Here is a 72,089-nt window from a genome sequence, read left to right on the forward strand (position 1 = left end):
ATTGCCTACAGTGATGGTGGGATCTCATTTCTCTGGATGAAAAACAGTCTGGACAACTACCTTCTGGGGATGCTGGTGCTGGAAATGCTGCATTGAGCAGAAGTTTGGATTCAGTGGCCCATGAGACCCTTCCAACTCTGTGATTCTAGGAACACTGCATGGAGCAGAGTTAAAGCCCATTTAGCTACACATCCAAAGTCCAAGTCTGAATAAGACCTCCTCCTTCTGCTGTCTGTTGAAGGAAGAACAGCTGTGCTATGCAAAACCAGCCCAGCATGTCTCTGTTGGTGTCTGTGCGTAATAATTAGAATTAGAATAATCATTGTGATTATGTGTTTCATTTATTCAACACTCAACAGATCAACAGCTGAAAGATCAACCTTCTGGTGCCTATCAGTAATGCAGGACTAAGTTTTGAAGGCCTGGCAAAACAAACATGCCTGCTTTCGTCTGTCTCCCAAAAGAAAGAAAAAAGACATGATAAAAGGAAGAAAAAGATTTTGTTTTAGGATCAAAATTCAATCCATGAGAGCAAATGGTTTCTACTGTAAAGGTGGCCACAAATTATACAGCATCTTCTTTGTGGTCTGTGATGTATTCTGTGCAAAATTTGTCTCTCTCTCTCTCTCTTTTTTAGTCAGGAAACTCCATTCGATGCACAGAAAATACTTCTATATGGAAATATTATTTCCTGTGCAGAAACTGCTTTAATTGGAGACTTATTCTTTACAATATTTACATAGAATAATGGAATCATAGAATCATAGAGCTGGAAGAGACTCACCATTCAACAAGTGATTCAACAGGTCTACTCTAGTTGAACCAATAAGATCTAAGACTTGGCACACTGGCATGATCCATCATTGAGTATGGGGCTTTTACAAGGTACCAAAAGATAGGTCCTTGCCCCATAGAGCTTGCAATCTAAAATCTGAGCCAAGTGGGGAAACAGAGGAAGTAAAGGGAAGGATGTGCAGGGGAGCAGAACACATGGCCATTTCTGTGGCATATATTTAGACTGAGGCCTTGTTTTCACTGGCCAGGATACTCCAAGGGCAGAGGATTCTGGCTCCACAGCTGCCTCATTTCCCTTCATTGCCTGGCTCTCCATTTCTGTGGCACAGCAGCTGTCTGCACAGGAGTACCACTGGATCACCCAGTATGCCCACTGCCATGGTTCATGCACTTCTGAAGTCAGAATCAAGTGCCTAGTGATGATCATATGCTGGGAACCTCATTCTGAAGTCAGAATGAGTGACCTCTGTTGGCAGAGGATTTGCCAGGCAGCCCAATGGGACACCTGTGCAGACAGCTGCAGCAGCCCAGGAACAGGGAACTCTGGATCTCCCAGGAAGATACAAAGCACTAGATAAGGTTTTTAAAAAATATATTTTAAAAGTCTGGAAACCATGCCCTATGAGGAATGACCTACTGGGTGGGTATGTCTAGCCAGAAGAGAAGATCAAGAGGAGATATAATAGTCCTGTTTAAATATTTGAAGGCATGTCATATTGGGGGTGGAGCAAGCTTGTTTTCTGCACTTCAAGAGAAGAGGACCTGGAGCAATGGATTCAAATTACAGGAAAAGAGTTTCCACCTCAACATTAGGAAGAATAGTACGTAAGGTCCATGTGGGCAAGTAAGGCCTAAGTGGACAAGGCTTTAGTTACTAGATGAATCACAGCACAGCATGCGGACCACTGGGTGTTGTACAAAAGGCTTCGCTGAATGGAGGTGGAGGAGAGGCTGATTCAAAGGTTGGAGTGATTTCCTGTGGCAGATATCACGACAATAGATACATTCTCTGGTAATTAATGATACCCCACTAATTGGCTTTGTTTAAAAGCTTTCACAGCTTCTTTATTCCAAATAATGTTTTGTTGTGTTCCTGTCAGCAGGAGTCTAAATTGAAGCTCTGTATGCCTTTATTTAAAACAACAACAACTGGAGGATGGCACCAGGAGGTCCCTTTTCTGAACAGAAATTTGCCAATGACTCAGTTCCTGTGCCCATCTGGCAGGTTTTCTTAAGTATATACCATCCTTGTAACTGTAACCAATCTCCCTGGTTACTATATTTATTACCTTCCCACTATAGTCATCCCTCCATATGTGCAGAGTTGGACTCCACAGTCTTGCTCTTCGCAGGAGTAATGAGCTGCTAACTTTAAAATGGGTGCATATGCACCATGGCCACATGTACCATTATTCTCTATGGGACTTGCATATGTGCGAGTTGCCATTTTTGTGGAGGAGGGCTGGAACGGATCCCCCATGATTTGGGAAGAGTGACTTGGCACACTTGCTCGTTGCTGAAGGGGAGGAGCTTCTGTGAGTCACATCTGTGAGTCACAAGGGGGCAGAGCTAGCAGACTAGCTTTATATACCAACTTCCAGAGCCTTCAGAACAGTCCGGCCAGAGAGAGGAGAAGGAGAGGAGCTGCTTGGCAGCCATTTTGAGACCGTGTGCTCGAGACCGTGTGCTCGTTGCTGAAGGGGAGGAGCTTCTGTGAGTCACATCTGTGAGTCACAAGGGGGCGGAGCTAGCAGACTAGCTTTATATACCAACTTCCAGAGCCTTCAGAACAGTCCGGCCAGAGAGAGGAGAAGGAGAGGAGCTGCTTGGCAGCCATTTTGAGACCGTGTGCTCGAGACCGTGTGCTCGTTGCTGAAGGGGAGGAGCTTCTGTGAGTCACATCTGTGAGTCACAAGGGGGCGGAGCTAGCAGACTAGCTTTATATACCAACTTCCAGAGCCTTCCAGAACAGTCCGGCCAGAGAGAGGAGAAGGAGAGGAGCTGCTTGGCAGCCATTTTGAGACCGTGTGCTCGAGACCGTGTGCTCGTTGCTGAAGGGGAGGAGCTTCTGTGAGTCACATCTGTGAGTCACAAGGGGGCGGAGCTAGCAGACTAGCTTTATATACCAACTTCCAGAGCCTTCCAGAACAGTCCGGCCAGAGAGAGGAGAAGGAGAGGAGCTGCTTGGCAGCCATTTTGAGACCGTGTGCTCGAGACCGTGTGCTCGTTGCTGAAGGGGAGGAGCTTCTGTGAGTCACATCTGTGAGTCACAACGGGTCGGAGCTAGCAGACTAGCTTTATATACCAACTTCCAGAGCCACGCGCCTAACGGCGCGCGAATTTTAGTTTTCTTTAACTCAACAACTGTGCTCAAGTGGCATCAGGTTAGAATCAGATATTGAAACAGAACCTTCCCTTTAAGTGTAAGATAGCAGCCAGTACTTACCTTTAAAGAAGTATTCCCAATAGATTGACTGTTATATTTATTACTAAAGACTTTGCAGTATGGACAACGAGGGATCTGCCGCAGTCACCTGCAACTCTTGTGGGATGTTTCTCTTCTTGCCTACAGAAGTGGAGAACTTCACATGCACCAAGTGCAAGTTGGTAGCACTCTTGGAGGAGAAAGTGCAGCAGCTGGAGTCCAGAGTAGCTACACTTCAGCATATTAGGGAACAAGAGGATTTCCTGGACTCAATAGAACTAACCATCTTGGATGAGTACCACGCAGAGGAAGATGCTAGGGTGGAAGAGGTCACTTGCCAAACAGAGGAGGCAGACAGCTGGAGGAATGTCACAAAGAGAAGTAAGCCAAGAAGGAATTGTTCGGGGAGCTTGCAGCTAGAGAATCGATTCGAAGCTCTTTCCCTTATCAACGAGGAGGAAGAAGAGCAGCATGGACAGACTTCTGGGACAGAGCAGAGGAGCCTGAGAGTCCCACCCGAGGGAACAGTCGCTGCTAAGCCTCGGAGGAGGCGTGTGGTCGTAGTGGGGGACTCCTTGCTGAGGGGTACAGAAGCAGTGATTTGTAGGCCTGACAAGATGTCTCGAGAGGTGTGTTGTCTTCCAGGTGCAAAGATCCGTGATGTGACAGAGAGGCTGACAAGACTGGTCAAGCCTACTGACCAATACCCCTTCCTTTTGGTCCACGTGGGAACTAATGATACTGCAAGACACAGCATTCTGGACATCAAAAGGGATTACGAGGCGCTTGATAGGAAGCTGAAAGGAATGGATGTACAGGTTGTCATCTCGTCTCTTCTGCCAGTTGAAGGGCATGGTCCAGGAAGGGAGAGGAAAATAGCAGATGTGAACAACTGGCTTCGCAGATGGTGCCGCCGAGAAGGATTTGGATTCTTCAATCATGGGCTGCGGTTCCATGAGGAGGGACTTCTTGCAACAGACGGGTTGCATCTCACGCCAGTTGGAAGAAATGTTTTTGCCAACAGTCTCAAGAACTTGATCAGGAGAGCTTTAAACTGAGTTCCGAGGGGAAGGGAGACAATATTAAGGAAGGCGAAAGGGATGGCGAAAATAGTCAAACTGACATAGAGGAAACAAGGCAAACAGTGCAAGGACCCAGCAGTGGGAGGCAAAAAAACTTGCACAGGCAGCAAGTAAAAGGGAACCATGGTCTGCGATGTCTCTACACTAATGCACAGAGCATGGGAAATAAGCAAGATGAACTCGAACTCCTAGTACAACAAGGCAAATATGATATAATAGGCATCACTGAAACCTGGTGGGATGAGTCTCATGATTGGAATGTGGAAATAGAGGGGTATAACCTTATTAAGAGAAATAGGCCAAACAGGAAAGGAGGAGGAATAGCACTATATGTCAGAGATATTTACACCAGTGAAGAGATCCTGGACATCAATCATGGAAGCCAGGTGGAGAGCATCTGGATAAGAATCAAAGGGGAGGGAAACAACAAGGGTGTTACGGTGGGAGTCTACTACAGACCCCCAAGTCAGACTGAGGAATTGGATGATATCTTTCTAGAACAGATGACCACACAGTCAGAAAAGAGAGATGTAGTAGTGATGGGCGACTTCAACTATCCTGATATTTGCTGGAAGTCAAACTCAGCAAAATCCTCAAGGTCTAGCAAATTCCTCACTTGCCTGGAAGACAATTTCATGGTCCAAAAGGTGGAAGAGGCAACAAGGGAGTCAGCTATTTTAGATCTGATCCTAACCAACAAGGATGACTTGGTTAATGGGGTGCAAGTGGTGGGATCCTTAGGTGGAAGCGACCATGTTCTCCTGGAGTTTGTTATACAATGGAGAGGAGAAGCCAGGCAGAGTCAGACACGCATCCTAGACTTTAGGAGAGCGGATTTCAGTAAACTTAGAGAAGTACTGAGGGCGATTCCATGGTCAGAAATACTAAAAGATAAAGGAGTTCAGGACGGATGGGACTTTCTCAAAAGGGAGATACTGAAGGCACAATTTCAAACAGTTCCAGTGAGAAAGAAAAACGGGAGGTGTCTCAAGAAACCAGGATGGATGACTAAGGAACTTTCAACCGAGCTAAGTTTGAAACGGAACATGTATAAGAAATGGAAAAAGGGGGAAATCACAAAAAAGGAATTCAAAGAAATAGCAGGCATGTGTAGGGGTAAAGTCAGAAAAGCTAAAGCGCAGAATGAACTCAGGCTTGCTAGAGAGGTTAAGAACAATAAAAAGGGCTTTTTTGGATATGTCCGCAGCAAGAGGAAGAAGAAGGAAACGGTAGGGCCACTGCGTGGAGAAGATGGCAAAATGCTAACAGGAGATAGAGAAAAGGCAGAATTACTCAACACCTTCTTTGCCTCAGTCTTCTCAGAAAAGGCAAAGGGTGCTCAACCTGAGGATAATAGAGCAGAGGACAGAATAGGGGAATTTCAGCACAGAATAAGTAAAGAGATAGTAGAGGAACACCTTGTTAATCTAAATGAATTTAAGTCTCCGGGACCAGATGAACTCCATCCAAGGGTATTAAAAGAACTGGCAAAAGTAATATCGGAGCCATTGGCAATCATATTTGAAAACTCCTGGAGAACAGGAGAGATCCCAGCAGACTGGAGGAGGGCAAACGTTGTCCCCATCTTCAAAAAGGGGGAAAAAGAGGATCCCAACAATTATCGTCCAGTTAGTCTGACATCAGTTGTAGGAAAGATTCTGGAGCAGATCATTAAACAGAGAGTCTGTGAACATCTAGAAGGCAATGCCATAATCACAAAAAGTCAACATGGGTTTCAGAGAAACAAGTCATGCCAGACAAATCTAATCTCTTTCTTTGACAAAATTACCAGCTTGGTAGATGAAGGGAATGCTGTGGATATAGTATATCTTGATTTCAGTAAGGCCTTTGACAAGGTTTCCCATGACATTCTTGCAAACAAGCTTGTAAAATGTGGGCTAGACAACGTAACTGTTAAATGGATCTGTAATTGGTTGACCGGCCGAAGCCAAAGGGTGCTCAACAATGGCTCCTTTTCATCCTGGAGAGAAGTGACCAGTGGGGTCCCACAGGGCTCTGTCCTGGGCCCAGTGCTATTCAACATCTTTATCAATGACCTGGATGACAGAATTGGGAGCATACTTATCAAATTTGCAGATGACACCAAATTAGGGGGAATAGCTAATACCCCAGAGGACAGGATCAAGATTCAAAATGACCTGAATAGACTAGAAAGCTGGGCCAAAGCTAACAAAATGAAATTCAACACAGAGAAATGTAAGGTATTGCACTTAGGGCGGAAAAATAAAATGCACAGATATAGGATGGGTGACACATGGCTGAATGAAAGTACATGTGAAAGGGATCTAGGAGTCCAAGTAGACCACAAGTTGAACATGAGTCAACAGTGTGATGCGGCAGCTAAAAAGGCCAACGCTATTTTAGGCTGCATCAATAGAAGTATAGTGTCTAGATCAAGAGAAGTAATAGTGCCACTGTATTCTGCTTTGGTCAGGCCCCACCTAGAATATTGTGTCCAGTTCTGGGCGCCACAATTCAAAAAGGACATTGAGAAACTGGAGCGTGTCCAAAGGAGGGCGACAAAAATGGTGAAGGGTCTGGAAACCATGCCCTATGAGGAACGACTTAGGGAGCTGGGGATGTTTAGCCTGGAGAAAAGAAGGTTAAGAGGTGATATGATAGCCCTGTTTAAATATTTGAAAGGATGTCATATTGAGGAGGGAGCAAGCTTGTTTTCTGCTGCTCCAGAGAACAGGACCCGGAACAATGGATGCAAGCTACAGGAAAAGAGATTCCACCTGAACATTAGGAGGAACTTCCTGACAGTAAGGGCTGTTCGGCAATGGAATGCACTTCCTCGGAAGGTGATAGAGTCTCCTTCCTTGGAGGTCTTTAAACAGAGGCTGGATGGCCATCTGTCAGGGATGCTTTGATTTGGATTTCCTGCATGGCAGGGGGTTGGACTGGATGGCCCTAGTGGTCTCTTCCAACTCTACGATTCTATGATTCTATGATTCTATGACTGTACATATACTGGCTATATGCTTGAATTCCTCACTTCCCCCATTTTTTCTTTTCTTGTACTTGTTTTTTAAACACTTAACTCAGTTGAAAGTTCCATCTAGATTCTTAAGAAACAATGCTCGTTTCTTTAGGCACCTCCCATTTTTCCTTCATATTGGAACAGTTTTAGTTTGTGCCTTTAGTCTCTCACTTTTAAGAAATTCCCATCCAACCTAAACTCCTTTCTCTTTCAATATCCTTGCCCATGAAATTACAGCCAGTAATTCCCTAAGTTTATGGAAATCGTCATTCTTAAGGTCTAGAATGTGTGTCTAGCTATATTTAGCTGCCACTTCTCATGGTATAACAAACTCCAGGAGTACGTGGTCACTCCCACCTAAGGATCCCACCACTTGCACCCCATTAACTAGGCCATCGCTATTGGTTAGGATCAAATCTAAAATATTTGACCCCCTTGTTACCTCTTTCACCTTCTGGACAATGAAATTGTCTGCAAGGTAAGAAATTTGTTGCACCTGATATTCTTGGCATTATTACTAACTCTCTCCTTTTTGAATGAGCGCTCATCTCCTCTAGGAAGACATCATCTATATCCTTAGTCTGGCTTGGGGATCTGTAAAAAATGTAACAAGGCCAAATCCTACTGCACTCTGGCAATTACTTTAATATTCATCCCCTTTGACATTGTTTAGGCACTTTCCCAAAGCTCAGCCCCATTGAACTCAGTGGGGCTCACTTCTGAGTAGTGAACACACATATACGTACAAGAGATATACAGAGAGAGAATTTCCCCTTTAGGATCCCATGTGTATGGTTGTGTTTCTGTGTTCACACTGGAAGCCACTGCAGCTGAAAACATCCAATAGTGTTTGTGTGTGTGAATACACAAACACATACATACACCTGCACACAGAGATTTCAACTACGAACAATGCCAAAACTGTATGAAGCACACACTTAAATGGCTATAAAGCAGTTAAGAATAGTGCAATTAAAACAATACATCATCCTCTTAGAAAACACTTTCCTTAAGAACCTTCCATTCTAAAGGCCTGATGCAATAATAATTTTAAAAAATCTCTGCCTGCTAGCAGACGCGAAGGGAGCCCTTCTAGCTCCCATATGAACGAGTTTCACAAGCTAGGAGCAACCACTGAGAAGGACCTGTTTTGTGTTCTTACCAGTCTCTACCTATGAGGATGGTGGAGTCGAGAAAAGGGCCTCTTCTAAGGATTTCCAGGGCTGGGCAGGCTCAGATGGAAAGATACAGCCTTTCTGAGAGCTTAAACCGAATCTGTGGCCCGTTACAAACGGGCCAGAAAGTACGCGCAGAGCGCGTACTAGGGTTAGAAAGGGTAGGTGCTTCCGCACCCCCCTAACCCTAGTGCGCGCTCTGCGTGCACAAAATGGCGGCGGCCATTCCACATGGCCACCACCATGACGATGTCACGACCGCGCCGCCTCTATACGCTTAGTACGCCCTTAGCGCGGAGCAGGAAGGAGCTCCGTTTCGGAGCTCCTTCCTGGTTTGGTCCGCTGGGCGCAGCCTTCACACGGCTTTCTCCTCCTCCCCGCCACCGCGGGGTGTCCTTGGGGCTTGAAGCCCCAAGGACACCCCTTTCCAGGCTGCAGGGAAGGGGCCTTTTGCCGCTTCCCCGCAGCCTGAAAAGCGGCGGATTGGGGCCTCAGCGGCTGCCGCTCTAGACACTGAGGCCCCGATACCCCGGGGAAAGGGGCGGGTGCAGCCCACCCCAAATGGGCGGTCTGTAACCCGCCTGTATTTGGCATTATAGGTCATAACCAGTATTTTAAATTGCACCCAAAACAGACCTATCATGAAAGGCCTAAGATGGGGATATGTGAATGACAGGCAGCTTTTGGTGTTGTTTGTATTACCTTTGTGAGATAGGAAGTAGGATACTGAAAGCAGCTGGGACACAACTTTATCATAGCTTTCACCATACGCAAGGATCAAAAATGCATGAGACAACTTCACAATTAAATGTAAAAAAGACATACATACACACATAGAAAAAGAGGATACAATCCATAGGAAATAAGGAACTGTGAAGTCAGTCTAGACCAAGGGTGCATCTAAACTGTTGAAACAATGTACAGGGCACCCTTTTTTAACGCAGGAGATCAGTTCCGGACCACCACCACCCCGCACAAAAAAAACAGTGTATGCTCAAGCCCTATTGAAAATAATGGGGCTTGTGCATGTGACAGTGACGTGGCAGTGCACACATGCCATGGGCACATGCCCCAATAATCTAAATGGGACGTGCCACCCCTTGCGCTCCACGCACTCCCGCATGGCTTTCGCCGTATGCTGAAAGCCACGTATAGTGTGTCCGTGTATGAGGCGGGCACACTGTAGTTTGATACCACTAAGTGATGCAGCTTCATCCTATGGAATTCTGGGATTTGTACATTTACAAGGTCTTTAGCCGTCTCTGCTAAGGAGTTCTGATGCCTCACAAATCTACAAATGCCCGGATTCTGTAGGAGGGATCCATTGTAGTTAAAGGGGTATCACACTGCAATATTTCCACAGTGTAGATGCATCCTTATTAACATTTATAAAAAATCCACTGAAAACATTTATAACAAATCCACTTAGTATTCTTGACTCACTCCCCCAAGTCCTATTGATGTCAATGGTTTTACTGAAAGTATGGCTGAGTCTAATGTTCTAATTCTTTGAGTTTTCTTGCTGCCACAAATAAACATCATCACCATTGTGTAATATATCTTTATAACTACACAGTCAAAGAGCAGTACTTGTTTTGCTGCAAAAAAAAATTGGTTTTACAATCTCAGCTTCCAACTTTACCTAAAATCTAGAAGATGACAAATACTTACCAGAAGGGAGTCATGTATTCAGGTAAGTGGTTCCAAAGCTGAACAGGGAATAAATCAGAACCTCAGTGCATAATTCTCAGCCAATTGTCCTCTACTGTCTTTAATACTTCATTTCTCTATGGCTCCATAGAATCCAGCTCCCCTTCAAAGTCATGTACTTTTAGACTGCAAAAAAAGTGTTCCATTTGAAGTCTATTAATGTTTTCCATGAGTGACATTTTCTTTAATATATAGACACAAAAGACCTTGGTGATTCCTTTAAAAAAAAACTCAACACACTCAACACACACACACACACACACACACACACATATATATATATGAATTTATAAGTAACCTCCAAACATGCCATTTTTCTTGCCTGGAATTCTTTTGAAATATCATCAGTTAAGAAGTCTGATGTCAAAATGCTGGCACTGAGCTGAAATAATGACCTTTTCTTTCCATTTGCATGGTGAAATAGGTGAGATAAGGAATACGGGGCTGCTATTTTTTAAAAAGCCATCATCTCTCATATGAAATGTATAATTTAAAAAAAATATGGTTTAAATAGCTTTTTTCATGAATAGGGTGGAAAGCTGTCTCATTCAGTTTCACCAACTTTGAAACATTGGTCCCGTACCAGTGATATGGATGAATAGTCTACATCAGCTACTGAGTTAAGTATACTCTATTAAATGACTTAATTGTTAACTAGCCTGAATAACTGGCCTGATTACCAACCCAAACCTGATGGTATTGTCATTTACCCATGCTCCAATCGCTGGAAGAAGGGAATTTTTTCTCACCAGGCACCTGATGCTCAGAAAAGTTGGGGAGCTTATGTTTGCGTCAGGATTGAATAAAGACTTGCCAGCTACCACAATAACATAGGCAATTTAAAACCAAAGACATGCAAAACCATGTATATCTTAGGGAGAAGGGGACTGGATGCAGGTGGGATGTAGTGATGAAAAAGAGAGGATATCTGCAGATGACAGCTGAGATCCAAGGTATCTCATTTGTGGATGGAGCACAAATCTCCACCAAATATTGAAATCATTGTCAAGAGGGTTAGAATCATCCAAGCCGTGCTATTCCCCATCACTATGTAAGGATGCGAGAGCTGGCAAGTGAAAAAACCAAAACAGACAAAACGAAAATCAACTCATTTGGGATGTGGTACTAGAGAAGAGTGCTTAGGATACCATGGATGGCCAAAAAGACAAACAAATGGATCCTAGAACAGATCAAGCCTGAGCTATCCCTGGAAGCCAAGTTGACTAAACTGAGGCCGTCATATTTCTCATATATCATATTTCTCCTATATCATACAGACACAACTCATTGGAAAAGACAGTAATGCTAGGAAAGGTTGAGGGAAAGAGAAAGACAGGAGGACTGCATGCTAGGTAGTCAGACTAGGTAGGAAGGTCACTGGCATGAATCTACAAGACTTAAGCAGAGCAGTGGAGAATAGAGGACTTGGAAGTATCTCATCCACAGGTTCACCATGAGTCAAGGTTGACCTGAGAGCAATTAACAACTAGAGGGTTAGAGGCTGCTCTTTATTTTCTAATCCCTCCCCAGGTACAAGGTTGCTCCCTAGGTGCTTCCTGGGCCAGCTACAGATTGGCTGGAGATGTACCTGGGTACATTCTGGATGCTTTTGTGCACCAGGGAAGAAAGAGAAGCATTACCAAAGGAGAAGAATGTGGTTCTCCTTCCCAGGTGCATGAGAATGTCAAGAAGATGGAGGTCCACCTGTACTTCCTTGGCCACTGTTGTGAAATCTGTATGAAAAAGTCTCAAAATGCAAATAAAATAGAATAAAATAAATGCATAAAACCTATAATCTCTTCCAATTGGGAAGGGATGGGGTAAACTTTTGATTTTTTTTTAAAAAAAATTACTTGCAAGAAGGAAATAAGTGAAGATTTAACCCCCCCCCCCCCCCCAGAAGAAACTATTGCAGTTTGGATTTATTCTGTGGGGGGGGGACATTAATTTTGCATGTGAAAAATGGCATATCCTGTGCAGAACATGATTTTCTGGGCTTAAAAATATCATATTCTGTGTTTACTTTGTCATTATGTACATGTATTTGTGCATTTTTCATACAGAATACATCCTCAACTGTGAAGATACTCATCTGTCCAGGATTCTCCTTGTCAGGTTTTCATGTACCCAGGAATCTCGGTTTTCACTTAATTACTGCACAAAATTATTATGTAAATGAATCAGATAAAGGTCTATGGCACTTTTGGCTCTTCATTAAGCCATTAGTGTTTGCTGTAGCAAAATGAACAATGGCTCTGCTTTTATGAGGTTTCATCATAAACTAGGAATATGAACCCTGAAAATTATTCTTTGACATCAACTCTGTCAGATCATTCGTTTCCTATTGCACAGGTCTGTGTTAGATACTGAGATTCAATATGCAGACTCATCGTAAAAAGAAGTGGTTCACCTCTCAGCCTTTCTGTGATTTGTCAGAGTGACAGATTAATAGAAGAGAAACAACCAGGTAACTGCTAGATTTTCTCTTTCCAAAAATAAAAACAGAACAGAAGTCATAATGGGGGAGCTGACTTGAATGCTGTATAGCCAGGCCAGCCCTACTATTGGGAAAATTGGGATGACCATCTTAAGCAGCTGATTTCAGGCATTATAAAGGACAGCAGATTTTTGGCTGTTTACTTTGCTATTGACTGTATTTTTCTGCCAGGAATGGGAGAAGTGCGTAGTGCTAGATATTGGATGTCAGAGATGCAACTGCAGAAACTCCCAGGATTCCATAACAGTGAGCCGTGGCTGTTAAAGCAGTGTCAATCTGCATTATTTCTGAAGTTCAGATTCAGCTTTAGATGCCTTACAAATGTACTATTGTCAAGGCAGGTGTACTATTGTCAGGGCCATCCTATATCTTGGTATTTCCCCCTCTGTCTACATATTAGCAGTATCCAGACCAGAGCAAAGTGCCGGCCTGGATATATACTAGGGTTGCCTTGGGGCGTCCTTTACAGATGCCCCACAACCCTAGCACGTACCTGCAGTGTTGTAATGGTGGCACCCTGTCTACATGGGTGCCGCCATTACGATGTCACAGCCGCACCGCCTCCAAACAGAGTGGCGCGGGCGTGACACACGCACACCGCTGCAGGGTGCTTGTGGCACCCTTTCAGTGGCGCCAGAAGGAGCTCCATTTTGGAGCTCCTTTTGCCATTTGTGTCACTGGCACAGCCTTTACATGGCTGCGCCAGTGACACAAAAGAGAAAGGGGCCGAGAGGCCCCTTTTTCTGCCTCCCCACTGCTGTTGGGGTGTCCTTGGGGCATGACGCCCCAAGGACACCCCTTTCCAGGCCGCAGGGAAGCGGCGTTTTGCCGCTTCCCTAAGGCCAGAAAAAGCAGCTGATCAGGGCCTCTGGGGCTTCCGCTGTGGCAGTTCAGGCCCCGATCCATTGGGGAATGGGGTGGGTGCAGGCCACCCAAAAGGGCGGTCTGTATCCCCCCATAGTTACTGCTAAAGATTAGTTACACTACACATCTCCCCAATGAAGTTACATTTCTTCCTGTTGACATTCATTTTGTTATTTTTGGCCCAGTTCTCTAATCTTAAGGTCATTTTGAATTCTGGATTCTGACAGGTTTAATTTGAAATCTGATTTTGTAGTCTGGAGCTCTTCTGAGAGCATGTTAGGTGTAGTGGTTTGAGCGCTGGACTATGGGGACAAGAGTTCGAATCCCAGCTCAGCCATGAAAACTCATTGGGTTACTTTGAGCAAGTCACAGTCTCACAGCCTCAGATGATGGCGATGGCAAACCTCCCCTTTGAAGAAACTTGGCAAGAAAATGCCATGAGAATAAGAGAGAGTAATGCCAAGGAATCTGTAAATACTCAGCAGGAGTGTGAACACCAGGTTTGCAGGAGATGGGAAAAGGAAGCATTTTGCCAAAAAATCTCCCCCTTCATCCAACCCCCAAAATCAGTTAGTAGAGAAATTAATAATAATAAAATAATATTTTTTTTTATTTCTATCCCATTTTTGCCAGGCAATCAAAGTGGCATACAACAGGTTAAAATACATCCATATATACATAATGCCCCCCCTTAAAACAAGATTAAACAATGTAAGATTAAAAGCTACATATTAAAACCGACTAAGCTAAATAAAAATCATCATGGGCAGAGTTCACTGGATGGGAAGTCTTATTTGTGGCTGAGCATTTTATTCCAGGAAAGCTTGCCGGAAGAGATCCATCTTAATGGCCTTTTTAAAGCTCTCTAGATTGGTAAATTGACGGATCAAGTTGGGAGCAACTGCAGAGAATGTCCTCTGGGAGGTCGCCGTCAACCTGGTCTTTAAGGGCTGTAATAAATTCCTCCCAGAGGACCTGAGTGTACGGGGCAGATTATATGGAAGCAGGTGATCCCTTAGATAGGTTGGGCCCAAGCCATGTAGGGCTTTAAAGGTGATAACCAACACTTAGATGTTGGCTTTCATGCCAGTCGGCTGGTAAAAATGTTGTGATTTAGTCCAGACTTTACAGAAGCTATCACTTCAATAGCCTTGTTAAAGACCCAACTAAAATTCTCATTAAGGAGCCCTGGTGGCACCGTGGTTAAATGCCACAAGGTTGTGAGTTTGATCCCAGGGCTCCAAGGTTGACTCAGCCTTCCATTCTTTCATAGGTTGGTAAAATGAGAACCCAGCTTGTTGGCAATTGGCTTACAGATAGTAAACCACTTAGAGAGTGCTGAGTTCACTGATAAGTGGCATAGAAATGTAAATGCTATTGCTCATTGGCCTTACAAATTGATCACTATGGAGGCTACCATCTGCAAAGGGTGAAAGTTCCCCTGTATGTGGCAGGGGTGCTGCTCTGCTTTAAAAATGTGTCCCTTCCTAGCCGTCTGATTCACTCTGTGGCTACAATCCAACGTCCGCTCAGTGCAGTGTAATCTGCATGTGGAGATAAGCTAAGGCAGTGTTATGCAACCCCCAGGCAAAATAGCAAAATTGTACAACACATGACAATGACTGGGTGCCATTGTGCAATGCACAAGGTGAAATGCACAGCCACAACATGCAACACTGTTGTATGTCCAAGTCCACTTCCACTGCTGTTAGTAGAATGGGTTTGTTGTGATATGGTGAATAATTTGACCTAATGGGTAGCATGATTTATGCATGCATCTGTCACCAAGAGGATATCAGTCTATATTGTTCAAGCTTCTCCTCCCTCCCCCATATTTTACCTGTGAGATTTTTCTACCTTAGAGATCCAGAAAAGTGTAGCGAACTTTAAAACAACCACCTTTCCAATTCGGTCATTTCAAAAGGTTCTACGGGCTACTTCTGGACAACAGTTGCAAACAGTTGCAAACCGTTTGCTGTGGGGCACCCCACCTCTCTCCCCCTTTTCCTTTCTGAAAGGAAGGAGCCAGCAGCCTGACTCACCCTTTCTCTCTGCAAACATGAATTAACCACGAATGTTCGAGAATTATTCCTGAATAATTCATGAACCTGAATTAATCATGCATTTCTCCCCTATGAATTATTCATGAATTATTCATGGAAATGCAAGGTTTATTCATGCTCTATGAAAAAAGAGGAGGGAAAGGGGTGGGAGAGAGAAGGCCCCCTTCTCAACCAAGATTTTTTTAAATAAAAATAATCTTTCCTACCCCCGCTCTTCTTTTTTTCTTAAAGCTTGCCTGTGTTTATTTTTCTGTTGTCCTTTTCTGTAAAGGAGTGCTATTGACACAGTATTCTCAGGGTAGTTTCCGAAAGCCAAGCATTCATTTGTCTTGTGAGTTTTTTTGGGGGGAGGAGGGGGTTTTATTGGTAAGAAAAGTAATGTGGATTTAAAAAAATACAGTACATCAGGATATGAACGTGTGTGTGTGTGGTTTTGTTCCAAAGAAAAAGAAGGCCATCATGGATCTGTGATGATGAAGAAAGACAGCAAGAGAAACACAAGACAGTTCCCTTCTTCTACAACCAACAACTGAATGGTGAACAGACAGAAGACATTTTGTAAGAAGACTCCGAAGTGAAGCAGGCAAGGACTTTGTATGACTCCTTACTTTTCTGTTACCTGCAAGACTTTAATCTTTCCCCCCTTCTTCTCCCATACTCCTCTCTGTATAAGATGCATGATTTAGTTGTCTCTCTGTTACTCTGAAACTAAAAATTGGAAGGGAAGAGGAAGAAAGCAGAGTAGGATTAGAAGTGAAGACCACCTGCTGTTATCAGGGAGTGTTTCTCTAAGAGCTGTTCTCTCCAGCTAGAAACAGTGATTTACGCCCCTGACATGAGGGATATGTAAGCCCATAAAGACTCATACTTTTGTCCCTAGAGGCTTCCTCTCAGTTTCAAATGCTGGGTACAGAGGGGAGCTGTTAGAGTCTCTCGTGGCTGAACAGTCATATATCCTATTGTGCTGCCTTGCTGTTGGGTTGGTAAGATAATCGGTAAGATAGCTGGTAGGATAGCTCTGGATTTTTGCCCAAAGTGAAATGTGAAGCTTTCACCTTGGGCAAACCAATCCTAGGAAGGGAAAATATGACTTTCATAAAGTACATCCTTTGATAAAGTGGGTTGTTTTGTATGTGTGTGTGCATGTGTGTGTTTGGGTGTGCGTTTGTGTGTGCCTGCAACTTGCCTACCAATGTAGGATTGCTATCTCCTCAAATTGCCTCTAAAATTATCTGAAAGTAAAATAGAAAGGCACATTTGGAGAACAAATCATATAATAGCATAGCCTAGAAAAAAAAATCTTTTTGACATGAGCTGTGACATGGTTGATGGCAATGATGGCTCATAGTCTTACAAGGTAATATTTCCAAGTTCTGCATAGGCTTGTTTCCAAGATCTGCAGTGATGGCTTGTAGTCCTACAAGGTAACGTTTCCAAGCTCTGCATAGGAGCTGTCCTGGGCTGGACCAATGGCTCATCTACTACAGAATCCTCTTGAACAAAAAATTTTAAAAAGCCCAATTAAGAGGTTTTAAGGAAACCCACAAGCAAACTCTGAAGTCAATAGTTCTTCTTAGTTTCTTTTTTTGTTGTAGCAATTGATCTTCAGTGGTACACTGCCTCTTAACATGGAGGCTACATTTTACTGTTGTGGCCAATAGCAATTAATAGACCTATCCTCAGATGTCTGGCCAGAAACATCTAAAGGACTAGGAGAAAAAGAAACTCTATAAAGAATGTATCTTCTACTTATCTTCTACTTCACATTATATGGCTGTTAGGTATTACATGTGGAGAGTGGGTTGGACTCTGCTAGTTCAAAGCCTGTAAAATTTACAGTTTCACCTATGAGTCCCAGAATTCCTAGCCAGCGTGGCCAGCTCTGTGTTGGCTCTAAAACTTTCATAGATGTATTGAAAGGAACTCCCTGAAAGGGAAACTTATATATGTGTGATACAATGCTGGGGCCAAAACTTGGTCCATCCTCCCAGTATCAGTTCTAAAAACCTCTGAGTATGGCTGGACGGTCTCAGTAATGTTACCTAAATTTATCAAGGGGATTCTTTAGCATGCATAGCATCATAGAGACTATGGAAAAAAGACAACTTGCAAGTCCATTTCATGCAGAAGAATATATGGGTCTTAGGTCTGTCTTTGCCTATGGCTACTAGATGCTCAGTGCTATGATGGACAGTGGATGGTTAGCAGGACTCAGCTGGACAACCCATATCAACTCTTACCACACACAGTTAGAAACTTCTTGGGCATATTTGTGAAACTAACCAAATAAACGCTGCAGGATGTGGTTGCTTGGTAACCATCACTGGGGTCTTTCTTTCCCTAGACCATCAACAGCTGCTATAAGGAGGTAGTGGTCCATGATCAAAACACCTGGTATACACATCTGTTTATTTCTTTGTATGTTCTGGAAAACCATTCTTACAAAGACAGGCAATACCTAGAAGAAGCAATGTTGTGCATAAGTCTATTTTTTTAGCTCCAGCCATGGATTTGAGGACTGTGTACTGTGCTGTGTGGGGTCATCTTGGCAAGATTTGTTCAGAGGAGGTTTGCCATTAATTTCCCCTGAGGCTGAGAGCATGTGACTTGCTCAAGGTCACCCAGTGGGTTTCATGGCTGAGCTAGGAATCGAACCCTGCTTCCCAGAGTCATAGCCACTACACCATTCCAAATAACTTCTAGAATCTTATTCACCTCCTGCCTGAGGGTATATTAAAATCTAGACCCTAATCGCAAGGAGAGAGCCAGGATGGTATAGTGGTTTGAGTGATGGATTGGGACACTGAGAGAACAGAGTTTGAATGAAATAAGAAGCCATTTCATATCACAATGGAATTTCCGTTCCATAAAGGTCATTTTCCTGTGGCATGTTTCTCCTATTTCATTCCATTATTATTATTATTATTATTATTATGTAAAGATGTGTCAGTGGAGGCATAGACCACATTATATAAATTTGTTCATTTCACAGTGAAATTCCTACTTCAGCATAGCATCCAAAGATCAATGGAAATATATGTGACACTCCTATAAAACTCTCAGCAGGTACAATGAACATACTGTATTCAAGTGCTGAAGTGAAGCTGAAATGGATTTGCTGAATGCACAGCTGTTTTAGTGATGTTGCATAAGCTTTAATTCTTTCTCAGAGTCCCTGCCATGAAGTCCCTGATCTTGTACAGCTGCAAGGACCCAAAGATGAAAGAAAGAAAGAAAGAAAGAAAGAAAGAAAGAAAGAAAGGTGGTAGATGTTGCCAGCATAGTTATCATGTCTAGGTAATAGTATGGGAGGCGTCTGATTGCCACCATCACTGGTACCATGGTCACAATGGGATCTAGGCAAAGCTGGTCCCGTCATTAGGCAGAACTCTCATACTACACAATCTTAGTACTTTGATACCACTTTAATTGCCATTGCTGCAGCATGCAGTTATGTACTGATCGTGCTATGCAAATCCTGTATTAAATGGCAACATTTCACAACTGAACTAGGACACCAGATGCATAACCCAATGCAGAATGCACATTCATACATAATGTGAAATGCACTGAATGAACAGCAGCATAATATTTGCAAATCCACTTCTGCAACCTTGGACTGTTTGTGGAGCTTCCAAATCAGACAAAAAATTGATGCATGGTTGGGACACTAGTGGAATTCCAGCCCATGTTAAAACCCTCTTTTGCCAAATCAGGAAAGGAATCACTTAACTGTTTCTCCTAATCTTCCCTATCTTTTCCTTTTTGTTTTTCGCCTTAAGCATCCCATCTGACAATGGCTGCCAAACTTTATGTCCTCATCAGCTGGCCAGATGGGAGCCGTGTTATCAACATTGAAAACATCAAGGAACCACGGAAGCCTTTCCACCTGTACACAGTTGGTGAACAGGTTCTGGCACGATGTCCAGGCTTCAGTGGCTTGTACTGGGGAATCGTAGAAGGAATAAGTGGTAAGTAAAAATGAGTCTTCAATTATGTATGATTATTTATTGGATTTATATCCTACCTTTCTTTCAAGATCGGATTCAAGATGGCTTACCTTAATTTTAAAAAGATTAAGCTAAAGCATTAGTTTACAAAAGTTGAAAACAGAATTAAACATTTTTTTAAAAAAAATGATTAAAATAGTTAAAACCACTAAAACATGTAAAATATAATTTCTAGCAATTTTTTAAAGAAAATGCAGCAAATCACGGCCTACACACATGTCTTCATCAACTGGTGGAAAGAAAACAGGGACAAATAGACTTCTTGTGGAAGGGAGTTCCACAGTCTGTGATGTGCTTATTGTCTCATTATTTAATGGGGAATGTGCAAAGGCTGTTTTTGCAATCCCAGTGAATGCACTTGTATGTTGACGGCACTGATATATACTTAGGCTCCATCCAAGTATACATAGTAGTGTGTGAAATGGTTACACTTGAGCAAATCCACTTATGCAACTGTGAACTAACTACTAAATTGCACAACTAGTAAAAATGCAGCCACATATGTAAATGACCTTACAGATATACATGATACCAACAGGATTCCAGCCCAGGTTTGTCTGCTCAGTTTGCCGTCTAATTGCTAAATGCTAAAGGACAGCTTCAAAATCCCTCTCCTTTCTAGTCTTTAAACTAGACTTGGAGCTATTTCTGATGGCCCTGCAAATGAAAGATTCTCCTCTCTCAAGCATGGACAGTTTGCCATCCTACCTGTTGGGAAATGTGTGAGATAGCAATGGGCCTCTCAAGCAGAACAATGAATTGGCAAGGCAGAAGATGAATAACAACCAGACCCACAGCCTCACCTGCACGTTCTAGCAGAGAAACAAAAATGGGTCATTCTTTTGTTTAAAACATATAAAGGTAGCTTTGATTGCAAATTACTTGTTCATAATCAAATATATAGTCTAATGGAAGAGAAAGAGAAAGAGAGAGAAAAGAGAAAATGGCTGCTGGTTAGCATGTTGCAGGAAGAGAGAGAAACCTAACAGACAGAAAATTGCCATAAATATATGCTGTGCCTAAACTTATAGAAAGTAACATGTAAAATAACAATTAATGAGTCTAAGCAATGTATATGCATTTACCAAAAGGGCGTCCCTTGCTTAGGAATGCCACAGGACACTCACTGGTCAGTTGGACTGACACCCTGAACTAACATTTTCTTCTGATTTCAGAAATGTGTGGAGCAGTTACTTTCTAATTAGATTTTCAAGATACTTAAAGTAGCAATAATGGTTATCTCTCTCTCCATCTCAGTCCTCCTCTTTGTTCATTTACCCCATCTATAAAATGGAAATAACTCAGGCTGTTGTCAGCATTATTGAGACAAAACATGGGGAGTGTTTGAACTTACTGAAGTATTAAATAAATGGAATATTTTCACTGGAGTTTCATTTTAAGCACAATTTGGTAATTCTGCATATACCTTGCACAGAAAATTAACATTTGAAATGCATTTCTTCTAACAGAGCATAAATGTGTCCTTGAGCAAAAGCTACAAGAAGATAAAGAGCTCCTAGAGCTATTGGGTAAGCAGAGACCTTGGAAATGTTTTTACTGCAGTGGCAATAGTAGTTTTTAAAATCTAATTAAATATTAAATTCAAATAGTATCCCAAATGTATTGAAAAGACACCATTTATGTGTACTTTAGAACATCAGAAGAACTGGGATCTCAGAATTCAGGCTTGGGCCATGAAACCCATTGGATGACTGGGAAAATCACATTCTCTCACCCTCAGAAGACAATAATGAAAAAAAAGAAAGAAAACCTTGGATGACACTTACCAAGAAAATCACCCTTGATAGTGTCACCTTAGGGTTGCCATAAGTCAGAAATGACATAAAGGTAAACAACAGCAACAACAACAAACTTTTAAGTGAGATATGACCTTTGAGTACCACTTTAATTGCCATGGCTGCATCCTATGGAATCCTGAGATTTGTGTTTTAAGGGGTACTTAGAATTCTCTAGAGTCCTCTTCTGAATAATACTATTAGAATTCTCTAGCCAGGATTTCTAAATACCTTGTGAAACTACTGCTGATATTCTACATCAACTATTTAGTAACGTATGCATAACTCCTAGCTCAACATGCTCCCCAGCACACCTGAACAGCTGGCAGCCACATCAGGCAAAGGAGTTCTATTCAGTTGCAGATTGGGGTGCAAAGAGGCACTGATGTAGACTCAAGTCAATTGACTTGGAATTAAATCAGACTCATGTCACTTCAATGACTTGACTTAGACTTGATTTGGCACTAATGACACACTTGACTTGAGATCTGTATGTTTTTGGTCACTGGTTCATCTGGGTCTGACCACATAAAACCTGTTCTTAAATCTCTTCACTGGCTGCCAATCAGCTTCTGGGTGCAGCACAAGGTGTTGGGTTTATATTCTTGTATGTATTTTACTGGATGTAATCCCAACTCTATGTGCAGGGAGAGGTAGGAAATATAAATAAATTTATTATTATTGTTGTTGTTGTTGTTGTTGTGACTGATGTGCTGGTGCCATTCACTTTGAGCAGCAGGCAAGACCACTCCCAAAGTGTGGGGCACATTTTGTGGAAGGGAACAGTAAATGCATTACACAGTGGGCTCGAGGTGGAAGGATCCTTCTAAAGCTTTGTGCAGCAAGGATAGCCTGCCAAGCAGACCTCAATCCCTCCCCTCAAGCTCATTACCTAATGCATTTGCACACCCCTCCTCCTTTTTTATGTTAAAAGGTGGCTCCCAGACTTGAGACTCGACTTGAGATTTGACATGAAAATATCTTGCAAAGACTTCAGACTTGACTTGAGGCTAGAAGGTAGAGACTTGAGACCTGACTTGAGGCTTGGACTGAAAGTCTTCAATATATCACTACAAGGAGGAAGATGTTTCCATCCCCCTCCCATCAGTGAGCAAGACAAGACAAGGAGCTGTGGCAGGAGTCCTGCTTCTGATAGTTACTCTCTCATTTGCTGGTTGGAGAGGGCTGAAAACATCATTCACTTTAAGCTCCAGTTGGCAGCTCAACAGACCTCAGTGTGGCTGCTGGCTGTAAAGGTGGGCTTGGGGGGCATTTACATAATTTTACAGCACGACTATGTAGTCTTGCAAAACTGCTCTGCTCATTTTGTAATGAAACTCCATCTCTCTGTCTTGATTTCAGAAGAGCAGCCAAATATGCAGAATCGGGAAGAAGTCCCCCCCAAAAGGTCAAGGAAGTCCCTTCCCAAATGGAATCCAACAACTGGTTTGAGGAAATGTCACAATGACAAATCCTTCAGGATGGTTGTGGAGGATGCAGAAGCAAATCTCCAGCAAGAACCTGCTCTATCCTCTGGCCCCAGAGAGGGATGCAACCACAGTGCCATGATGAAGCTGCATTCCTGTGAGTCAATTATTCCTCGGTCTCCTAGTCCCTTTTGGGCATCATCTTCTTTCATAGCCATAGCTGGAAGCGGACTATCTCAAAGAGATGCAACAAGGCTAAGCCGGAAAAGCAGGGGTAAGATTGCAGAAATATCTGGTCAAATAATGAAGGTGCAGAAGATTTTTTCCAACTATACACGATTGCACAAGTAGTGTCTGGTGGCTCTGATGGGGAGATAGAAAAAACTGTGTTGAGTTTAAGTCCAATCTGTAGAAGATCTATCCAAGGTGTCAAATCTGTTCTGGGAAAAGGCTTTAACACTTTGAATAGATATTTTAAATTGTGTCTTAAAACCTGGAGTAGATGCAGCAGTGCACTTTGAACCACCAGACACTATTGGATTACATCCTCAAGTGGTTTCCATGCTGAACATTCTGAGCTTGCAGTAATGGGCAACCAACTGAGCAAAGGGCAAAATAAGGCAAAGCCATGGAACTGGTCCAGCCCCTTGAAGCTGTGACCCCCAAGGTTAGAACTATTGTAGTTGTATGGTACAGAAAAATAAGTAAAGGGCGAGGTGACCAAGGAATATAAAATGATGCAGAGAAAATAAATAAGGCAAGGTCTTTTTACACCTCGTAACACTGAAACTGAGGATTTCCATAGAGATTGAATAGTGGAAGATTCAAGACAGCGAAAAGGAAGCAGTCTTTATACAGGGCATACAAGTGTTATTAACTGGCAAGGCTTGGACACTTCTGATAACTTGTGGGTGTGCTTCTCTCCATATACTACTTCCCAAAGATTGATATCTGCTGGGGGAGACCCTCATCTGTGTTTCAACGGTGAGGGTAACACAATATAGGAAGACCGCAGCCTTCTCAGACACATACACACGCAGAGAGAGAGAGAGAGGTTTCCCTTATTTCCCTTGTCCAAAATGCTTGGACCAGAAGTGTATGGGATTTCAGATCTTTTCCCCCTGTAAAGTACATGATAAGATATCTGGGAGATGGGACACAAATCTGAACACAAAATTCATTTTTGTTTCATATATACCTTATACAAATAACTTTAAGGTAATTTTATACGAGATTTTTAATAATTGTGTGAAAAGTTTGTATACACTGAACCATCAGAAAGCAAAGGGGTCATTATCCCATTAGTCTTCATCATCCCATAGAAAAACATTACTTTTTGGAATATTTTGGATTTCAGAATTCTGGATAACGGAGATTCAACCTGTGTGTGCATACAAACACATACACACTCCTCTGTGTGTGTGTGTGTGTGTGTGTGTGTGTGTGTGTGTGTGTGTGTATAATGAATAAATTACCCCTCATCAACCAGTTTTTTAATAAATTCCTTTCCTCTGTACTAAAGATAAGATCCCATGTTCTACATTGCCTACTTGGTTATTAATATGTAACCTAGGCCCAAAACAGATGGGCCAAAAGGACCACATTGGGGCCAGCGTGATTTGCGGCAGGGCCATGGTGACTGCACATGCTTGGCACCAATCTGGGCTGCTTCCGCGGTCCTGAACCAGACCCCAAAAAGGAGTGGTTTTTACTGCTCATTTTGGCCCAGTTCTTGTCCAATGACGTGGATCTGACATGGTTTCCTGCTGCATTTGGGGCATGCATCATCTAAATGTGATGTCCCGAACATGGCAGGGAACAGCATCATTTGACCCGTCCGTTTTGGGCTCAAGTAACATGTCGTGGACTAACCCTCCCAAAAACCTACCTGACTAGGCAGCAGCTGCACCAGTCTGTTCAGCTGGCAATTGGAGTGTAGGGGAATTACGTTTCCATTCCTTAGTGTCAGTGAGTGAGGCTACAAGCAATTGTAACAAGAGTCCTCCTGATTGTCACAGTCTCATTCACTGCTTGGAGGGAGAAGGATGGAAACATTAATGATGACCCTGTTTAAATACTTGAAGGGATGTCATATTGAGGATGGAGTTAGCTTCAAGCCCTGGGATCAAATTCACAACCTTGTAGCTGCAGTACTGACAATTAACCACTGTGCCACCAGTGCTCCCTAACCATGTAGTGAATACAGAGCCATACTTTCAGATTACACATCCATACCTGCAATACACAATGCTAGTCAAAGGCAAGAAATCTGCAGGCTGGAGAGTGAGGTTACTGTCTGTTACTTGTTTCTTAGAAGAGCTGCTACAACAAGTAGCATTTCAGATGACAAATTGCATGGGCTTAATGTCTCATGTTTAATTAAATATCCATCAATTAATTTTACAAGATCTCTTTTCTACACTGAAGGTCCTTCCAGAACTACCATTTTTATGATGAATTTTGATTTGTGGATCTATCGGTTGAGAAAGGAGAGGCTTCCAAAATTTATAAATAGGAGATCCCTGGTTTATGATTGGCTACTGTGGGGAAAATGATGCTAGCTTACACTTGGGTCTGATCAAACAGGGATTTTCATATCCTTTTAGTGTGATGAATCTGTGGGACTTCTATCATGAAATTGTCCTTCCACCGGAAACAATAAGGGGGCTTCATTGCATGTGAATGATAACTAATCCTTCCTTATTTTGTTTTGTTTCTAAAGATTGCACTACCATAGTAACAAGGAAGAAGTCAGATGATCTTGTAGAACTGTGTCAGAAACGAATCGGTACAACCAGGTAATAGAGCCCCAGGGAACAAAACTATACAAACGCGAACTGTGCCTCATGGCACTTAAAAGAAATCAAATATTGATCGTCTGATTATATTTCAGGGTGCAATTTTTGAGACAAACAAAATCCATAAAGAAATTCATGCAAAGATAAACTGTATTGCTGAAATAGTACTCCATTCCAATTGCAGCTTGGATTTAAAAAAAAACCCTCACCTACAATCATGTTGGCTGGGGGATTCTGGGTATTATCGTCTAAGAAAGTAACCTTTCCCAGCTTCATCTAAATTATAAAGCATTCTTTAATTTTGTTATTGCTCAGTATATCTGTGAACAATTGATTGGTTTGAATGGCCCAGGTATGTTATTGTTGTTGTTACTTCAAGTGATTTCTGATTTACAGTAACCCTAAGGCAAACCTATCATGGGGTTTTCTGGGGCTGAGAGTGTGTGACTCACTAAAGATTACATAGTGGGTTTCCATGGCCAAGGAGGGAATCAAACCCTGAGATCCAGAGTCATAGTTCAATGCTCAAACCAATGCACCATGCTGGCTTTAAGCCCATGTAAAATACATTATTTAGCTGGCATCCTATTGGTGTTTTTCTTGTTTTTCTTTTATTATGTGCCTTCTAGTTCTGTGACTTATGACAAGCCTGCCATCAGTTTTTTTCAGAGGATGGCTGAATTGGCGTTCCTCTTAAGCTGATAGTGTGCAACTTGCCCTAGATTGCCCATTCGGCTTCCATGGCTGAATGGTGATTTCAACCCTGGTTTTCTGGAGTTCTGGTCCAAAATTCAGACCACTACACCATGCTGGCTCTTGGTGTTTTACACACATGTAAATTCTCTTACACATGTGGTCATACTTTTTTGGTTATTGTTGTAATTCACTGGAAGAGGAGAGAAAACATGTGAGTAATTAAAAGTCCAGAGTTCAAGAAGCCAAGGAAGCAGCCAGCAGTCAGAAAAATCAAGATAGCCAGAGCAACATGTAGAAAGATCATAGAATCATAGAATCAAAACTAATAGAGTTGGAAGAGACCACATGGGTCATCCAGTCCAACGCCCTGCCATGCAGGAACTCTCAATCAAAGCGTACCCGACAGATGGCTATCCAGCCTCTGCTTAAAGACCTCCAAGGAGGGAGACTCCACTACTCTCCGAAGAAGGAGTGTGTTCCACTGTCAACAGTCATTACTATCAGGACGTTCCTCCTAATGTTGAGGTGGAATCTCTAGTTCCAAAGGTTCAGAAAGCAGGGCAGAGTCTCCAAGCTGACTTCTCACATAGTGGATGAATGACATTACTTCCCGCAGCTGACAAATGTTTTCTCCCTGCCTTACCTAGGCAAGCTGATTGTTCAGTAAGAATGGATGAGGAAGCACCACCTGAGCTGCAGGTGTACTAAACTGCTCCCTAGACACTCTTGTATTTCTGCCACCCCAGAGGGAGACATGACAGTTCTGATGTAACATCTGTATTTCGTTCACATCCAGTAAGCAACGTTCCACAAGTGCAACCATTGCACATGCATGACAAGGAGCAACATTTAAATACTTGAAGGGATGTCATATTGAGGAGGGAGCAAGCTTGTTTGCTGCTGCTCCAGAGACTAGAACATGGAACAATGGATGCAAGCTACAGAAAAAGAGATTCCACCTCAACATTAGGAGGAACTACGTGACAGTAAGGGCTGTTTGACAGTGGAACACACTTCCTTGGAGTGTAGTACAGTCTCCTTCCTTGGAGGTCTTTAAGCAGAGGCTGGATGGCCATCTGTCAGGGATGTTTGATTGAGAGTTCCTGGATGACAGAATGGGGTTGGACTGGATGGCCCTTGCAGTCTCTTCCAACTCTATGATTCTATGGCGGGATACATACCGCCATATAGTACGTCTTCTATACGTACTAGGGTTAGGAAGGGGCGGTGCTTCCGCACCCCCCTAACCCTAGTACATATAGAAGACGTACAAGATGGCGGTGCCCCTTCCACATGGGCGCCGCCATCTTTACGTACTGGACGCATAGCGTCCAGACGTGTCGCAGCGCCTATGACGTCATGAGTCCGCGCCAGGCGCCTCGCGATGTCATAAAGGCGCCGCAAGAAGAAGCTCCGAAATGGAGCTTCTTTTTTGCTCCGCGCGGGAGCCGCGTGGTTTGGCTGCTGCAGCTCCCGCCTATGACTCTCTTCAGTGTGCCACTTGGTTCACTGGGACTTCAGAAACAGCTAGAATATTCACAGGTACACAGTAAGCCACACAATACACTTTAGGATGTGAGTGTAGATTCACAGCATACAAGCACCACATAGCAACTTGGGTTTTGATTTTTTTTTTTTCTGGATGTTTTGGGCTACTGATGACAGTGAGAGAAGCTGTGGAATAATCTACAAAGGGACATTCTGTATAGCTCAGCGTGGCTTCTACCATTTTAGAACCAAGTGGGGACTGAATATTTGAAAAATATATTCAGATATTGGAGTATCAAGCATGAACACTGTAAGCATTATCCTCTGGAAAGCAAATATAATTGCAGCCTATCCCCCGCAAAATGTGCTATTGTCATGCAAAGACACTGCAGTAACAATTCAAAGACTCAAAAGTAACATTTTGAGATATTTCAAAATTAATACTTTATATGGAGTTATATTAAAAAGTCTGAAGATCTACATGGAATATACTTAGGCACAAAGGGTGGAAATTGGTTAGAAACATAGGAGAGTATGTGGCCTTATACTCCAGCTAGCCCAGCCTTGTGTAATACAGAGCTTAGGAAAGTTAATTTTATGACTCCCAAAATCATTCTGGAGAATTCTGGAAATTTTAGCTCAAAAAGGAACCTTACTGTTGCTCCAGGGACAAAGGCCTGAAACAGTTGGGCAGACAGAAGTAGCTTTTAGCCACTACGGGGGCACCGGGACCACCCAGAACCTGCCCTGGGACCACCCTGTGGCCACCTAAGGTGGCCCAAATCTGACCTCGGAAGGAGTGGATCTTTTCTGCTCCTATTTAGGGCCATGGCAGGAGCTGCCCTTGGGGTCACAGCATGTGTTCACCATGGCCCTGGGGCGATCAGGCTGGGAGTGACTTCTGACCACTCCTTCCTGCCGATCTGCTTTGCCCCTAAAACAAGGAGCAACATATGCAAACTGCAGGAGAAGAGATTCTACCTAAACATTAGGGAAAATGTCCTGATGGTAAGACACTGCCTCAGAGTCTGGCAGAATCTCCTCCTTTGGTTTTTTTTTTTTTTTTTAAACAAAGGCTGAATAGCAATCTATCAGGGTTGCTTTGATTCTGTGTTCCTGCATGGCAGAATGAGATTGGTCTGGAGGGCCCTTGTGGTCCCTTCCAACTCTTTCATTCTATAATTCTATTATTATGTTTGCTTTGAATTTCAATCTGAACTTTAAAGGAGCTGGCCAAGTTGCTGAAGCAATTATGCTGATAGGATTCAACACTTTTAATGTTCAGACTAAAACACAAAGTGGATTCATTGCCCAGCTGACATGAAAGTTACTGTGTACTTCCATTTCACTTGGCTCAAAGGGAGAGCTTTAGAAATATTTAAATTCTATCTTGTATTTTTCTAAGGACCTTTACATTTGGGGAAAATTGGGGGTTTAAACAGTGATTATCCCATGCAAAATGTGATGTCACAATTACGATTTTCACATACATTGCTATTACACAAGCAAGAAACAAGCATTAGACACCAACAAATCATTTTGGGGATTTCCCTGTGAATGATTTATTGTTCTTTACTGCCTGTTTATTGCCTGATTATTGCCTGTTTAATAGTGATGTTGTGTGAAAATATTAATTGCAGTATCGTGTTTTGCATGGGATAATTGCTGTTTAAACTCCCAATTTCCCCTGATGTTCCCTGTGTGATAAGATCCTAAGGAAAGAAAGTGAAGCCCTTTCTACTGTCTCTGGCTTTTAGCAGAGTTTGGACTTTATTGTTATTGGCAGAATGCACTGCCTGGACAGATACTCTACTTCAGATATTATTTTGCATCTCTATGCCTAAGAAAATTGAACATGATGTTGCACAGGCAAAAACTGTATAATCCTCTTGAGGATAATAAATTAAAATCCAGACCGGCTTGTTCCCTAGCTGTGATGAGTCAAAGGGCACCAATTCCCTGGAAATTGATGGTTTGGAGGTTGTTTGGAAAGCCATTGAAAGGGAAGGGTAATTTGGCCATGAGGATGCCATCTGGCTTTAATTGCATTTCCAGCATCTTGGAAGAATATAATGGGATTTAGATTAGACATGCCCGAAAACCTAATAGCAATTTTCATGCTTGCAAGGCGAGCAGCTGTACTGTTGAATGGATTTCTAGCTAGAACCTCTTTCAGTTCTGAATTGTCATGCATTGGTCATGAGGTCTAAGCACTGAAATATTTTAAAGCCAGACACTTTCTCATAAACATTCCTCTGGAAAATACTACAGTTTTGCCACTGGAACTGCCTTGGAATGTCTCAACACTACACTCCCCCACCACAGCATTCCTGTATTGACTTTTCCACTACCTGTGTCATGGCTCTCTTCATAAATTTGGTTTATTTAAAATCCATCATATATTCCTACTTGCAAAATATATCACTGTTATTTAGAAAACTGATAAGAGAACAGATCCAAGAAACATTGGCAGCTGATGACTTCCAATAGTGGACCTGCTCATAGCTTCAAGGGAGCTCTTAACATGTAATCTTTAATACTAGATCCAGAGACAGAGAAAGACAAGTGTGTGTGTGTGTGTGTGTGTGTGTGTGTGTGTGTTTCACAATACATGACTATAGCACTGTGATTCCACTTTAATTGCAGTGGCAACATCTTATGGAATCTAGGGATCTGCAGTTTAGGGAAAGGGTTAGACTTCTCAGCCAGAGAGCTCTAGGATTCCATAGGATATAGTTATACTATTTTAAGTGGAATCATAGCACTAGAATTCTGTAATGTGAAGAGAGAGATACAATGCTGGCAAGCTTACAATAAACTATACATAACAGCAGGCAAATTCATTTTTTGTTGAATCACAGAACTGGAAGGTACCGTAAAGGCCATCTAGGCTGCACTCAGACTGAAGAAATAACCCAACAAACTACAAATTCCAGAATTCCATAGCATTAAGGCATGGCAGTTAAAGTGGTGTCAAAGTGCACTACAGATTAGACTCAAGTCATTTCTTTAAAAACAACAACTAAGGGTCTTCAAGTAGGTCTAGGGGGAAAAATCATGCTTGAAAGTTTCTTGAAAAATTGGTGCCTATCAGAATTGATAATATTGGGCGACATGGGCCAATAATCTGGCTAAAAACAAGGGAGCTTCCTTTGTTCTGAAGAGATATCTCTCTCCTCCTCACAATGTTTAGGCTTCCTTATCATGCCATCAAGTTCTGCATTGCTTTTCTGATGCTCCACAGTGATCACATACATAAAGCAACAGATTAAAGAAGGTTCTGCATTATTTCTGCAGTGCAAATTAGACCTTAAAGGCACTCAACAATAACAACCTGTACAGCAGTGTTCCCAAACTTTAGTCCTCTGGGTGTTTTGCACTTCAGATCCCAGAATTCCTGACCTTTAGACAAGTTGCTGGGGCTGTGGAAGTTGAGGTTCAAAACACTTGGTGGAAAAAAGTTTGGGAGCCACTGCTATACAGAATCAGGCCCTTCATGGAGTTCATGGTCTCAGTTGGATTAAGCACCTGTGCAAATGTTGGGAAAGGATGTTTCTTTGGGTTAGCAGTCCCAGAATTCTGAAAGGTGGCTGCAGAATTCTGGGAACTGTAGTCTGGAAAAATAACATTTGCCTGCTCAGCACCAGTAGTGGCTTCCAAGCCAATAATGACATTCTTGGTGTTAGTCTACAGTACACGGTAAATGAACTATTCAAGGCAGTTAACTCTGGTGCCCAATAAGTTCAGAACATTGGACAGCTCTTTGAGAGTAAACTTAAACTGAGACTGACCTGGAATCCCCCAGCTATCACTGTTTACTACCTAGCTATGGGCACAAATACAGAGACAGGTTATATGGCAGAAGCAACATCAACAGTGATAGAAGCATGTAACATCCTGTGCTTACACATATGCATAGATTTCCAACACCTGTCTATTGCACTCAGCCACCTGACCCAATATTTCACCAGCCAGATGGTAACTGTCAGTGCCTGTCTCAGACAGGCAGATTCATACCTTGAGAGACATAATTTTAAAGAGACAACATTTCCATCTGAGTTGCTGAGAATCTTCAGTGTTACTCTCTTGAGAAAGAATGTTCTGAAGTTTCCGCCATCTGCAAATTTTCTGCTCCATTGCAAACTGAAACTGGGAGAGGCAATAATAATGACTTTTACTGAAGGCTTTAACACAGGGGTGGAAATCATGAAACATTCCAGATGATGTTGGACTGTATGTTAGCAGCCCTAACCAGCATAGCAGACAGTGAATAATGCTGGGAGGTACCATTCAACCTCTGGAGGACTACAAGACTCCCATCCCTGCTTTAAGGGAACTATTTCAGCCTCAAAGCTCTTGAGGACCCATTTCTCAAGAGGTGTGGAGCCTGAAGGATATGTGGGATGTGGTGGCTGAGTAATTAAGATGCCAGTTCTGACAACTGAAGATTGGAAGGTTGGCAGTTCGAGGCATCAGTGCTGCATGATAAGGTCAGCTCCCGTCACTTGTCCCAGCTTCTGCCAACCTAACAGCTTGAAAGCATGCAAATGCAGGTAGATAAATAGGTACAATTTAATAATAATAATACAATATTATGATGTATAAATATAACATTAAAAACCAGTTAAACCATTAAAAAAGTTAAAACAGTTATGAGTTAAAACAGAATACGTTAAAAATACAAACCTTAAAATTTCATTAGGACAACATTCCTAGCAAAGTCAAAGGCTTTCATGGCTGGCATCCATAGTTTTTTGTGGTTTTTTTGGGCTATGTGGCCATGTTCTAGCAGAGTTTCTTTCTGACGTTTCACCAGCCACAGATGCTGGCAAAACGTCAGAAAGAAACTCTGCTAGAACATGGCCACATAGCTCGAAAAACCCACAAAAAACTAACATTCCTAGCCCTTATTAGTTTTCAAAGGCCTGTCAGCACAAGAATGTCTTTATCTGCTGCCTGAAGGACAGCAGGGATGGAGCCATCCTGGCCTCCCTAGGGAGGGAGTTCCAAAACTTGGGAGCAGCCACTGAGAAGGCCCTCTCTCTTGTTCCCACCAAACACACCTGACAGAGAGAAGGACTTCTCCAGATGATCTTGCTGGATAGGTTATGACCTATAAAGCCCTATACTGCTTAGATCCAGGCAGTCTCAAAGACTGTATCTCCCTATACAAGCCTACCTGAGTTTTAAGATCTTTTGGGAAGGACTCTCTCTTGGTCCTACCAACATCACAAGCACGTCTGTCGTGGAGCTGGGAGAGAGCCATTGTGTTGGTTGCTCCAAGCCTCTGGAACTCTCTGCCAGGGAACCTTGACTGGTCTTCTTCCTGCTCTCTTTTTGCCAGCAAAGATGTTTAAACAGGCCTTCAACTTTTAACTGGTTGGGGTAGTGCAATGGGTGTGATGGTTCTTGATGTATAAAAGGGTTCAACATGTTTTAACTCTGCTAAATAAATGGTTTTAAGTTTAATTTTTTTTTAAAAAAAATTGAATTTCAGACTGTTTTATCTATGTTGTTTTAACATAGAGTGTAAGCTGTTTTGGGTCCCATATGGAACGAAAGCAGGATATAAATTAAACAAACAAATAAGCAAACAAATAAGGGGTGGCAAATGAGTTCCATTTCAGTGAGATGGCAAATCCACCCTGGGTATAAGTCCAGAAACTAGAGAGGCTATTCAGGATGAAGTAACTTTTTCCCTTAAAGAGATTTAACACTGTGAATAGCTTCTTTCAAGCTTGCACTGAAACCTGGAATGGATTCACCGCTCCACTGGCATAGAAGTCAGAGGCAATTGCTTATTAAACCTCCTGTCCCATTACATAAGATATCTGGTGGACCACCATGGCATGGTATTACCAGTCTACTAGAGAAGGTTACCCTCCTGCCATTTTCCTCCAAATCCCCCCCCCCCCCAAACCTGCATACAAGTCCATTTTTAATGGCATGTTCTTGCTTGACCCTTCCAGGGAAGAGAAGATTGAACAGTTGGAACAAATGGTCTTGGTCCTCCAGCGAGAAGTCCTCTCCTTGAAACAGAAAGTGCAGCACCTGGAAGCCACCTCTCTCAAGGAGCAGGAACCTGTGTGCCAGCCTTGTGAGGTCCCTGAACTATTCAATGGGTACACCAGGGACCAACTCAAAGAGGCTATCCGGTTTGACCAAAAAATCAGCACTGCTTGCAAAACTCTCCTTTACAAGCTCTTCACGTCAGACTATATCCAAAGCCATTCCATCACTGGGAGGCGAGGAAACACTTTCCGGGAGGCTAAGCCCATGATGAATGAAAGGTGCATCAAAATCATCCGAGTGTTGCTAAAGCAGAAGTTTGGGGACCATCTGAGTGACACAGTCATCACAGAGAAGATCCAAAATGTGCAGAAAGCTCTGAGGCAGAAATTTAAGACAGAATGTCTCTAATTCTCTGGAATAAAGACATAATCCCTCTGCATATAAAGATAAAGCTTCATAATATACTGAACAACATTTCTGTCACCACTGACAAAGAATTTGAAATTACTATTGCATTGCTATTGTTAACTGCCAACATGTTGACTTCTACTTATGGCAACCCTTGGAATGAGAGACTTCCAAGTCATCCTATCATCCACAGCCCTGCTCAAGTGTTGCAGAGCCAGGGCCATGGCTTCCTTGATTGAGTCTATCCACCTGTAATATAGGCTTCCTCTTTTTCTACTGCCTTCTATCTTACAAAGCATTGTTGTATTTTCTAGTGAGTTATGTCCTCTCATGATATGGGCAAAATATGTCAGTCTCAGTTTAGACATCTTGGTTTCTAGAGAGAGTTAAGGTTTAATTTGCTCTAGGACCCATTTATTTGTTGCTGGGTTTTTTGGCCGTCTATGGTATCCGTAGAGCTCTTCTCCAGCACCATAATTCAAATGAGCTGATTTTCTTCCTATCAGCTTTCTTCACTGTTTCACTTTCACGACCATACATAGAGAGTGGAAATACAATGACATGTACAGTATTACTTGCTGGACCTTGGACTTACTCGTGAAGAATGGAGAATGATGTGACAGCTTCTATTTACCAACCAAACAGGTGAACCTCAATAGGTGCTACATAATGATATTTATTTACTGATGTTCTCCATTTTGCTTAATGCACCTCAAATACAGTTTACTCTTGAGAAGGGAATGCTATGGACGTACTGAATCTTGAACCCAAAGGGTGTTCATCAATGGGTCCTCTTCATCCTGGAGAGAAGTGACTAGCAGGGTGGCACAAGGTTCTGTCAAAGCCTCAGTGCTATTCAACATCTTTATCAGTGATTTGGATGATGGAATAGAGAGCATGTTTATCTAATTTGCAGATGACATAAAATTAGGAAAGGTAGCTAATACCCCAGAGGACAGGATCAGCATTCAAAATGACTTTAACAGATTAGAGAGTTGGGCCGAAACTAATTAAATGAATTTTAATGGGGAGACATGTAAGGTACTACACTTAGGCAGAAAAAAAATGAAAGGCTAGGATATAGGATGGGTGACACCTGGCTTGACAACAGTACATTCAAGCTGAATATGAGTCAACAGTGTGATGCAGCAGCTAAAAAGGGCCAATTATGATCCTATGCTGTATCAGTAGGAGTGTAATATCTAGATGAAAGGAAGTAACTGTACTACTCAATTCTGCTTTAGTCAGACTTCTCCTGGAACATAAGGGCCAGAACAGGGCATCATCAGAATGCAGCATTTACACACTGTATGCTCTGATAATGCTCTGAAGCCACTTGGAAGCCAGGTGGCCACCCAGACATATTCAGCTTCAAGACACTCTGGAGGCATGGTGTTTAGATGCCGCATGCTGCCAGAACGTCTTGGAGCCATCATAGGGTTGCAGTGCAGTCACTAAAGGCAGCTTTTCCACAGTCCAAAAAGGAGCAGATTTAGCAAACCCTCTTTGGGCTGGCTTCAAGGCAGATCCGAGTTGTGGGATGTGGATGCTGCAGCCCCCACCCATCTTATGAATGGGTGGCATCAAGCCACCCCTTTATCCCCATGTGTTTTGCCCCATTGTGTCCAAAATTGTGAAAGGTCTGGAAACTATGCCTTATGATGAGATGCTTAGAGAGCTAGTTATGTTTAGCCTGGGGATGAGAGGTTTAAGAGGTGACATGGTAACCAAGTTTAAATATTTGAAGGGATGTCATATTGAAGATGACACAAGCTTGTTTTCTACTGCTCCAGAGACAAAAATATGGAGGAATGGATTCAAACTACAAGAAAAAAAGATTCTACCTAAATATTAGAAAGAACCTCCTGATGGTTAGAGCTCTTTGACAGTGGAATACCTTGATTCAAAGTGTAACTGAGTCTCCTTCTTTGAAGGTTTATAAACAGAGACTGGACGGCCATCTGTTGATACTGCTTTGATTGTGTATTTCTGCATGGCAGGGGTCTGGATGGCCCTTATGGTCTCTTCCAACTCTTTGATTCTTCACAAACCAGTTAGAGAACACTTCATTGCAGCAGAGGTGTATGTGGTGACATTTAAAACAAGGATGGTTTCATACAGCCACATGAGAGTATTTAGATATGTTTGTGAAGGGCTACTTGTGAGAGAGATATTGTGTCTGAGGGGTGGATATACCCAAACCCAAGGACAGCCATTGAATTTGAATGATGAGAAATTCAGAACAGATCAGAATTTCTTCCAAATAGAGTACATAGTTAAATTGTAGATTTCATTATGAAAAGATGGAGTGATGGCTTCCACCATAGATGGCTTTAAGTGGACATTGGATGAATTCATAGAATTGATAGAAAACTGAGCTATCATGGCTACACACACACACACACACACACACACACACACACACACACATATATCCTCCAATACTTGAGGCAATACATCTGCATGCACCACTCACTGAGGAGTATGTGTAAAGTGTGCTTGTTCATTTGAGCATGAGTATGTGGGAAGTGGCACTCATATCCTGCTATTATAGGCAAATAAGTGTCCATTGTGTCCATGGGATCCTAGATGAGGGAGGCTGTTGGTCTGGTTCAGTATTACTCTTTTTATGTTGTGCTATGTAGCAAGCAACATCCAAAAAACCACATGACATCTGTGCCTGGTTTATGTAGACAACTGTTGATATAATGTTAAAACATATTCTTACTTCGTAAAATATTGTGCTATCTGTAATTTCTGTGGTTTTAAATTTCTTCATTTTGGCTTCTGATATATTTTATTGAAAAAAGAATCAATTGTACTTGAAAAAAGAAAAGCTGATTCTCATTCATGTATGTATATATGTGTGTTTGTATGTATGCCTGGGAAAAAACATTTCTGTGACCACAACTGTAGACTGGTGTTGTGAGCACAACACTATATGGTGACTGCAAAACCATACACACACACACACACACACACACACACATTTGCAAGCTTTGAAAAGGTCCCTATAGACTGTGGCTGCTTGGTTGGGGATTCTGGGAGTTGTAGTCACCAAACTATTTTTCCAGGCTTTTTTCTAACGCATTTGGAAGTTTAAGTCTCTCTCTTGACTGAGACGGTTGCTCAACTCCTGCGTTTCTGAAATCAATCTAGCTCTTGTATATTGCTGTAAAGTTAGGGAAATGACACATGAAGAACTTACGGAAGAGTCGAGTCATGATTTTTTGCTTTAATTTAAATAATTTAAATAAAGAGCCCTAGTGGTACAGTGGTTAAATGCTTGTACTGCAGCCACTCCCTCACAGCCCACAAGGTTGTGAGTTCATTCCCAGCCAGGGGCTCAGGGTCCACTCAGCCTTGCATCCTTCCGTAGGTCTCTAAAATGAGTCCCCAGCTTGTTGGGGTCAATTGGCTTACACTTTGTAAACTGCTTAGGGAGTGCTTAAGTGCACTGATAAGTGGTATAGAAATGTACGTTCTACTTGCTATTGCTGTAATGAATTATCTCACTCTTCCTTCACCGTCTCAGAAAAGGGTGATTTAGTCATGTTTGCTCTGTAATCCCCTTGATAGTTTCAAAGGTACATCTAACTTAAGTTAATTCTCACACGTAAGTATCACATTTGCAAATTGAACTGTCCTCAGTAAGAGAGGCTGGTTTAACCCAATGAGACATCTCATCAAGAAAGCAGCCATACTCCATGAGGATTTTTTTTGTTGTTGTTTCATTTCATTCTTTCATTTCAGGTCTTTCTCACACACAAAAAAACTTTTGCACAAAAGTTGTGAGTTATGTGTGTGCAGAAAAACACCTTTTTTGCAGAAAAAGACCACTTTGTGAAAAAAAGGTATATTTTGTACTAAAGACACAGTTTTCTTCCCATAATGTTTTTCTTGCATGTGTGCACACATACACACACAAACCTGGGGGAGGATTTGGACAAATGTTTCACATGCAAAAAATTCAAAATGTGAAATCTATTGTAATCTAACCACTAGATGTGTGTGTGGGGGGGGGGGGTGAGAAATTGTGGGGTGAGAAATTCTGTTCCCACATGAAAGATCATAATAACAGAAGATTTACATGCCTAATTACCACTTATTTGCAGTTGCACTCCCCCAGCTGAGCCCTGTTGCTTGTACTTTCCCATTCTTAGTAATGAGTCACTTAGACCCTATACAGACAGGCCAAAATAAAGCTGCTTCAGGTCACTTTGGAGGTATGGCGTTTCAGTGATGCCTGTGTCCTAAGAGTCTGGAAGCTGCACCAAAGCTGCACTCCTGGAGTGTGGCTTTGGTGCGGCTTCCAGACTCTTAGGACGCATGCATCATTGAAACACCATACCTCCAAAGTGACCTGAAGCAGCTTTATTTTGGCCTGTCTGTATCAGGCCTAAGTTTCTCTCAGGATGGTTCCCTGCTAAATTCTTCTGGTGTCCACTTGCTCTGTTATTTTAATAGGAGTCCTGGCTTGAATTATAGTAGCAGAAAGAGAAAAAGGTCCAAATGGGAATGGAGCAACAAATTTGCAAGAACTCAAAAAAGTATTGAAGATATGCCTTCTCTTATAGCTGAGACAAATGACCATACCTCTCCCACCCCCAGAATAGGCACATACCTTTTATTTATTTTGTTTTGTTGTTTTTCACGCTCCCTTGAAGCCAACATTGTCTTTCTCTGCTCCTCCTCTGGCAGCATTTTATCTTCACACTTACAATGCAATTCCAACTAATCAGGGATCACATCATGAATGAACTAGCCCATTAAATCAGCTGCATAACAGCATGAATACAGGCAAAAGCTCCCAGCCTGCTTACAGTGGGCCTCCTGAGCCCCTGCATGGGCCCATTCACAACCCATTCATAGGAATCTGAAGTTGGAAGAGATGTGTCATTTGAACCGTGTTTTTGAGGCACCCCAAAATTGTGGGAACCATATGGCTAAATCAGTGGGTGGGAATCATGGCAACATCTAGATGTGATTGGACTTCAACTCCCAACAGCCTTAACTAGCATAGGCCCCTTACAAATGGGCATAAAGTACGGACTGGGTCCGTATTAGGATTGGAAAGGGGCGTCACTTCTAGACGCCCCTAACCCTAATACGGACCGAGTCCGTACAAAATGGCGCCGCCCGTTCCACACGGGGACCGCCATGTTTACGTAGAGGACGCGCTGCATCCGCACGTCGCACAGCACATATAACGCTGCAAGTGCACCATTGGCGCCTCGCAGCGTCATATCCACGCCGCAAAGAGAAGCGCCATTTTGGCGCTTCTTATTTACAGTGTGGAGGAACCTCGTGCTTTGGACACTGGGGATCCTCCGCGCTGCAAATGAAGGCGGCGGCAGACCGCTCCTTCTGGTCGGTCTGTAACGTGCCATAGTCTATAGTGAATAATGCTTGGAGTTGCAGTCCTGCTTGACATTTGGAAGAGTTCCTAATTCCCATGCAATAACTTGAAAAGATTGACACTAAATCATGTAGCTTTGTTCCCAGAGGCCTTCTGGAAGAGGGAGGATGGGAGATAGTTTCCTCTATGGGCTGCTGATTGCCACTCCATCAGTACTTAAATCAGTATGAGCACTATTGTGTTAAAATGGGTTAAGAATTGCTTCATTTCCAGAGATCATGGACTGACCATGATGGGAAGCACTAGAAAGGCTCAGACATTTTCTGCCTTTAACACAATAGTGCTCATTCTCTCTTCAACCCTGATCAGGCATAATCAGACACACATTCTAGATTTTAGGAGAGCGGATTTCAGTAAACTTAGGCCTGTTACAGACTGCCAAAATAAAGCTACTTCGGGTCTCTTTGGAGGTATGCTATTTAAATGATGCATGCATCCTAAGAATCAGGAAGCTGCACCAAAAGCTGCACTCCGGTGCTTAGGAATGGAGTGTGGCTTTGGTGCGAACTCCGGACTCTTAGGACCCATGCATCATTTAAATAGCAAACCTCCAAAGAGACCCAAAGCAGCTTTATTTTGGCAGTCTGTAACAAGCCCACGAGAAGCACTGAGGGTGATCCCGTTGTCAGAAATACTAAAAGAGAAGGGAGTTCAGGATGGATGGGAGTTTCTCAAAAGGGAGATACTGAAGGCACAATTTCAAACAGTGAGAAAGAAAAATTGGAGGTGTCTCAAGAAACCAGGATGGATGACTAAGGAATTTTCAACTGAGCTGAGTTTGAAACGGAAGATTTATAAGAAATGGAAAAGGGGGGAAATGACGAGAAATTAATTCAAAGAAATAGCAGGCATGTGTAGGGGTAAAGTCAGAAAAGCTAAAGCGCAGAATGAACTCAGGCTTGCTAGAGAGGTTAAGAACAATAAAAAGGGCTTTTTTGGATATGTCTGCAGCAAAAGGAAGAAGAAGGAAATGGTAGGGCCACTGCGTGGAGAAGATGACAAAATGCTAACAGACAGAGAAAAGGCAGAATTACTCAACACTTTCTTTGCCTCAGTCTTCTCAGGAAAGGCAAAGGGTGTTCAACCTGAGGATAATGGAGCAGAGGACCGAATAGGGGAATTTCAGCACAAAATAAGTAAAGAGATAGTACAAGAATACCTGTTTAACCTAAATGAATTTAAGTCTCCAGGACCAGATGAACTACATCCAAGAGTACTAAAAGAACTGGCAAACATAATCTCAGAGCCATTGGCAATCATATTTGAAAACTCCTAGAAAACAGGAGCAATCCCAGCAGACTGGAGGAGGGCAAACATTTTCCCCATTTTCAAAAAGGGGGGGAAAGAGGATTCAAACAATTATCATCCAGTAAGTCTGACATCAATACCAGGAAAGATTCTAGAGCAGATCATTAAACAGAGAGTCTGTGAACATCTAGAAGGCAATGCCATGATCACAAAAAGTGAACATGGATTTCAGAGAAAGAAGTCATGCCAGACAAATCTAATTTCTTTCTTTGATAAAATTACCAGTTTGGTAGATGAAGGGAATGCTGTGGATGTAGTGTATCTTGATTTCAGTAAGGCCTTTGACAAGGTTTCCTATGACATTCTTGCAAACAAGCTAGTGAAATGAGGGCTAGGCAAGGTAACTATTACATGGATTTGTAACTGGTTGACCGGCCGAACCCAAAGGGTGCTCAATAATGGCTCCTTTTCATCCTGGAGGGAAGTGACCAGTGGGGTCCCACAGGGCTCTGTTATGGGCCCAGTGCTATTCAGCATCTTTATCAATGACATGGATGAGAGAATTGGGGGCATACTTATCAAATCTGCATATGACACCAAATTAGGAGTAGCAAATATCCCAAAGGACAGGATCAAAATTCAAAATGACCCCAAGAGATTAGAAAGCTGGGTCAGAGCTAACAAAATGAAATTCAACACAAAGAAAGTACTGCACTCAGGGTGGAAAAGTGAAATGCACAGATATAGGATGGGTGACACCTGGCTGAATGAGACTACATGTGAAAGGGATCTAGGAATCCTAATAGACAAAAAGTTAAACCTGAGTCAGCTGTGCGATGGTGGCAGCTAAAAAATTTAGGTTGCATCAATAGAAGTATGGTGTCTTGATTAAGTGAAGTAATAGTGCCACTGTATTCTACTTTGGTCAGCCCCACCTCCACACAGACAAAGGCAATGACAACTGCCTTCTGAACAAATCTTGCCAGGAAACCACCTTAGGGTTTCTATAAGTTAGAAATGACTTGAATGCAATCAGCAACCATGTCACCATGTAAGTAAATCCCAGTAGGATTCGGGAACTTATTATGTTGTTGTTTTGTTCTTTTTTGTTCTTTTTTTATGTAGAGAATAGTAGCCTGTGAAACATTTTTTTCATCTTTCAGGTGTATACTTCCCAGGGTTAATGATGCATACTTTGTCAACCAAGCATTTAATCAATTTCACACTGGTAGAAAACAGTTCTCTCTTCAGATTTTCCATTTGTGGCTGCAGAGAACAGATGCGCTCATCAGAAAGTTCTATTTCTTCTTCGTGGTCTCTGCGAATCATACAAATGGGTTTCACTGCGCCTGCGCAGTGCTGCTCGGAACCTACTGGAATCACTGGGCAGAGTTTTACTCTGCAACATATTGAAACTTTTTGGCGGTAACTCCGCCCACCCGTTATAAGGCCCCTGCCTTCCCGCTCTTTTCCCCAGTTCCTTTTTTCCGCCGCGCTAGCTGCTTCAGAGGAACTTTCGCTTGCTTTGCTTGCTTGGAATCACTTTCGTTTTTGCATCGACTTGGACTTTGAAATGCCTGCGGCTTTTAAGAAGTGCGACATTTGCAAGGGCAAGATGCCCGTTCAGGACCCGCACTCCACCTGCTTGCTTTGCCTTGGTCCAAGCCACGATCCCAAGGCCTGCGCACTCTGCAGATCCCTCTCTTCCCAGGCCCGGAAAAACCGTGAGTCCCGGCTTACTTCGGCGATTGCCCTGGGGAAATTGCAAGAAAGGGGTCCGCGGTCTTCTTCTGTCCCGCCTCTGCCGCCCCCCGCTTCATCTTCTCGGGCAAGTGTCTCCAGCGTGGGATCGGGGAGAACCGCCGTCCCCAGCGTGGTGTGCGTCCCGGCCGGGACTCCTTCCACCACCTCCGATGTGGCCCGTGGCTCCAAACCGCCCAGTGCCACCGACAAACCCTCCAAGCGCCCCCATAAGCCTTCGGGGACTGAGGGTACCGAACGGGCCTCCAAGCCAAAGGAGGGATCGGAGGGCCCCCGTTCCAAGGAGGCTCCCAAACCGGAGGTCCATCTCGCCTCGCCTTCGTCCTCCAAGGCATCCAAGGGATCACGGCATCCGATGCCTACCGAGCATACCGAACCGGTGCAAGGAACAAGGTCCCCGAGGCCTTCGTCATCGACACCGACTGCTGTCCTCCTGGACCTCCCGGACAACCCTTTCTTCCCATCGGAGGAGACTCCCAAGCCTGGGAAGAAAAGGCACCATGACAAGGCTGACCGTGATCCGGCCCCTAAAAAGGCCAAGCCCTCCAAGGATCGGCCCACCACCGACCCGCCGAGGGCAAAGGACAAGGAGCGCTCCCACTCCAGACAGGCCCGCGCCTCCGCCTTGCCAGCTCCATACCAGGAGCCGAAGCCGGTAGACCAGGGGACCCCTGTTACATCCCTGCCTCCCCCGGCCTTGGACTTCATCCACGGGACGGATGACGCCCCTCGCTCTCCTGATCATCGGTCTCCTTCCCATCCGGCGACCGATGATGAAGGTCACTCGGCTCACATACAGGGGATCCCGGACCTCTTCTACGACGTGCAGTCGCGCCGCTACTACATGTCGGTGCCGGAGGACAGAGCCCTGAGGGAGTTCACCAGACTGAACCCCCACCCCGTAGACCGAGCCGACCCGGCCAGATCGGTTCCCACCGTGTCGGTCTACGAGAGGACATCATCGCCGCCCCGTAGACGCGAGAGGTCGCCGTCTCCACTCCGTACTCGTGAGAGGTCGCCGTCCTCAACCCGCAGACGCTCCCGATCGTCACTGGACTTCGTCCGCCCGAGATCCCAGGTCAGGGTGACGGACCCCCTCTCCTCCGACCTGGATTCTGAGGACGAACCGCTGCCACCTTCGGAGGCACCCTCGGACGAGGATGTCCTCTCAGGTTCGGCCTCCCCTCAGAGGATGCACAACCCAGGGCCGTCTTCGCCGTCTGACGACGTCAGGGCCTTCACAGAGCACGTGGTCAGGATGTCACGGGCCCTCGACATCGAGCTCGCAGCCGCGGAGGACGACGCAGAGGACCCTGTCGAGCGTAGGGTGCATGGACGGGTCCCCACTCCGCCATGCCTTCCTCTCCTCCCCTCTCTCCAGACCATCGTAAAAAGGTCCTGGGATGCTCCGGCCGCCCTATCGGCACCCTCCCGCAAGGTCCAATCCCTCTACAGGGTCGCCCCGGCGAGTTGCTCCTGGTTGGCAGAACATCCCAGACCAAACTCGGCCATTGTGGAGGGGGCCCAGCACAGCTTCGTTCCGAAGCAGGCTACTTCCCCTGTCGACAAAGAGGCAAAGAAGATCGATGGACTGGCAAAAAAGGCTTACTCGGCTTCGGCTCTTGGGGTCAAGGCCGCCAACTACACCGCCTGCATGGGGGCCTACATTCAAACCCTCATGGAACGGATCTCTCCCATGGTTCCGGACGTCCCAGATGACATCCAGAGGCAGCTGGTGGAGATCAGAGACGAGGCGCACTCCATCGGAAGCTGGCTAATCACCACTTCCAGGAACATGGCGGACTGCTCCGGGAGGTCCATGTCAGCTGCCATGGCTCTTCGGCGCCACGCGTGGCTCAGGGCCTCTGACCTCAACCCGACGGTTAGAGCGGCCATTGAGGACATGCCGCTTGACGGGACCGGCCTCTTCCACGCCGAGACCGACGACCGCCTGAACCGCAAGTTCAGGATGAAGGCGGCGGCGAAGAAGCACGGCATGTCCTCAGCACCGGCTTCTCCGTTCCGGAAGCGACAGCGCCCGTGGCAGCCGCAAGGTCAGTCACAAGGGATCTTCTCCCGGGACCGACAGCCCCAGCACCAAGGCTCTCAGAGACAGCGCTTCCCTTCGCAGTCTTCCTCCTCCTCTGGCCGTCGCACCTTCCCGCCTCGGTACCGCAAGTCCCGCCGGCAGGATACCGACCAGGGGAAGAAGAGAGCCTGAAAGGACGCAGCGCGCTTCGTCTCCCCTTCACCCCTCTTCTTTTTGGACATCTTGAGGCCCTATTTTAACACCTGGGCCTCTATAACATCGGACTCGTGGGTTCTTAACATCGTCCGTAGGGGTTATGCCCTCGAGTTCCAAGAGCTCCCTCCAACTGGAGCCTTCATGTCCACTCCCCCCTCGGACACCCTTCTCGACGAAGTGCGCACCTTGCTTTGTAAGGGGGCAATCTCCCCTTTACCGCCCGACCAACATCCTCGGGCCTTTTTCTCCAGGTACTTCACCGTACCTAAAGCTGATGGGGGCGTTAGGCCCATCCTGGACTTGAGACAAGTGAACTTGTTTTTGAACTACCGTCGCTTCCGAATGGTAACCTTGGCCTCCATTCTGCCTCTCCTCCACCAGGGCCTGTGGTTCGCGACTGTCGACCTGAAGGACGCCTATTTCCACATCGGGATCCGAGAATCCCACCGGAGATTCCTCGCCTTCGCTGTCGGCTCCGACTCGTACCACTACAACGTGCTCCCGTTCGGCTTGGCCACGGCCCCACGAGTCTTCACGAAGTGCATGGCGCCGGTGGTGGCATACCTTCATCAGAAGGGCTTCATGGTTTTTCCCTACCTGGACGACTGGCTGTTTGCAGCCGAATCCCAGGAAGAGCTGCACGAGGCAGTCTCATTCGCCTTACACCTCTTCGACTCCCTTGGGCTGGTTGTCAACAGGGAAAAGTCCCACTTCACGCCGACCAGACAGGTCAAGTTCATCGGGGCCATCCTCGACTCCGAGAGCTGCCTAGCCTTCCTCCCTCCGGACCGGTTTCAGGCCCTGGCTACATCCCTCAGGCCGTGCATCTTACACAGAAGGATAAGAGCCAGAGACGTCCAAGTCGCCCTGGGCCACATGGCATCGACGACATTCGTCACCCCCTGGGCAAGACTGCGTCTTCGTCCTCTCCAATCCTGGTTCCTCTCCGTCTTCTCTCCGTTCACGGACCCACCTTCAAAGTGGCTCACGGTACCCAGACCTATAGCCGCTTCCCTCAGATGGTGGCTAGACGGCTCCAACGTCTGCACCGGGATGCCTTTCCATCAGCCTCAGTCACAGCTGACGCTGACAACCGATGCATCCCTGGAGGGATGGGGCGCCCACCTGCTCGACCTTGTCGTCAAGGACAGGTGGTCCGCACAAGACAAGCTCCTCCACATCAACGCTTTGGAGATGCTCGCAGTGGAGAAGGCTTTGAGGGCATTCGAGTTTGCTGTCTCAGGAAGAGTGGTCCTCCTGAGGACGGACAACACCACCGTAATGTACTACATCAACAAGCAAGGTGGTACCAAGTCCAGGACCCTGCTCGACCTCACCCTCCGCATCTGGAACTGGTGTATCCAAAGACGTGTCCTCCTCCAGGCGATTCACCTTCCCGGAGAGGACAACGAGCTGGCAGACCGCCTCAGCAGATCTCCATCGGTGTGCCACGAGTGGAGGCTCCATCCCGAGACGGTCAGCGACCTCTTCGATCGGTGGGGAACCCCCCGGATCGACCTCTTCGCGACCAGCTGGAACAGCCACTGTCCCCAGTTCTGCTCCAGGAAGCGATTCGACGGATCCCTTGGAGACGCATTCGCTTTCCTCTGGACGGGGGAGCTCCTCTACGCCTTCCCTCCGTTCCCTCTCATCGTCAGGGTGGTGTCCAAAATGGCAACGGACCGCTCGCAGGCGATCCTGATCAGCCCGTGGTGGCCGAGACAACCGTGGTTCGCATCCCTTCTCCACCTCTCCGGGAGATGCTTCCTCCGTCTCAACCCGCGTCCGGACCTGCTCTCGATCCAGGACGGACGAATTCTCCACCCGGACATCGAGAGCCTGCCGCTGGTGGCCTGGAAGATCCGGCCCTGACCGCCTTGCCGGAATCGGTTAGGACGGTGATCCTGGCTGCCAGAAAACCTTCCACCCAGCGTTCTTATGCCCTGAAATGGAGGAGATTTTGCCTCTTCCTTGACCAGAAGGGCTTGTCTCCTACACAGGTTTCCACTCCAGTGGTGCTAGAGTTTTTGATGGCGCTTTTGGACGGAGGGCTGTCCCTCACATCCATCAAAGGCTACCTTTCTGCCATTTGTGCAAAATATCAGTTCGGGGGGAGGGTGTCTTTCTTTAAGGATCCCTTGGTGAAGGGCTTTCTGAAGGGTTGTGCCAACCTATATCCTCCTGTGTCGGTACCAACACCGGCTTGGAGTTTGGAGTCGGTATTGTCCGCTCTCCAATCCAAGCCTTTTGAACCCATGGCCTCAGCGGACTTGAGACTGTTGACTTGGAAAACCGCTTTCCTTGTGGCCATCACCTCTGCCCGCCGTGCGGGCGAACTCTGTGCCTTAAGGAGGGACGAACCATTCCTGAGGTTCCACAAGGACAAGGTAGTCCTCCGTATGGACATCACCTTCTTGCCTAAGGTGGTGTCTGCTTTCCACATGTGCCAGGACATTGTGTTGCCCACTCTAGCATCCGATCCGACATCGGATGAGGAGCGACGCCTACACTCCCTTGATGTCAGGAGAGCGCTGGCGTTTTACCTGGACAGAACTGCTGCCTCCAGCCGGTCCGAGAGACTCTTTCAATGCTACTCGGAACCGAAGAAGGGGTTGCCCGTGTCTACGCAGAGGTTCTCCAAATGGGTGGCCAGTACCATCCACCTCTGCTATGAACTGCTGGGCAAACCTCTCCCTGGCAGGGTTCGGTCACATTCCACAAGAGCTGTGGCGGCATCCTCAGCATTCCTGTCTGGGATTCCTCTGGAGGATGTCTGTAAGGCTGCTGTCTGGTCCCAACCTCTCACTTTTATTAAACACTACAGGTTGGACACCAGGGCCATCCGAGACGCAGCTTTCGGGAGGGCTGTGTTGGTCTCAGGGTTGCATTGATTGCACTACTGATGTATTTGTGTTATACAGTTTACACTGTTCATACTGTTGAATGTTGATTTGCACAACTTCTATGGGATCGGTCTTGCATGACCTCTGCTCCCTTCTCAGGTTTAGCAAAGTTGTTGCTAATTTATCTGTGCATGAACAAAAGACTGACTCTTTATGGTTCAGGATGTTTATTTGTAATAAATATACCTTTGGTTTACCATAGCTTTGGTCTCAGGACACTCCCTCCGCCGCAGACCTTAGCTTGTCAGTCTAAACCCATTTGTATGATTCGCAGAGACCACGAAGAAGAAGGACAGGTTGCTTACCTGTAACAGTATTTCTTCGAGTGGTCATCTGCGAATACATACAAATCCCACCCGTCCGTCCCCTCAGTGTCCTGCTCTCATTGGCTCTCTCCATCGCCTGCTTGGCGGAAAAATTGCGGAACTGGGGAAAAGAGCGGGAAGGCAGGGGCCTTATAACGGGTGGGCGGAGTTACCGCCAAAAAGTTTCAATATGTTGCAGAGTAAAACTCTGCCCAGTGATTCCAGTAGGTTCCGAGCAGCACTGCGCAGGCGCAGTGAAACCCATTTGTATGTATTCGCAGATGACCACTCGAAGAAATACTGTTACAGGTAAGCAACCTGTCCTTCTCTGTCTAGTAGTGTTTGAACATTTGATTGAAGATGTGGTAATTAAACGCTAGTCTTTCTGCCACTGCAGTAAGTCACATTAGTTTCATCATGAAATTTTCTGGAAAGAGACAGAATATTTTAAGCCCTAAAAATCAACATGTCTCTTGTTTTGTTGTTGTGTACCTCCAAGTTACTTCCGAGTTATGGTGATCCTAAGGTGAAGCTATCACAGGTTTTTCTTCATAGGATTTGTTTGGGCAGGAGGTGCCTTTGCCTCCCTCTGAGGCTGAGACAATGTGGCTTGTCTAAGATTGCCCAGAGGGTTTCCATGGTTGAGCAGGGGTTCAAACTCTGGTCTCCCTGAGTCCTAACCCAACACTCAAACCACTGCACCATGATGGCTCTCTGTGTATGTTGTACATCAGCATATATCAATATATCAGCTTCATATACAGTTGGCCTTCCGTTTTTACAGGGAATCTGTTCCGCCGCCCCCCCCCCCGTGAAAATGGAGGCCCGCGCTTATTCAAGCCCCAAAGAAAGAAAGAAAGAGATTCAATTTCCATACCTCTATTTCCGTTAGCCTTTTATGGCATCTTAGATTGAATTGTTGATGCATGTTTGTGTGCTCTCTTGCTTATTTCTAAATAATAATAATAATAATAATAATAATAATAATAATAATGTCTTCCTTCATTAAATGTGGATTCCTAATAGATGAAAAGTATCCTCAAGGTTACCAAGCATCTCGCAGGCTCCCTGCTGAGCTAATAAACTTCCCTAAATATTCTATCACTGTTGGTGGGGACCCCAAGTACCATTTGAGGTAACAATATGTTGGACTATGACTATGGAGAGCAAGGTTCAATTTCCAGCTTGGCCATCAAACCCACCTTGGGCAAGTCACTCAGACGGAGGGAATGGCAAAGGCAACTCTTCTCTGAAGAAACATGCCAAGAAAACCCTGTGATAAGTTTGCCTTAGGGTCACCACAAGTCGGAAATGACTTGGAGGCACGCAACAACGACAACAAATATTATAAATGCTTCCTGCTTAAAATAAAACAAACACAAATTTTAAAAAATGCAGGGCAGCTTCTGTCAATGTCTTTTAATTCTTCTGTCCCTCCTGCAACTTTCTGTCAAGTGATCTTTCAAGGTAAAACATTCACAGAAAGACAGCAGATAATTTTATGGTATTCCCCAGCTTTGTCTTTTGGAGACCCCACTTTTGGTATCAATTAGATATTCTCATTTTCTAACTTAGTCTGAAGTCTTAACTCACACTTAAATACAGCATGGCATTAAAGATGTATTGCTGGCATTAAAAAAAAAGAATAACAGGTGTAATTTATTGCATACCTAGTTCAGGGAAGGCACCATTTCAACTTCTTAAAATGTTCATTTTGTATTTCAAAACTGCTACCTATGCATTTTATATCCTGTCATCAGTGTGTAAACAGACCCTGTCCTTGGTTTTTTAAATAATTATTTGTTCTGTTCCCTGACCAAACAATCAATAGGAGGGTTTGTAGGTATATAGAGATTATCCTGACATTTTGGGTTAAAATTGTGTCGAATTCAATAGCAAGCACCATTCACTGGCACAAAACTGGTGATTCATGACTGTACATCTCATTTCTGGGGGAATTCTGAAGCCAGAAAAATTAAAGGTATTCATCACAAGCCAGCTCATGTATTTGTGTAATCCAGAACGAAGAAGAGTAATCAGTGTGTGGTAGGCTGAATGTTCTTCTTTGGTTAATGAATGTTAAAAGGTTCTGTGAAAGACTCGAGCTAGCAATCCCCTTAAGATGGCAAGGCCATCTTTTTTGATACCAACAGCCAACATTCAGCAGCCATCTCCAAACTCATGTCGTTAAGATGTTTTGGATTTCATCTCTCATCACTCCCAATTGCCATTGCTCCCAGCATGCTCAGCAAAGTTTGGGAATAGAGCTGCCACACCTCAGGGCCTAGCCCAGAGGATCAAATTCTGGTGCCTTTTCTCCTGGTTACAGGCTGGGGGAGGAATCTCAGGGCAAGAGCACTGGCCTGAAAGACACACTGACAAAACTGTGTGCTCTGTGTGTATACAGTACTACCCCACTTGAATCTGAAGAATCTGATGGTGAGGACTTGGATTGTAAGAAGTGTCTGTCTCCCTTACAGAATCTGAGGTGGTCATGACCAAAGCAGCTGAGGAGCTCCTTCCTTAGAAGTTCGTGGTAGATTCTGCAGAGACACTGTCCTTTGAAGTCTAGTGAAGGAAGAATGAGAAGCTTTGCTGCCAGCAGTGACTGTTGAGTAGAAGACACTGACCCATCAAACATCTGATGCTTAGTGGCAGCCACCTATCAATCCCAGCATGTATTCATATATTTCCTGGAATTTTGAACTGCTAGAGTTTCATTAATCCTTCTTTCATCCCTTTCTGGCTTTGGTTCTCTGGACTATTGGCTTTGAGTGATGATTTCTGGACTGGCTAAGACATTGCCCCTGCACCTTCCTTCATCTTCTTGGATTTTCTGTACATGACTTGGATTTGCCTATAGTTGATTCTTTTAGGATAATCTGTCTCTTTGGACACTTGCTGCTCATTGGCACAAGACACTTTCTGCCTTTAAGTTGCCTGTTGACTTAGGACAACCCCATGAATATCCTAGAAGTTTTTAAGACAAGGAATAATCAGAGGCAGTTTACCATTACCTTCCTCTGAAATGTAGCTTACAGCACCTGATATTTCATAGTGGCCTGGCCCTGCTTAGTTTCTAAGGTCAGACAAGATCTGGTGCCTTCAGGGTATTCAGGCTATTGGTCCCCAGTGCAGCAGTATGCTTTGGAGAATCTATTTTAGACTGTCCAAATATGTCTTCCCCTCCCATCTTTATCTCATTTGTTAATATTTGCATTATCTGAAGGACATGCTCTTTGCAACTGATTACCAGGTTCTGCCCTCTGTGATATCACTGGGTCTGTCCTTACTTCTTAGGTTTTGTGGAAATCTCTGGGCCTTGGATGTGCTTAACCTAGGCAGGAATACTGAGTGTTATAGTCCTTCCTTTAGTACAGGGAGGGTACCTTATGTCTTGAAACAGAAGCACTCTGCTGCAACAGAAGTATCTCAAAAACATTCATCCTAAGGAAGGCATCCGCTGGTGACCTCTACCCCAACCTTCCCAGCTAAGAGGCTTTGCACCAGGTCCTCCGTGATATCCTCACAAAACTGGTGAAATGTGGTCTAGATAATATTGCTTTTATGTGGATTTGCAGCTGATTGATGGACTGAACTAAAGAATGCTCATCAATGGTTCATTTACCTCCTGAAGAAAAAAGATAAGTTGTGCCTCATGATTCTTTAGCTGTTCAACATCTTAATAAATTACGTGGATGAGGGAAGAGAGACCATACTTATTAAATGTATAGATAGCACGAAATTGGTGGGGGGAGCTATTCCCTCATTGACAGAGTCATTATCCAAGGCTACATCTGCAATTGAGAATTAATCCAGGTTGACATCACTTTAACTGCTATGGCTCCAATGCTATGGAATTCTGGAAATTGTAGCTTGTTGTGGCACCAGAGTGCCCTGACAGACAAGGCTAAATGTCTCCCAAAACTACAAATCCCAGAATTTCATAGCACTGAGCCATGATAGTTAAAGTGATGTCAACTTGGTTTATTTCTACAGTACAGATGCAGTCCAAGATGAATTTAACAAACTGGAGAGATAAGCAAAAAGTAATAAAAATTTCAGTAAGAAGAGTAAGGAATCATATTTGCACAGGAAACATTAAACACACAAATGTGAGTGAGATTTGAATTGACAGAGGTATATGTGAAAGGGATTTGGGGATCTTGGTAGAGTACAAAATTAAACACAAATCAATAGTGTGATGAACCAATAAAAAAGCCAATGCAGTTCCAGTCTGCATCTACACAACTAGTGTCCTGGTGAAAGGATATAACACTGCCACTGTTCTGTTTTGGATAGACCTCACCTGGAATTCTGTGTCCAGTTTTTGGGATCAGAGTGTAAGAAGAATATTGACAAGCTGGACTGTATTTTGAAGAAGGTGATTGAGATTTTAAAGTTTCTGAAAACCTTTGTGGAATACCTGAGGGTGTCTGAAGAAGACTGCAAGGAAAGATGACAGCCATCCTTAAATGACTGAAGAGCTGTCATGTAGATGAGGAATAGAACTTGCTTTCTGATGCTCCGGGGGAATAGGACCTGAAGAAATGGATTTAAATCACAAGAAAACAGATTCTCACTAAACATTAGGAAGGACACTCTGACAGCCAGAGCTATTTGATTGTGGAAGGTGATGGACTCACTTTTATTGGAGGATTTGAACAGAGGTTAGATGGACATCTTTCAAAAGTGCTTTAGCAGTGTTTTTCTGCATGGATTGCATTAGATGGTTCTTTCATTCTGTTCTAACTCTGTGAGTTTTTGTATTAGAATTACCTTTGGTCTGAAATCATTAGACTGCTCCTTCAAATCTCCCTTTCAAGTGAAAAGAAGCACACTGAACAAGTCCTCCCCCCCCTTTTTTTTTTGGGGGGGGGTGATAGATCCCAAAACCTTTATCTCCAAAGAGAATATAAGACATTAAAAGTTTCAAGGCAAAGCCATTTATTCTCTCTGCATAGCTGTTAAAAATATCTGTGCACACTTCAGCCACTAATAACTGATAGATATATAATGGATATCCCAGAGAAGTCACTTGGTGGGAAAAGTAATGTAACAATCAAAATGTCTAGAATGACTCACTTTTCACTACATGGTGAGATATAATACAGTTAATGAACAAGCAGTTCTATGAGTAATGGGCTAAAAACCTTTGGGATTTTGTTAGCTAGAGTGACACTGTGCAGCTTGCTGGGCCTCCTGTATGGAAACGGTTAGAAAAATATTGTTGACATTTTCAATTCAGTACCAAAGAAACTCAAGATGTGTACATGGAATAAATTATTGCAATGAGGGTAATTCATTAATTAGTCACAAAGCAAACTAGCAAACTTTATTATTAACTTCTGGAGAGTTTTGAGTTTGTGGCAAGTATTGCATAGAGCTATACTCTGTTATTGTTGTTGTTTGCCATCAAGTTGACTTTGACTTATGGTGACCCGATGCATGAGAGAAAACTAAGAGCGCAAGTCATCTACTGCTTTGCTCAGGTCTTGCATCCACAGGGTCACCATGAGTCAAGGTTGACTCAAAGGCAGTTAAGAGCAAGAGTAGATTAATTCAGTGTAAGAAAAAGTAATGCTAGCATAGCATAGCAGGGTGTTATGCTCATGTAAGAGTGTTATCCTGCCATAAGGCAGCATTATACTGGCATAAGGGTGTTATGCTATCATACATACATAGCATTACACTAGTGTGTGAGAATATTATGCCAGCATAAGAGAGTGTTGTGTTGGCATAAGTCACCAAGAGAATTCCTGCCTTGGTCTTTGGGCCCTCTTTCCACACCTGAAGCTTCCCATGTGTGGAGGATTCACCTGAAAGACCTTCCTCTCTTTTCTAGTTCAGTGATAAATTTTTTAAAAATTGCAAAAACATCAGAGGAAGTAGACTGAAATCTACAAAAGCTCACGCTGCCAAAATCTTTCTTTCAGTTAGTCTCAAAGATGCTACAAAATCTCTCTACATATTGATTCTACAGACTAACACAGTTATATCTTTGAATTCTAAAACAGACCCTGACACAGTTTACCACAGAAGATATCACAACTTAAATCCAGAAAGTGTAGCTTTATTTCTATTCTTTGTATATATAAATCTGGACAGAAAAAAGGGTGGTAATGTGACTGTGACCCAAGAAAGGTACCATTTAGAGGTTTACTAACTGGGCTGTGCAAATTGCACACTTCAGAAGGTGAATGTTCTGAAAACCAACCTCAGAAGGTGAAAGATGTTCCCAAGGGACTGGTGGTCAGCAAAGTCAATGATTTTTTTTATTGCTCAGCGTAGGCATAAGTAAGTCATGGACAGAGTTGTTTTTTCTGAAGTAGAAGCAGTTATTAAACCTTTCATGCTGTGTGTATGAGTCAGAAAGAGGTGGAATGTAACTGAAAACAAAGGCTCTAGAGGATAGTGTATTGCTCCATGGGTTGACATCTCAGGGACCTTGGAAGGGACATGATCTAAAAGATGACCAAGGTGTCAAGAGACCAGAATTACAGGAAATGCATCCCTCCACTAGGGATCGAGGAGCAATACATTTCTGTACTTACTGGTAAGAGAGCCAAGTTAAAAGTGAAAGTGAAATGCAGCAATTTTAAAAGGTGCCAGGAAACAAACAAAAACAAAATAACAGCAACTTTCTTTTAAAAGAACAACAACACAGCAGCAACCAGAAATTAAATAAACTTAATTCTGTTTTGCAAATTATGAGTTCATAATCCTTTAGCCCAGGGATGGGGAACTGCAGTGGGTTTGAGAACCAATGTGCTGACCTAGGGACCACACGAAGAGGCCCACATGCAGTGCCATGAAAGTGCATTCAAAGCTTTATGGGAGCCAACAAAAATGTACTTCTGTTTTGAGTATTTTTAAACAAACAGTGCAATGGAGCCTTAAACATTATTTGAAAGGTGAATTGACACTCCCAGGAGTTTTCAGACAGATAAATTCAGCCTTTTTTAATCATCAGCTGGGAGTGAGGGCAGGGTTGCCATATCCTGGGTTTGGCTGGGACATTTCCAATTTTTCAGCCTTTGGGAATGTCCCGGCTGGGTTTTAGAAGGATGTCCCAATGTCTCAGCTAAATTTAGTTTGTTTGTTTATTGGATTTAGATCTCACCTTTCTCCCCAAATGGTATTTAGGCTGGGTTACAAAAATTTAAGAATTATTAAATTATGTTATGTTTTAAAAGGTGACAAGTACACAAATAAAAATAATAATAGTGACTTTCTTTTAAAACACTAACAACACAGCAACAACCAGAAACTGAATGCTTAATTCTGTTTCACAAATTATGACCCCATAATCCGTTATCCCAGGGATGAGGAACTGTAGTGGGTCTGAGGTCTGTATCCTTTAATACTAATATTAAAGCATAACAGTTAAAAACACAGGATAGTTAAAACCATTTTTTTTAAAAAGTAAAAAAAAAACCCACTAAAGCATTTCAAACAGCACTCCATTTACACACATACATACATAATACATAAGTAAAATTCACACACCAAAAACCTGCCTAAATAAGAATTTCTTCAGCTGCTAGAGAAAAGAGAGCAGGAGGGGGCAACCAGACCTGACTTGACCTCCCCTGGAAGTGAGTTCTACAATCTGGGAGCAGCCATGGAAAAGGCTGTCTTTCGAGTCCTCACCAATGTCTAGTCTATGGGTGGCGCTTTCCCCATTCCTTTTATAGGGCTACTTATGTCCCATTACACTTCCCAATTGACTTGTTTTGCTCCCATACTTCCAGTGCTTTTCCTGCTTAAACCCTTACCTAGGACCTAAGCAGCCCTGGGGACCTAAAACATGGCAATGTTCAACCATGTTCTAGAGCCATTTAGGGCCCTCCAAAGTGTTGTCGGCCACAAAACAATCCTGGAGCTGTCTGTGTCCCACAGGCCACCCTTGCAAGACCAGAAATGGGAAATGGCTGGTTGTCAATCTTCAGGGATTGAGGCCTGGAAGAAAAGTTGTTCAGAGCTGGCCCTGGGACTTCATTTTGCCCAACCTGGCTCCAGTCTTTCTTCATAAAATAAGGGTACCCAACAGTTTGATCTTCCTGTTTCCTCTTGTCTATACACTTTCTGTGTTTTCTGCGATGGATACTATCTTCTCTGGGCTGGATAGCAGGTTTATATGTAGTGCTCCAAATGAAACTACACCAAAAGACAGCTTGACAGTTAGACAGACAGATGATAAATAGAGTCATTAAGCTACTAGCTATTCTGTTTTGAATTCTGCTTTCCAAATTAACTCTAACACAATCTATTTGGTCTTAAAACATCATGGCATGTGCCAAGTTGGCTACTCCAGCACTCAGCTTGGTTTCAGTGCATTCATATGTTAAGAAATTCCAGTTTAATCCCAGTCCTTGGGGACACTGTGAAAATTGTCAGTTTGTCCTAATATTTGAGAAGCCAAACTAAGTGACTTTATATTTTAATAGCCCCCCCCCCCTATTAGCAGTCCATTTGTTGATCCCATCAGTGGAGTATTATTCTGGTTCTCTAGTTCCTAGTCACTTTAAATGCCTTTTTTCCTTTGCCTTGCAAGTCCTGAACAAGACCCATGCTCTTTTGTAGCCATCTGTCATCTAAATATGAAGAACTACCATCACTTAAACAGTGGACCCAATAAGCCATGCTCTCTAGAGGACAAGTGGTTTTATATGAGAGACTCCAGCACAGATGGTGATGTAAACTGCTTGATGCCTTAAGGAATAATGAAAAGCCATCTTCATAGATGGTAGACCACCTGATGAGAATGTAATAGAGACCATGGACCATACTGAACAGGGGCTCCAGGAACGGGACAAGAACAGAACAGAAGGGGACAAGGGGGTGGACACATTTTACTGCACACAGAAGTCACCATTCTGTTCTGTTCCCTTCCCTTCCATTCCCAATCCATCCCAGAGGATGTGATTTTTGAGAACTGTTCAGAATGAGTGAGGGGCTTCCTGTGTGCAGTTAAATGCATCCCCCACTCATTCCGTTCTTTTCACGCCCCCTTTTGGACCGTTCTCATTCCGTTCCTGGAGCCTGTGCAGTAAGGTCCCAAGTTTCATTAATGGTTCCCATCAGGATTTCTGGACCTACATCATCACTGAGAAGCCATCTTCCATGATGAAGGATTCATGTCAAAGGTCAGGTTCAGAAATTAGGCACCAATCACTTAAACAAGTTATGCAAAAATTATCTGACCTATCTTTTTGATAAATTTACAGGTTTGATAGATCAGAGAAATACTGTGGATGTTATCTTCATCTCAGTAAGGATTTGAACAAGGTCCCTCATAAATTTTGCATGGAAGCTAGACAGTGGGCTAGACAGTGCTAATTTTAGGTGAATCCATCATGGCTTGACCAATCAAACTCAAGAGTGCACTCACCAATAGTTCTTAGCTGTAGTGATGTGACTAACAGGGGTACCACCAGCTTCTGTCATGCACCTGATGTTGTTCAGCATTTTTATCAATGACTTAGATGATGGATTGGGGAATAGAGGTGATGTTTATCAAATTTGCAAATGATATCAAATTAGGAGTGGTAGCTAAAATGCCAGGTTAGGATTAGGATTTAAAATGATTAGCTGGATATGTAGGCCAACCCCCTCCCTCAAATTAATTTCAATAGGGATAAATGTAAAGTGATAAATTTAGACAGGGGGAGAAATGAATATGGGAGAGTGATGTCTGGTTTGATAACTTTAGTAGACCACAAGTTAAACACAGTAAGATACAGCAGCCAAAAAGCCAGTGTAATTCTGGTCTACATCAACAGGAGTATTATGTTCAGACCAAGAGAAGTAATAGTAGCACTGTATTTTGCTTTGGTCAGACCTCACCAGAAATACTGTGTCCAGTTCTGAGCACTACACATCAAGGAAGATATTGACAAGCTGGAACATGTCCAGAAGAGGTTAATGAAATTGGTAAGAGCTTATGAGGAACAGCTCAAAAAAAGCCATACTTAGATCAGGAAAAACAAGACTGAGAGATGGCATGATAACCAATATTTAAATACAGTCGGCCCTTTTTATACGCTGATTTTTTATACACAGATTCATTCATACACAGTTTGAAAATGTTCAAAAAAAGTATAAATTTCAAATATTAAACCTTAATTTTCCATTTTTATAATGGATATCATTTTGCTATGTCATTATATTTAATGAGACTTGAGCATCCACGGATTTTGTTATCCATGGAGGATCTTGGAACCAAACTCCAGTGTATAACAAGGGTCCACTGTAACACAAAGGATGACATTCAGAAGATGGAATGAGCTTGTTTTTTGTTTGTTTTTTGTTGATTTTCTTCTTCTTTTCTTTTTTAATGCTGCATTAATGGGTTCAAATTACAAGAAATAATTTGACAGTGGAATAGACTCCCTCAGAAGGTAATTGACTCTCCTACAATAGAGGTCTTTAAACAGAAGTTGGATGGCCATCTTTCAGAAGCACTTCAGTTATGTATTGCTAGATGATCCCTGTGATTACCTTACAGCTTTATGATTCTATGACTGGTGTGGTCTCTTCCATCTGACTTAACAGGAGGTGGAGACAAGCTCGCATGCATGCTTTGAATCAGTCTAGGAATGTCCAAGAGACATGTAGAGCAATTTTTTCTATAAAACCATCAATTCTTGGGTAAGGGTGGGCAACTATGGCAATAATCATAATGATCGCCAGTGGTGATGTCTTTGGGGAACTGTAGTCCAAAAACCTCGAGGGCCACAGTAGGGCAGCTCTGTCCTATGTACTAGCGCAACTTCTACAGCATCCCTATAGGGAATCTCCAGCACCTTGGTTTTCTCTGGTAGTGATGTTGTTTTCCTTCCAGTCATTTCAGACTAATAGTGATGCTATCACAGGATTTTCTCAGCAAATTTCTTCACAGAGAGTTTGCCATTGCCATCCTCTGAGGCTGAGAGACTGTGACCTGCCCAAGATCAACCAGAGGCTGAATAGTGTTTCAAATCCTGGTCTCCAGAGTCATAGTCCAATGCTCAAACCACTACACCCTGAGCTCATTATTGATCTATCTAGTTTTTAAACTGCTCTATCTTGGAAATTTCATGATGGCTCCCGAGTGAGACAATCTCCTTGACAAATCTGCGCTTTTCCCACTCAATTCCTGCTGGATCATCCCCATTTGGTCCAAGGTCAGCAGATATGGGCAACCAAGAGTGTTTGTGGAGAAGAACATTGTAGTGATTGTTCAGCATCTTTATATCAGTACTGATTGTCAGACTTGTTGAGGGGTAAACAGATGAATAAATATGGTAACCAATTTGTCCCTCCAGGAAATCAATTGCTGATGTTGCCCTTGGAAAGTAGAACCATTTCTCCCAAAGCAATTTCCTCACTCACTTCCAAGAATTTATCTTACAAAGGTTTTATCCCTCCCAAACAACCCAATTCCTCCATTTTTCTATGTATCACCATCAGCTTGTTTTTGTTGTGCATAATGTTTGGGGAGTATTTTTAATCACTTATTTTTCAATGCGCACAGCATGTAGCTTGTTACATATCAAGAGTATGAATCACCTAAGTGCAGAACATTATTATTATATATTTCAATTCCCAGCTTACCTTTTATTGGGGGGGGGGGCTTTTCAAAAACTGAGCTTCCAGTCTATCTATCCTAATCTTGAACATGACACTGAGAGATGCATCTCTTCTACTGTGGGAGCTAATATCACCTCTCATTATATCTGACATTTCAGACCATTGAATTATACTTTAAGGGTAAGTACCCACTCTCTGCCTAAACCAAGCTAGACAGGTAGGTTGCTAATATTCACAGACATGTATGAGTATCATTCCAGCAAAACTCATTATTTTAAATAATACAGCCCAATTTAGAGTATGCATAGATCACAATGATCAAGGACTGTGAAGTGTAATGATGACAACCAAGATTATACATTTCCACTTGGGTCCATCAGTAAGGCTGTTTGTTGGTGCCAAAGATTTTCTCAGGGTGGTGGCAGGTTTGGGCTAGTATTGATCTAATCTATGGTTTGGATGTTGGACAGGACTTTAGGAGATCAGGGTTCAAATCTAAACTCAGACAGGGAAACCCAGTTATTCTTTCTCAGAGTTACAAGAAGGCCAAGGCAAATCTCCTCTGAATAAATGTTGCCAACAAAACCCTAAGATAAGATTGCCACAAATCAGAGTCATCTTGAAGGCACATAACAACAAGAACAGCAATAATAACAAGAACAGCAATAATAATAACACATTCTGGGGGACTGAGATTAGGGATGGAAAAAATATTTGAAAATATTTGAAAAAATGTCAAAAAATATGTTTTTGAAGCATCAAAAAACCATGATGAGAAGAATCCCAGACTGATAAGACTCTTCAGTTTCAGACATATTCTGTCCTAAATGTGCGTGCAGTTATTTTGTAGAGAAAATAATGCTTTATCCACAGAGAACAGCATGTTCTTCACAGAAAATATTCCTATGCAGAAATTTGGTGTGTAGGAAAAAAACTGTTTTCTGCCCAGAAAATGCTGCCATTAGGGACTTACCATGTACAAAATGTATGTGGGGGTGATTTATATAGAAAATAGCCTTTTTTGTGCAGTAACAGCATTTCCTGTGCAGAAAATAATATTTCTATACAGGTATATTGTTTTCACATAAAATGCTGTTTTTGTTGCAAAACAACATTATGTGAATTTTGCACAGAACAAGTCCCAAACTGCAAGTAATTGTGGCAACAGCAAGGTTTTTGAAGACCTTCTTGAAATGGGAAGACTATTACTAAAATTACTCATTGTTTCTTTGAGAAGAAACTTCATGAAGAACTACATTGCTAGTTGAGATTGTGGGTGAAAAGAAATGCAGTACAGGAGTTCCAGGATAAAATAAACATCCATTTTGTTTGCTTGTGCTGTACTTTGTACCACTATTATTGTCTTTTAACTGCCTTCAGTGTTTATAATATGATTATCTATGTTTTAAATTGTATTTTTCTTTAACACACATTATGAGTGTACTAGAAATGTCCAGTGGAGAATCCTACCCCCCCCCCCCCCACTACGAATTACAAATTTGTACAAATTCCAGGACTCTGTGTCTGAAAACACTATGCTCCCAATGGCCATTTGTCAAAATCTTACTTTTCTCAGAAATTCAAAATATCATTGTTGAATTAGGGCTTTTCCCTTTCATTTTAGTTTCTTTTCTTTTTTTTTCCAGCTCAGAACTATTACATATAGTGATCCTGTATCTTCAAAAATCTTGATGACAAATAAACTTCCTGTTGTACAACATTTGCCTCTGTGTTTATTACTCTCCATATAATAGTTATCTTATAGCACTTCATGTTTCTTCTATTACTCCAGTCTATACATTTGCTTACTTATATTATAACACCCTATTTTCTATTTGTTAAATGAGGTTGCTTAATAATATCAATTAAATACGTGATGATTTACATGCCTTTCCATCTGTCATCACAAAAGTTTTTTAGTGACTCCCATTCCCTTTCCACTTCTTCCTCATCTATTCCCTGAATAATTCTAATTAATCTGTCCATTTCCATCATGTCGTATATCTTCAGTAGCCACTCGTCTATTGATGGTATTTCATTGCTTTTCCAATATTGTGCCAGCAATAACCTCCCTGCTGAGACCATGTATAGGATTTTACGCCAATGTTTTTTCTCTGTTTCCCAAGGGATTCTATTAGTCATGTTAAGCAAATAAATTTCTGGAGTCAAATCGAAATTTATCCCAAGACTTTTAGTTATGCATGCATGAATTTGGCTCCAGTATTTCTTTACCTTGGGGCATTCCCACCATACATGGAACCAGGAGCCTTTTGTATTTGCGCACTTCCAACATTGACTACTGCTGTCCCTATGAATTTTAGCAAGTCTGACAGGCGTCAGGTACCATCTTGACTCCATTTTTTTGTAGTTTTCTTGTAAATTTTGACAAGCAGTGAACTTTTGTGTTTTTTCTCTGGCGTAGTGCCAGCTTTTCAATTCAATTGTCTTCCCTAGATCTCTGGCCCACTGTATCATCGAGTCCTTTATCACATTTTCTTCCACTTTCCTTAGCAAAACTTTATAAAATTTAGATGTTAATTTCTTTTGCTTCAATGCTTTTGGATATCCACGTTCTTAATGTTCTCTAGTTTCTTAAACATGAAGTTATTCAAGTTATCTTTTGAGAGTAGATCTTCATACCTCAGCCAACTGGAGATCTGAGTTCTATTACAAAACGCCTCGTGGGGTGAAACCCATCCTGGTATTTTAACATAAAAAAGATATTTTACCTTGAGCCAAACATTAAGAATTGCTTTTCGCACAAAATGATGTTCAAACTCCCTGTTAACTTTATGTTTGTCGAACCATAAATAGGCATGCCAGCCATAGCGGTTATTAAAGCCTTCTAAAACAAGCAGTTTTTCATCTGTCAAGTTTACCCAGTCCCTTGCCCATGTAAGGCAATTTGCTTCGAAATATATTTGTAAGTCTGACAGGTCAAATCCTCCATTCATGTTGAGATCAATTAATGTTTTCCATTTAACCCGAGGTTTTTTTCCTGCCCATATGAATTTCCTTATTTCCTTGTTCCACTCTTCAAGTTTTTTTCAAATTAGAGATTATTGGGATATTGGTAAACAGATAGTTAAGCCTGGGTAGAACAGTCATTTTGATGGCGGCATTTTAGTTTCATCAGACTCACCCCTCCCCTCTATTTCATTTATTTCCTCCTGTGATTGATAGCAAAACTGCATTCACAGTGATCCATTACATAATCCCCATTTCAACTGTTGTTTTATCTTATCAGAGAAGCCCAGACATGGCTGTAGAAACAACCGCTCTGTGATCTTCTGGCCCTAGCCTAATACAATTGCAGTTGGCAAAGTAAAATTAAGAATAGGAATCCTATGAAAGAAAGATGACTAGCTTTATTTTTTATTATTGGGGGTGCGTGGTGGGTGGAGAGAATAAGAAAACTGAATTTTCATCTAAAGCACCCTAGAAAAGACAGGCAGAAATTGCTTTACCATAACTGTGATTTTCTTTGATGTTTAAACATGGTAATTAAAGGCAGAAACAACATTATTAGACCATTTGCTTCTGGTGACAAGATCACAGTTTCAAATCCTCACTTGGAATCTCTTGAAGGGGTTTGTTTAAAAGCCTATGCAAGTATATGCCCCCAGTCTTGCTTTGAGGTTGTCCCAAAGGAGTTTTAAAGTGCCATTTACCAAAAAAAAAAAAAAAGTGCAAAGAGTGGAACACTTTGAACCTTTGCATAAGTGTTCTCACAGCTAACAAATGAGAACATTAATGCAGTATGCCTCTGCCTTTTTCAGTGTGATTTACAGGCCTTGAATCATGCTTTCAGAACATCCAAAGATCATTACTGGCCGTGCTTTCCTCTTTCATCTCCCAGCTAAATCCTTCTGGAAAATTTTGATTTGAAAACCCAGTGCTTGGCAAAGTTCAGCTCCAAAAACCACCCAGACACATTTGGCAAATGGCTTCCTTATCAAGGGTGGTGGTGCTTCAGGTTTTAATCAGAATTATTTGAATAAACTATACAAGGGTTTGCACCTATTTTGGGGAGGAGGTTCAGATATTCACCAGCTGCTATGATAAGTGTCTCTCTTCTGGCTGGTGGATCCTAGGAGCTGCAATCCAAAAGTTAACTTTTCCAAGCTTTGTTAGGGATCACAACCTTCAAAATGCACTCAGTTTTACTCCAAGGTCCACAGTGAGGCTGCCTCATTAAGAAAGACTCTCGAAAAGAAAACATCCTTGTTTTCTTCTGGCCAAGATGATAGTGATTTGTTAGGAAATGTACACCTAAAATTTGATGAGATGAGTTTTTCTGATGTGACAACCCACAGAGCACCGGTTGAAGGTAAGTGCTAGTGTTATTCCAGTCTCAGTAAAAGCATGTCTTTTGAAGTTTTGGGGGCTTAATCGATTTCATCTAACTCTGCACATGAGCCTGCTTTATAATTATATGGATCCATTTAAACTGAGTTTAAATGATCTCATTTTAATTTATCAGATTGTTTTGATATAATCATAATATTTATTCTTACCTGCCTCTTCCCATAGATTTAGGTAGGAAACAGCAACAGACCAACAAATATGCATCACAAGAACACGTCATTAGTTAAAACATACATCAGTTTAAAATACAAACAAGACACATATATAAACACAATTTACATTTAAAAGTCATCATTTAAAATTTACAGTTTTAAAAATCATCTGGATAGGCCTGCCAGAAGAGATTAGTCTTCAATGCTGTTTTAAATTCAGGCAGTGTATTCAGCTGTCGGATCTCTTCTGGCAGGTCATTCCACATATAGGGGCAGCCAAAGTCCTCTGGCTGACTGTTGCCAACCTAGTCCTGGCTGACTGGAGTAAATGTCTGACAGAGGAACTTAGTGTATGGGATGGATTATATGGGAGGAAGTAATCCTGTAGGTAACCTAAACCCAAACCATGATATGTTTTTAATGTGTTTAATTATTTTTTACTGTTTTTCTCATGTGTCATCAAGTCAACTTTGGGTGAATCTACAGTGCAGAAATAATGCAGCTTGACACCACTTTATTGCTGTAGCCCCTTCCTCTGGGATTCTGGGGAGTCTTTAGCTTTCTCTGTCTCTTTCACTTAGACGTATGGTGACCCTGGCCTGTTGCATGCATCCTAAGAGTCCAAAAGCCACACCAAAGCCACGCTCCAGTCCTAAGGACTGCAGTGCAGCTTTGGTGAAGCTTCCAGACTCTTAGGACTCATGCATCATCGAAATACCATACCTCCAAAGTGACTCGAAGCAGCTTTATTTTGGCTGTCTGTAACAGGCCCCTATGACTGATAGCTTTCCAAAAGCCCTGGTCATCAACAACCCAGCTCAACTCTTGCAAACTGAGGGCAGCTGTGGCTTCCTCAGCTGAGTCAATCTATCTGTAGCGCAGTCTTCCTCTTTTCCTACTGCTGTCCATTTTACAGGCCATTATAATTTCTTCCAGTAAGTTATGTTTCAGATTGGTTAAATGTATTGTATGTCACCCTGTATAAGATCCCACAATATGGGGCAGGATACAAATACACAAACACCGGGGAGGGGGCTCTCCACATTTGCTGTGGTTAGGGGCACAAAACACCTGTGAAAGTGAAAAACACTACATTTAAAAAACAAACACCTTTTTTAACTTTCCAGGAATCTTTAGGTTCCCCAGCGCAACTCTATGGTCAACATCCAATGGAAAATGACCATAAAATCACACTAATTAATAATAATTAATAATAATAATAATTTGTTTTATTTATATACTGCTATTCCAAAGATCATAGCGGTGAACAGCAAGTAAGCTAATTAGCAAGTAAGCTAATTTGCCCCCAACAGTCTGGGTACTCATTTTAGCGACCTCGGAAGGATGCAAGCCTGAGTCGAGCTTGGGCCCTTTTGCTGGTCTTGAACTCGCAACCTTGTGGTTTTGAGTGAATGGCTGCAGTACAGGCATTTAACCACTGCGCCACCAGGGCACTAGAGAACCTACAAATGACTAGCGGAGTGTTTTGGGTTTTTCATCTGTAGAAATCTCTAGGTCCACCAGCGTGATCTCCGGTAGAGTTCTGCTACAGGACTGCCAGTTAACGTCTGGCATAGTTCTGCTACAGGACCTACAGAGTCTTAGAAAAAACATATTAATCACATCTGCAAAAGTCAAAGCCACAAAAGTGGAGGGCCAGTAACCAAAAAACAGGGTTGAAAAGGAGGCAAGAGAAAACAGAAGCTGATTTGTTTGCAGGCACTCCTGTTGTTTGGTTTCAAGTATGAGGTCTGATAGGATAAAGAAATGCAAAACTGGGATATTAAAACTGGGCCTCATCATTTCAGATTAAGGTAAAAGCATATTAGGCTTTTTAAAAAGATGAACATCCATGTTCCTATAATGAGGCCACATTGCATAAATGTCCACATGGGGAATTATTGATTGTGTTTTGCAACACTTATGCTGACTGGCAGTATCGTACACCTGAATGGATATCCAATACGCACATGAAATACATGATTGAATGTGTTTGCACGTTTGTAATAGCAATAATGTGCCACTGTGCCTCTGCATCCTTGAAGAACTTCCTGCATCATCCTCTTCCATAGTGGAACCTAAGCATGTGATAGACACCAACAGGATTCCACCCAAAGACTACTGTTACCAATAATCAACTATTGGTTCCCCTGAGATGATGGACATTTGGAGTCAGGATGAGAATTTTTACTTTTATTATTCATGTATGCAAGGAATAATACTTTCCAACTTTTCTCCCTGCTGGGTAAGTATTATGAGAGGTTTTCTACCTTTTTAAATAATTTTTTTTTAAAATCTAGTCTTATTTGCAAAAGAAAATTGCCCCCAAAACATGGTTTAAAAATACTTTAAAAAAAAAAAAACGCAAAACCCTTTTGCACACATATCTGATTTTCTGTGTATTTTGGAGTTTATGCAGAAAAAGGTTCACTGCTCAAAAAAATTTTTTTTCACCTCCAAACTATTTTTTCACTTTGCTGGTGATTTTTATTATCTTGTTGCACAGACGTCTAAGCATTGTCCATGCCCTTCTGTTCTCCTGTCAGTGTTTGTTGTGTGTGTGCATGTGCGCTTTGATTCACAAAGGCAAAAGACAGTAGTTTTGCACACAGAGAGACATTTATGAGCAAATTGTGGAAATCTCAGCCAACAATGAAGATCTTCTTGACTGACTGTGGAAGCTGGCAATTTCTCAGTAGCTTGTCTCAACATGTCAAGACAGCATCTGACAGTCAGAACTGGAAAACCTTGGAAATATTCTTCCCATTCCTATTTTAGAGAAAGGGTTGAGCCAGTGATGTGAGTATTTGCTGCACCTTTATAATGTCACTGAATACAGCACTGAAAGGCAAAAGCACATGAAGCTAATTCACAGCACTCATCCATCAAGTCTAACCTTATCTATTCAGCTGATTAAGCTGATGAAGTAGCATTCCAGGAACTCAGGCAGAAATCTTTACCAGCCCTGCAGCTTCAGATCCCATAATTACATATTGTTCCAGTTTGATAGGGATAGTCCTGATTCATCTCGCTTTTCCAGGTGCTTTTAAAATATCTCCGTTTCTTCCTCCTCTCCCACTTTGTCCACAACTTGCTTCAGTTGCTGTAAATGCAATTCCAACTGTGAAAGTCACCTGTGATTAATTAACTCAGAAGGAGGAGAGGATGGGGCAGAAGCTTCTCTTTCCCTGTAGACTCAGGCAAAGGCAAACTGCTGCATCATTTTCTAGCTTGTGTGTTCTTGAAGAGCATATCTCCTGATTTTGTTTGGTCAGGCATCAGTGAAATGTTGAAGGGTATGAGATCCTGTCATTGGAGATGCCAGGATTTAAACTTGGGTATTTCTTGATGCTTTAACCTTGAGATATGCTCACCACTCAATATTCTGTCTTATCCACCATGCTTTTCAGCGTCTCCATGCAACCACAAAGGAAGCTCAGGTAGGGGTAGCACCTGTTTGCAAATAAATAACCAACTCTTTTTCATCTGGGGGAGATATATATGGGGATACACAGACACACAATGGCATGGGAGGTTGGAGGACAAGTTCTGCTCCTGTACACCCTCTGCAGCTATTGGCGAACTGTGTTGATGACTCCAGGACTGATAACAGGAAGGGAAGCCAGTACAAGTTACCAGGACATGAAGGAAGCCTGGGGTTTTACTGTGTCATGTCTAATATACATCCCAGAGACATTAAGGGTGCATCTACACTGTAGAAATAATGCTGTTTGACACCACTTTGAGTGCTGTAGCGCCATCCTATGGATTCTTGGTATCTGTAGTTTTGAGCCTTCTGTTCCAGTGCTGGTGCCTCACCAAACTACAAATTTCTACATCCTGTGATGGAGCTATGGTAGCTTAAGCAGTGTCAAACTGCATTATTCTTCCATGTTCCTCAAGTGAAGCAGCCTGATTGGGGGCAAAAACGGTAAGTCCTCCAGCCTCCAGCTGAGCCACAGAAAAGCTCCTTCTACAGATTCCTCCCATTCATGCAGAGCCTCCTTTATGTTGAAACAATAGAACTGAAAAGGCCAAAAACAAAAGGTATAGCAAATACATCAAATAAAATAAACTACTTTGAAGAAAGCAACACAAAATATAATGCAACAGAAAAGAGGCTAAGACAAAAGAGTGACTGAGAGATGGAGAGAGAGATCACAAACTAAAGGTAGCCCAATGAAGGCTCAACAGCTGGTTAGGGCAATACACACTGCAAAAAATCATCTGTATCTCAGTAGCTCACCATTAATCCTATAATGACTCAAGTTATAGATCTTGTTTCTATCCCAACATTTTACACCTCAGCCCAAAGCTACCACCCTGGCCCAGGGGTAATTTCCAGCCAATACATGGTCACACGTCAGTGCTCCCCCAATGTGCAAATTTACTGCTGGTTAGAGTATGGGAGACTTTGGTGATTACCTCCAGGCTATGGAGCTCCCTCCCAAGAGAGGCTAGGTTGGCTTCCTCTCTGTTCAGTTTCCATCAGCAGGCAAAGAACATCTTATTTATCAAGGCTACTGAGTGTCAACTGGCCACTGCCAAAAGCTTTTTAAATGTGGTGTCTGGTGTATTTTTACCAGCATTATTATGTTGTGATTGTCTTTTTCAAATTTAAACCACTGCTTTTAATATGGTTATTTATGTATTTATATTCTTTGTTTTATTTGTTGTTTTAAGTACAGTACGACCACCGTATCTGCAGACTTGTACCTGTCCTTTCACTTATCCCCATCAAAAAAAAGTTCTTTCTAGGAATTTTCTAGGTCCTTCTGCATGATTATATGGTATGCTTCCATTAGAAGTTGACCATGCCAGTAATATCTAGAGAAATGTCCGCTCTACGAATCTTTAGGTCCTCCAGCATAATTCTATGGTCAACTTTCACCAGGTCATTGGTTTCCATAGGATTCACTAGTATCTGCAGTTTCACATTTCTACAGTAAGTCCAAAATGTAGTCCCTGTGGATGGGGGGGAGGGTCACTCTGTTCATTTGGTTTCAGTCTTAACCCACTGGTTTTGGAGAGTCAACTATGCACTGGTGACCTCTCAGATGCAGCAACAGAATGCCCACAGAGGCCTTCAAAGATGGTTCAGAGGCTAGAACTAGTGCAGAAGGATGCTAAGTCTTTCAAGCTGGAGAGTTCACACTGGAGCCCTAGGCCTAAAGAAGGGGGGAATTCTCTGGACCTCAGGGCAAGTAGGAAGAACTTCAGGATAGGAACACCACCTTGAAACTATCTGTCTATTTTGAATTTATTGCCCTTCATGATTTTTATCTGGATGGCAAACTCGCTGCACATTTCCTTGATCCTTCATATATTGTGCTTAACAGAACAAGGGCTTTTAACCTTTGCAACATGTTCAAATCCCATTTCTCATAATATCACAAGGGGCCATCTCAGGTTTTGGCCATGAAATTTGAGGACCAGGGATAGTCCTGACCTGGCCACCATTTCTGAGGCCTTCTAGAGTTAGACGGTTCGATTTCTGGTTAAAGTTGCCTACATCAAGTTGCCTCTCTTTTATGTTCCTGGCTTTCCATCAACAAATTCTGACTTCTGTTTTGCCCTGATATTGCTAGCTGATGTGCTTCCAGTCATCTGTAACCATTGAGGTCTGGTTTCTTTACCCAGGTTCCTTCTGCCTCTGTGGGCTGCTTTAGGTTCCAGTGTCTGCCCATTGATGAAAACCAATTTACTATCACATTTCTCCAAGCAGAGTGTCTGATTATTATTGTAATTATCAGTACTCTAGTGGATATACTGATGATTATATGAACCAATTTACTGTAAGTCACTGATATGCTTGACGCATCCAGCCTCATTTTGGAGAAATTAGATTAAAGCACTCACTCAAGTAGCTCTGCATTGCTAATTAGCAAAAGGAACATGATCTGGCTTCCTGTGACACTGAGGGCATATTAATTACATGCCAATGGAGCCAACACCCTTGCGGTGTTGACATTCTGCAGTGTTTTCTTTCAGCCTACTCCACAATACTACACTTAGCCTGGGAAGCTGAGTGATCCTTTCAAAAAATCCCACTCCTGTTATTATACAGTGCACCTTCCCCATATGCGGGCCTGCCATCTGTGGACTCAAGCTTATGTGGCCAGCAAGCGCCAGGCATGTGCCCACGATGCATGCACAGGACTATATGCATGAACACGCGGCCATAGCAAACAATGGGACTTGAGGTCCCATGTTTTTTTCCATTTGCCGGGGTTGGGAGTCAGGAATGGATCCCCCATGTATGTAAATGGTCCATTGTAATTCTTCTTACATTCTTCAAAATGCCTCAAATGGTTTTTTTTTTATTATTATTAAAGAGGATCCTCGAAATTTATGTTTGCCTTTCCCAACTTTATGCTTCCTGGTGTTTTGGACCACAACTACCATCATCCCCAGCCAAAGATGATTGCTATGTGGGAATGATGAAAGTGGTGATGCAACACATCCAGAGGTTATGCTATCTGCAAATGATAGTTATGGTGGACCAACATGCCTGGAGCTGCAGAATGGTGGTGATTTACCAATATCCTCTTCTCTGATCCAAGAAAGTAGATTTATCACATTATCCAAACATCCCTTTTAAAAAAAAACTACGAAAATTCCTTTCAACAAAAGCTAGAACTTCCAAGCCTTAAACCCATCCCTAGCTAAATCAAAGCCTAACTGCATGAAACAGAATGACAATGCAATTGTTTCATTGTGTTTTGAATACTGTTTCATGTTTGAATGGACTGGAACACAGACAGTCCAACAGGGCCACTGATAAAACTGATTCCCCATGTTCAAATTATCAAAAACTAAAATCAGTTCTAGGTTTTAGCCTGAACTTTGATGGGCATATCCATGATGCTGAGGCTATTTTGGTGAAGAGAGCTTATTCCACTCTCTTTAAGGCACCTTATCCCCATGGTGAAAGGTCTTGAAACCTTGCCCTATGAGGAACAACTCAGGGAGCTGGAGATGTTTAGCCTGGAGAAGAGAAGGTTAAGAGGTGATATGATAGCCCTGTTTAAATATTTGAAAGGATGTCATATTGAGGAGGGAGCAAGCTTGTTTTCTGATGCTCCAGAGAACAGGACCCGGAACAATGGATGCAAGCTACAGGAAAAGAGATTCCACCTCAACAATAGGAAGAACTTCCTGACAGTAAGGGCTGTTCGACAGTGGAATACACTCCCCCGGAGTGTAGTGGAGTCTCCTTCCTTGGAGGTCTTTAAGCAGAGGCTGGATGGCCATCTGTTGGGGATGCTTTGATTTGGATTTCCTGCATGGCAGGGGGTTGGACTGGATGGCCCGTGCGGTCTCTTCCAACTCTATGATTCTATGTTGGAGCAAATGTATCCCATATACAGCCCGGATGCCAGCTGTGCTGTATATAGGCTGCATTTGCCCCACCACGGGTGAATGCGATAACACCCATTTTGAAAATTGAATGTGTTTTTATCCCATTGGAGATAAGATGCTTTACAGTGCAATAAATTCCATAGCTTTGTGTCCCAGATAGGGCCTTTAAAGTTCAGACACAAATCTAGAGCATATTCACCACCCCACTAATCTGGTTTGCCACTCCTTCTAGGATTCAAGGCAAACATTCACCTCTTTGGATACCTACTCTCCTCAGTCCTGGAACCTGCTTTCCCCTTCCTTTGTCTATATAATTTGTCTTGGCACAGAGAGAAGGAGGAAGCTAGAGGACTGTGTCATACATAGTATATTTGACACCAGGTGCAAATCATTTTTTGATACCCCCACCTCTCTTCAACAGCCTTTCCCCTGTCTTGCAGAGCTTCTGGCCAGATGGAAAAGGGAAGAGGCTCACTTCTCTACCTGTCCAGCAAAGCCACCA

The 72,089-nt window shown here is 43.0% G+C and overlaps 1 protein-coding gene across 1 annotated transcript; it reads left to right on the forward strand.

Annotated features, from left to right (window-relative positions):
* The first annotated feature begins 19,411 nt into the window (after positions 1–19,411).
* On the forward strand, positions 19,412–34,297 carry LOC149315528 (uncharacterized). Its single transcript, XM_089518463.1, has 5 exons — positions 19,412–19,586; positions 21,095–21,154; positions 22,784–23,122; positions 25,571–25,646; positions 33,800–34,297. Exons 1-5 carry the CDS (start codon positions 19,412–19,414, stop codon positions 34,248–34,250), a joined length of 1,101 nt encoding a protein of 366 aa, XP_089374589.1. The 3' UTR covers positions 34,251–34,297.
* The last annotated feature ends 37,792 nt before the right edge of the window (positions 34,298–72,089 follow it).

The sequence above is a fragment of the Sceloporus occidentalis genome, unplaced genomic scaffold, assembly GCF_023333645.1.
Source record: "Sceloporus occidentalis isolate IW3139 unplaced genomic scaffold, rSceOcc1.0.p SCAF_3, whole genome shotgun sequence".
Taxonomy (NCBI): Eukaryota; Metazoa; Chordata; class Lepidosauria; order Squamata; family Phrynosomatidae; genus Sceloporus; species Sceloporus occidentalis.

Coding starts and splice junctions, on each gene's coding strand:
- LOC149315528 (XM_089518463.1), top strand. CDS start 19,412: ATGGCTGCCAAACTTTATGTCCTCATCAGCTGGCCAGATGGGAGCCGT. Junction 21,155..22,783: donor AGAGCTCCTAGAGCTATTGG/GTAAGCAGAGAC, acceptor TCTTGATTTCAG/AAGAGCAGCCAAATATGCAG. Junction 25,647..33,799: donor AAACGAATCGGTACAACCAG/GTAATAGAGCCC, acceptor TGACCCTTCCAG/GGAAGAGAAGATTGAACAGT.